Source organism: Diadema antillarum, unplaced genomic scaffold (assembly GCF_040938485.1).
Source record: "Diadema antillarum isolate AM-2024a unplaced genomic scaffold, OU_Dant_1.0 scf00000037, whole genome shotgun sequence".
NCBI lineage: Eukaryota > Metazoa > Echinodermata > Echinoidea > Diadematoida > Diadematidae > Diadema > Diadema antillarum.
In genome coordinates, this window is record NW_027270926.1 from 1,770,768 (window position 1) to 1,842,856 (window position 72,089).

General features: G+C 37.5%; 2 protein-coding genes and 1 pseudogene across 2 annotated transcripts; 2 read left to right on the forward strand and 1 right to left on the reverse strand.

Moving 5' to 3' along the window:
* The first annotated feature begins 5,917 nt into the window (after positions 1 to 5,917).
* LOC139708770 (small nuclear ribonucleoprotein E-like) lies at positions 5,918 to 15,053 on the forward strand. The gene is made up of 5 exons (XM_071620723.1): positions 5,918 to 6,043; positions 10,718 to 10,744; positions 12,020 to 12,082; positions 13,296 to 13,374; positions 13,874 to 15,053. Exons 1-5 carry the CDS (start codon positions 5,996 to 5,998, stop codon positions 13,933 to 13,935), a joined length of 279 nt encoding a protein of 92 aa, XP_071476824.1. The 5' UTR covers positions 5,918 to 5,995; the 3' UTR covers positions 13,936 to 15,053.
* A 4,819-nt stretch (positions 15,054 to 19,872) lies between these two features.
* Positions 19,873 to 45,232, reverse strand: LOC139709170 (EF-hand calcium-binding domain-containing protein 6-like; annotated as a pseudogene).
* A 1,960-nt stretch (positions 45,233 to 47,192) lies between these two features.
* Positions 47,193 to 56,456, forward strand: LOC139709182 (uncharacterized). The gene is made up of 2 exons (XM_071621138.1): positions 47,193 to 47,373; positions 55,885 to 56,456. The coding sequence occupies exons 1-2, from the start codon at positions 47,193 to 47,195 to the stop codon at positions 56,454 to 56,456; spliced, it is 753 nt and encodes a 250-aa protein (XP_071477239.1).
* The last annotated feature ends 15,633 nt before the right edge of the window (positions 56,457 to 72,089 follow it).

Genomic DNA, 72,089 nt, shown 5'->3' on the forward strand with positions numbered 1-72,089 from the left:
GGAGGGGCTTGTGATCGGTGACGAGCGTGAAGTGGCGCCCATGCAGGTAAGAATGGAAGCGTGTTACCCCAAACACACAAGCTAAACCTTCCTTCTCGATTTGCGAATATTTCTTCTCGGCTTCCGCAAGTGTTCGCGAGGCGAACGCAATCGGCTTTTCTGACCCGTCTTCCATGCGATGCGCGATCACCGCGCCGATGCCGTATTGCGAGGCATCACAGGACACGACCAGCTCTCGGCTGGGATCATAATGTACCAAAACTTGTGATGATAACAGCAGCTTCTTGGACGAGTCGAATGCCGTTTGCTGAGCTGAGCTCCATTTCCACGGTGTCCCTTTCTTGAGGAGGGCGTACACAGGTGCTAGCGTGGTCGACAAATTCGGGAGAAATTTGCCGTAGTATGTGAGCAGCCCCAGATAGGCTCGCAGTTCAGTGACGTTGCGGGGTGCAGGGGCATTCGTGATCGCTGTAACTTTACCCGAAGTCGGATGCAGGCCTTGCTCGTCGATGGTGTGACCCAAATACTCAACCGACGGCTGCATGAACTTGCACTTGCTTCGCTTCAAGCGCAGCCCAGACTTCTCCAGCCGCCCGAGCACCATGTCGATTGTCGAAAGATGGTCGTGGTCATTGACCCCGGTGATGAGGATGTCATCGAGGTATACCGTGACGTGGGGAATATCGCGTAGCAAATTCTCCATTACCCGTTGAAATATGGCTGGGGCGGACGACACCCCAAACGGGAGCCTGTTGTAGCGATATAGCCCCTTATGTGTGTTGATCACTACGTACTGGCGTGAGTCATCGTCGAGCTCGATCTGCTGATAGGCTTGGGACAAATCCAGCTTCGAGAACTTTTGTCCCCCTGCAAGTGATGCGAACAGGTCCTCAATTCTCGGGAGTGGGTACTTGTCTAATTTCGCTACGCGATTGACTGTCATTTTAAAGTCACCACAGATACGAACTGACTGCTTATCAGCTTTCATCACGGGCACTATGGGTGCCGCCCATTCCGAAAACTGGACTGGTTCGATTACCCCATCGTGCTGCAATTTCTCCAACTCCTTCTCCACCAGGTCCCGCATCGCATACGGCACCACCCGTGCTTTGCAAAAGCGGGGCGCTGCATCCTTGTTCACGTGAAGCGTGGCTTGCAGACTTGTGAACTTGCCCAATTCCTCACGAAATACCGCGTCGTGACGTTGCAGGATGTCGTTGACGTCGGTTGTGGCTGCGGCGTTCATGTTATGCACACTTGCCCAATCCAGCCTCAGCTCATGCAGCCAACTTCTACCAAGGAGGCTGGGACCATCTTCTTTGACCACGATGAGCGGGAGCGTTTTCACCTGGCCATTGTGAGCGACGTGCACCTCGACCATGCCCACGACTTCCAATTCGTGGTTGGTATAAGTCCGCAGCTTCATAGTTGTTGGGCTTAGTCGTCGTTTAGGCCAATATGTCCGGAATGTCGTCTCCGACATGAGCGAAATAGATGCACCGGTGTCGATTTCCATTCCGACCTCTTGGCTGTCGATATTGACTTTTACTTTCAGTGGGGGCACATTTGACTTGCCGTCCACTCGATACAGCCTGAGATTGCCGTACTCCGCTGGTGGTGGAGCTGAACTCTCGTCCGCCGATTCCGTGCCGGCGTCATCGTCGTCCGCTTTTAACGCTTTCACCTGGCCACTGCTCTTGGGCGGTATTCCGCGTCTTTTGCTTAGACACACGCTGCTAATGTGTCCCCTTTTTTGGCAATGATGGCAATTGCTGTCCTTGAACCTGCACTTGTCAGATGTGTGTCCGCCCTTTCCACACCGGAAGCACGTTCTGGCCCTGGCTTGTTTCGGCTGAGGCGAGGAAGCCATTTGGTGTACTTCCTCCCTTGGAGCTTGCGCCGTCTGGAGGTCCCGAACATTATTGGCAGCCATTTCGATGCTGGTGGCGATTTCCACCGCCTTCCCGAGATTTAAGCTCTTCTCCGCAAGAAGCCGACGTTGGATGCGGTCATCCCGCACGCCGCAAACCAGGCGATCACGTAGCATTACATCAAGCGACGTCCCGAAATTGCAAAACTCTGCTAGAGAACGAAGTGATGCCATGTAGCCCGCTATCGTTTCATTATCCATGCGAAACCGGCTGTTGAATTTACATCTTTGCACTATTTCGCTTGGAATCGGGCAATGATGTGCGTTCATCGCTGCCACGAGATCGTCATACTTCATGGCAGAGGGCTTGGTTGGGGCCACCAGGTTCCGTAGCAATTTGTATGACGAAGGCCCAATGACTGTGAGCAGTGTCGCCTGCTTTTTTCCCTCAGATGTAATGTCATTGGCTTTAAAATAGAGGTCCAGCCGTTCGACGTACTGCGACCATTCCTCTCTCCCCTCCAGAAACTCCTCAATTTTCCCGATGAGAGCCATCCTATACAGTACATGTATAGGTGCATTCGAAAAATATCCTCGTCGCCAGTGAAGTGACCTGCTATGAGCACAATCAAATAGAACACGATCGACACACTCGGAGTTAAAGGACAAGTTCACCTTCATAAACATAAGGATTGAGAGAATGTAGCAATATTAGTAGAACACATCATTGAAAGTTTGAGGAAAATCAGACAATCCGTTCAAAAGTTATGATTTTTTGAAGTTTTTGTGCAGTACCCGCTGGATGAGAAGACTACTGCAGTGTATGAATAACTTAGATGTCACATGCGTACAACAATATAAGGAAAATATAAAGAGAATTTCACAAAATTCCATCTTTTGAAAAAAGTACACATTCCCCTGACTCGTTACCGATACATGTTATGGGTAATATTATTCCCCCTGCCCTTAGAAAGAGGCAAGTCAACTGCTCTTTTATTATGCGAAAAAAGTGAAATATGTTGAATTTTCTTTTATATTTTCTTTATACTGTTGTACGCATATGACTCACAAGCTGTAGTAGTTTCCTCATCCAGCGGTTCCAACACAAAAATTTAAAAAATTCATAACTTTTGCATCGATTGTCCAATTTTCCTCAAACTTTCACTGATGTGTTCTACTAATATTGTTGCATTTTCTCAATCCTTATGTTTATGAAGGTGAACTTGTCCTTTAAGAGAGAGATTGACTTTATTGGAAGAGCTGCATTCAGCCAACGCTCGAGACAGACTGGCCAAAACACTGGACTGCCTGGTCATAAATACATCGGTACATTGCTACTACCAGTATGGTGGTCCACCATGATGTGAGGACACCTGTCTCTTTAATCCCTCCGATATACGAGTGATGTGATATTAAGCCCTCTGGCCGACAGAGCTCAGACACCCTGTCTGGTCCGAGTCTAGCCTGATTACATAATATACTACAATTTTCTTTTTCTTTTTCTTCTACAATCAAAAGACATGATTGTATATATTTTGTATTCTTGTTTTGTTGTCAATAATTTTGTAATCTCATCATTGAGAAAATGGAAATATGAAATAAAATTTGAACTGATTTGATTTGATTTGAAAAAAAGGGGGATCTTAGTATAAATCGCCTAAAAAGTTAGCATCTAACCATCTTGCGCACATTTTGAGCAATAACTTGGTTTTCAAGGTTTGGTACTTGAATGTGAAATCTTTCGGATGAAATAATTGGCGAATGCGTGTCTTTTGCAGTGAAAGAAGTGCAATTTTCTATCATACTGATTTTTGTTCGCGTGTCCTGTTCTACACACTGAATAACTGCTGCCAAAATATTGAAAGGGACAGCGAACTGCTGCTCGTTCGGTTTGTTGTAAATGAAGAATGGCGCATATACTTGATTATAGAAATGATGTCTTTTGTCGAAGCAATATTCATTAACACCTGCGACAGAGCTCATATAACTTCTCGGCGGCACGGGCATGGGTACAAATAAAAGGAGAGAAGTTGTTTCTTCTCCTTAAGCACCACTCCACACGCTCTACATCATGTGCGGCAGCTTGCCCCGGAGTGCTAATATGCATGGCTGCACTCCGTAAGCAGATTGGCACTTACAATGGCAGGAGTTGAATCCAGAAATTTAAGAATAAAAAAGTTCACGTATTGAAATTATTTATTATTATTATTATCATTTCGTTTTATTTATACAGGGTGGCCCCGTCAGTAATCAAGTACTGTTTTCTAGGGGGCCCTGTATTATTTGATGCATTTTCAAAAACCACAGTGGCGCTCACAAACACATCAGTAAATGTGACGATCCGAGGACATGGTCATCGCCCGAGTAACGATATCTGACTTGTTTTATTTTTTGTAATATCTAGAAAAATAGTGTTTGCCCATAAGTGATTATAATTGTAGTAAATCCTTCTCATTCCAATGTCGTCACTGCTGAAAGAGTAACAACGGGCATTTCTAACCTGGGGAAAAAAAGGTGAAGTGAACTCTCTAAAAAAAAAATCGAGTGAAAATATTCACTCTTAAAAGAGTAAATACAAAAAAAGAGTGAATTTAGAGTGAATTTTGAGTGAATTTGAGTGAAAATGTTCATTTTCACTCATTTTGGAGTGACCTCAGGGATCACTCGAAGATTTTGGAGTGATCCCTGAGGTCACTCCAAAACGAGTGAAAATTAACATTTTCACTCGAAATTCACTTCAATTTCACTCTAAATTCACTCTTTTTTGTATTCACTCTTCTAAGAGTGAATATTTTCACTCGATTTTTTTTTTAGAGAGAAGGGTTTGATCCCCTCATCCAATAGATCATTTCAATGTATTACAATAAAAAAAAAAATGGATGTTTCTCTTCCTGGTTATACTACAGCCTTGGAAACGAAACATTCCATTCACCTGCTCCCTCCATATATAAAAGTTAATGCATAGGCCAGGAATTCATTTAGTTGTAACTAGGTAAGGCAAGCTTTGTGGTTGTTAAGGATAACTTTTGTGAACAAAGCATCATTTTTTATATAAAATCTGAATACATTACAGAACCGGTCTATTCACATCAAAGAAATAACAAACAAACAACTGAACAGTGAAAGTATGCAGGAGAGGGGATCAAGGAGCTTTAACGGCATCGCCATCTCATCTGATTTTATATTATGACAGTTCATTATGATTATGATGGGAAATCTATCAATCACTTCTGGTTTTAGAAAAGTTTTTTTTTTTTTCAAACAATAAATTATTCCTTAAAGGTGGGCCTACAGTTTACCTTTGGGAGCAATGATTTAAAAATGTTCGAATTTTGATGCGAGTTTATATAAGTGCAGGTCAGTTGTATCACAAAACATCCCATCATAGGGCCTATAGAATTTGTACAATAAAGCCTTAAATGTAAGGAGATACTATTTTCTCGATAAACCATAACTGATGAAGACGGTTTATTCTAGAAACAAATAACTATAGATAGGCCCTATTGTTCAAATTTCGTATATTTAACAATAGAATATACTTAACATTAATTATAAGTCTACTGATTAGCATTTTTACATTGGTTGTTTCTATCCCTCACTCACATTTTAGAACTATTTTGAAGCACTATAAACCTATTGAAGCTGGGTTTTTGTTTCACTTGCAAATGGGCTTCTAAGTACAGTGTTTACTAGGGTTACTGCTATTTGCCTGGTGAAAATCTGACTCAGATACTAATCTAGTGCACATGTGTGTACATGTATCTGTGCTCAGAATGCATCGTCTAAAATCGTGAACGCTTGCCACCATGTACACAAATGTAGTATGCTTGTAGTATGCTTGCCACCGTAACTTGCCGATAAGCACGTACGCGTTCGCCTGCGCGCACGTCGAATAAGCACATGTGGCGCCTTCACGGTGTAATGCTGTAGTACATAGGCAGCGTGCCGCCGCGCCGTCAGTCGTCGCCCGTAGCGCAAGTGTTAATGTTGTTGCGCTGTATGCACTTGATTGTACAGTACATAATACAACGAACGGTGTGACAACGATTTGATACTTGTTCACAAGACGAAGATTCGAAGACTCCAAATTTTCTGTTGAGACTGTCATCAAAGAAGTTGGCAACGATGGCATACAAAGGACAAAAAGTGCAGAAAGTGATGGTTCAGCCAATTGTATCCTTTCCCGCTTATCTCCTAATATATCTTTTGTAAGATAGAATTAGATCTAAAATAGTTGAAGTATGGACAAGCTTCAGCATCATCTTTTGTTTCAAGTGCTTACGTACATTTACTTGTGTGGGACTGTGCCAATGCCGCCCCGCGCAGCTCGCAGTTTTGTGAGATGAAAGAACATGCGCCAGTATTGTATGCATAGCAAAGGCTAGAGTAACGTTAGACGGTCTACCCTACTCATTATGGAGAAAATCGTTGGCAGTCATGCATTTAGATCTATTTGTGCGTTAGCAAGCAAAATTAAGGGTAGACGGTCTATGTCTAGTGTTGGCGTAGACAGAAAGATCCGTCTGTCCGGAGGACTCTTGTATTTTGCCATTAACGCTGTCCTCCGTAGACAGACGGAAGGTTGTAGTACCCATTGCTGTGTGATGTTCTTAACCACTGTCTCTATGGAAAATTGGGTGAGGTACCTCACCCTTCTCGATTGCGTCTAATTCACGGCCCTAGGTCGGCAAATTTAAGCTTGAATAGTTAAATCAACTATTCAAGAATAGACTACACTCACCAGATTAATGAATAATCCCAATATTTCGGAAGAATTTTCAACGCAAAACACACATCAACCAGCCCGTCGCGTCGTCACGTTCAAACTGCAGAAACATACAGTATGAATCTATTAGCCAATCACATGCGAGGTAGTTTCTACGTGTTTTTTTACTAAATAAAATACCTCGCATGTGATTGGTTTACAGATTCAAAATGGCCGTCGGTAGCCGTCGGTTAATTCGAGCCCCTCTCGTTGGCCGCAATGCCTTTTGTTTTTTGATCAAAGTTACGGCCAAAAAAATGTGCCCTTTTTCTTGGGGCCGTGGTGCCCTTTTAGAATGAAAGTTACTATTTTTGACGTATGATATGCCCTTTCTCAAAGTCTCTTTAATAAGCTTGAACAACTTTCCTGATCTCAAATATCATACCTTCAGTTCACTCGCGTCCCGATATATCTGATTCAAACTCAAAGTTTCTTTCCGAGATACGAGACGACGTGTACGTACTATGTACGCCCGACCGGCTTTTACCGTCCCGACTGCCTCCGCAGCGCAGTGGCCGCGAGTACTACTAGTAAACTAGCTAGGCAGCGCATATTCAGATAGAGTAGCAAAGAGTGAACTCCAAGTTCACCAAGAAAAAAGAAAAATCCCACGATGCCAAGGTGTGCCAGACTGGGGAATGGGGAGGGGTGGAGAGAGAGAGAGAGACCAATCAACAGAAGAAACCGCGCGTACTGGCGCATTCTTGGAGGTCATGAACTGTCTGTCATAGACTAATCATAGCAAGCTACACGCGCGCGCAAATTCCTTTGCCTTGTGGTTTTGCCAGCCAGCTGTCGGAATGTGCTTTGAAGTTTCATGGCAGCCTGGCCTGGCTGGCCTGAAAGGGTGTCGAGTTTCAATCAATACCTACTGTTGTTTTATTCCTGTTTTAAAAAAATGTTGTTTCACCTGATAGAAACGCGGAGATCGGGAATGTGTTACAGCTGTAGGGAAGAGGTTTTTGTTGTGTGTTGCACTTTGTGTATGTGTGTGTGTATTTGTTTGTTTTTCTCGGTTTGTTTTTCTTCTTTCTTTTTTCATAAACACCAAACATGCCCTTTCCAATGTAGCCTTGGTGCCCCTCTGACTGACTTAAGTGCCCTGGCCTCTTGGAAAAAGTGCCCTTTTCTAAATGGCCTTGCCCCTCCAAAATCCTATTTCGAGGCCTGTAAGTTCAATCTCACTCGCAACTTCATAAAATACATGTACAGTACTCTCTGCGTAATCGGGTATCGCTTAAACGGGTACTCCGTTTAATTGGGTAGAAATGTCAGAGTCAGTTCCAGTGCACATTAAATCTACTTGATAATCGGGTTGCCTCTCCGCATAAACGGGTAAATGATTTTCTTCTGAGAAATCTAATATCTACCCACATTTTATCGCATATAACACTTTAAGAAATCATGCATGTCAAATTTTCCATGGCTAATCGCATTCTCTGCTTAATTTACAAAGAAAACCGATCATTTGGGGAGTGATTAAACATGAAAACACATGTACACAATTGCATCGACAGATAGGAGTTGGAACACACTTGCGCTCCTCCCTTGCTCCGCAACAACATTCACAATACGAGAAGTTTGCAACGAGAATCAGGCCATGCACCAGCTCCATAATTTTGCATTTCCCCAGTCAATCCTCGAAAAGTAACCCGTTCTACGTTACTAGTGCACGCAAAGAGACGTGTTCATTTCGGGAAACCCCTGCGTGTTAGCGAGGAGTCTAAATTACAGTCAAACGACAGTCTTCTGAAGACTTATTAATGTCCATAAAAAGAGTGTAAATTATTGCTTGTGACTGACCAAGTGTAAGGTACGTGTGCATAATGTGCAATGCAAGCAAGCACGAGTGTTAAGCACACAGTGTAGGTGTTTGGTGCAGTGTACAATGCATAAACACACATTATGTGAGTCCATTGGGAATGAGACGCGTGTTCTTCTGTTAATCGGCTACTCCGCTTAATCGGGTAAGAAACGCTCTGCCCGAGCCTACCCGATTATGCGGAGAGTACTGTATTTACGATTTGATGTTTGTAAATGGTTGAAATATATGTTGCGATAGCATTGAACGATAAATTGTTTACGGATTTTGCACTTGAAATTCGCCATGAAAACGGTCCGAACGAGTCATGAACTTAAGGCCGCCATTTTGAATCACGTCACTGCAAACTGAACGAAGCATCACATTAGAAAGTATTGTGATAATACGAAATTTCGGAATCTGGTACGTGAGCGCACTTTTGTGGACTATGAATTTGTGAAAAAAATCCAAATAATTTTGAGTATGTATATCAAATTTAACAGGCTTTTTTCGAGCTTGTCTGAATTGGGTGTTAAAAAAAACAACTTTGAAGGCTATTTTCATAACCCTAGACTTAAGTTTTCAGCAGTTTTCATACATATTCTGACCGAGTGAAATGTCAGCTTTCAAATGATACCAAACTTGCTGCCTATCATCGTATCGCAAAAAACACCGACGGGAAATCCCGGGGCATGTCCACTGCCTGAACCAGCGATATGGGAGGAAAGTGTGCATTAGTCAATGGGAAATATGTGAGATGGTTGCGAGAGTGTATGAACTGATTGAAGAGGGGTACTGTTTATCTTTTCCTGGTTTATTTAGTTCTTGAAATGCAATAATGAATCATCCATCTTTTTGATTTTCAAACTACAACATGTTGTAGATTTTAAATTTATCAATTAACTTTTTGTTAGAGGAATATCACATCCCTCATTTTGGTTACTGTAACGGTAGGTTTAAAGCAAGTGACCCAATGTTCGACATCCTAAATTGCGGAAGCAGAATAGCATGCAGGATCCGAACGCTTGCGCTACAACCATCATTTGAATACCTGTGACTATTGTTTGGCACTGGGTGTCCGTGGTTTGACATTCGCGATGTACCGCGCCATGCGCTTGCCCTACCTATGTGAATGTATTAGCGCGCGTGCCATGCACGGGCGAAACCGTATACATATACATCGCACTACGAGAGCGCGGTACTCCATGTACTCCACGCTGTGCGAGAAATTCAATGCATAATAGACAACATGTTGCGATCGAACCATGGTGATACCGCAAATTCTGGCACGGGTGGCATGCAAAATATAAATATCGCGTAAACGCTCAAGTTTTTATCTCGGAAACGGCTATCATGGCTGTAGGTGTACACGCTGTACAGATTCAATGCAGATAAACGGACTAGTAACTTTGAAACTTGGAATGAGACGAGAATTGTGTTGCAATGCAACTTTACCCGTTTACTTACCCGTTGAACTGCTTATGCGAGTTGACCTGGGAGGGTTGTGACGATGATTTCGGGGGTCCGGCGACGTGGCCCACTGTTGTGCTCTTTGGAACACGTGTGGAGGTAGTTGCATAGTTTGAATTTCGCACTTGATAATGATATGCGCCATTTTCAATGATTTTCAGTGAATTTCTATTTGTAAGAGTGGTCTATTCATGGAACCCTGTCGAATCAAGGGCCACTTACTTTATAGCCACTGTAGGATTAACTTTATCTAGATTTCAGTGAACAATTGAAGGGTAACTTGCTTTACTTCCTATATACGAACATGATTTACAAGTACAACGAACTGTGAGATAAGTGCAATGTTTCCTACACTGAAATATACAAATTTCGGCTCACTCGCTCGTACTTATTTAGAGTATTTTTTCAAGTCCTCAGTTTGTTGGTATAGATTGTTATCTATAAGGCCGTCACTATATGTTGATTAGAATTATAAGATTTAATAACCAGAAAATGACAAGAATTCCATGTTTTGTATGCTGAAATCCAAAAATTTTTGGCTGCTCTCGCTGGCCAAAATTTATCAAAATATATTACATTTAAATCACCCTCATAAGACCCCTTTTAAGTGCTTGAAAAAGCATATCACGGGGACTTTTTTTAAAGTCCCCACCGGGATGGGGTTGGGGTTTAACACTTTTTCAGAAATTAGGGGCGCAATTTTCACGCTTGCCCCGGGCGCCATTTTCCCTAGATACGCCACTGCTGACATATCTGGCTTTCACTATATTTATCATTGTATTCCTTGACTACGCACTCTCTTTGATGTCAGAACCTCATTTTCAGGTATCTTCAGAACGTAAGTATTCAGGAAAAAAAGAGATGATATAGTTATTCTGTAGAATTTGATAGCGCCTCAACATACTGTCATGTGATTTCACATGTTGCAAGAGAAAATCATCATTTGCTTTGCTTATTTAACGGACAAGTTCACCGTAATATACATGTGGAACAAATGAGTAAAGGCAGCAATATCAGTAGAACACATTACCAATAAAAGTTTGAGGTAAATTAGACATTCTCTTCAAAAAAATTATACATTTTTAGGTATCTTCTCAGTCACTGCTGGATGAGAAGACTACTACAGTTTATGATGTCACATGCTTAAAACCCTAATATATATGAGGAAAGTATAAAGAGAATTCCACATAATTTCTTTTCTTTTCTTTTCTTTTTTTTAAAGTACACATTTTGTCAATTTTACAGGCTAGATAAGATGTATGTGAAGGGTAGTATTGTTCCCTCTGCCTTCTGAACGAGACAAGTTAAGTGCTCTTTTATTGTGGAAAAAAGTGAAAATATGTTTCTATATTTTCTTTATTCTACGCATTTGACATCACAAGCTTGTGATGTCAAATGCATAGAATAAAGAAAATATAGAAACATATTTTCACTTTTTGTAGTCTTCTCATCCAGTGATCACAGCCCTGAAATTTCAAAAGTTCATAATAAACTTTTGAACAAATTATCTGATTTTCCTCAAATTTCCACTGCTGGATACTGGACTTGTATGTTATACTAATATTGCTGCATTTTCTCAATCCATGTGTATCAATATTAAGATGAACTTATGTAAATCCTGACTTATCTTCAAAAGTCAAAATAACCAGTGAGTCACAGTTGGTAGCCTGATAGCAGACTGATAGTATGGCAAAGTGTATACTATGATTTACATGAACATGTATACTTATATTCATACAGTGCACTTCAAGAACCTTTATAGCCAGACTTCCAACATGTGTTCTGTTCCTTATTGTTGAAATTAACCTCTTATGTATTTTACTATATTCCATAATGTACTCTCAAGCTTCTGAGCAATTTATTCCAAAGATAATGCTTGATTTAAAAAAAAGCAAAGCATACAAACCTAGAAATTAAACTTGTTATAGTATTTTGAATAGATTTTTAAAAGTCGTGTAAAGAGGAAATGTCCAGTGCAGATGCCAGTAGATCAGAGATCCCATCTGTCATAGTAGTCAGTCGAAGCAAGTCAATGAATGACAACCAAGTCATACCGTGTAAGCTTGTACAACAATGTACTCTAAATGTTATGCTCCTCATGTTTGTTTTGCAGAGATCAAGAGTCCAAATCTGGCTGTATGACCAGTCCAATCTGAGAATAGAAGGCCACATTATTGTAAGTACATTTGTGTGTAATGTACAGTGTGTATGTCATGTGTGTGTATGTGTGTCTGTGTGTGTGTTTATCTTATCTGAACAGAATCTTAATTTTGGGATTGCAAGTGAGAAATCCTTAAATTTTATTTTCCCCCTTTTTTGATAGGATTATCTGCTGAAGTTCAAATTATGTAATTTCTTCTGTCATATGAATGACAAACTTCTGCATGTAAAAATGCACAGGAGGAAGTTTTGCAATGAGTAAAACAAAACATTGCTGTTTTCTGCTAAGGAATTAATTGCTTATCTCAGCCAGTATTATTTCTTGGGTTATTCAGTTTTACAGACTAAACACTTTGCAGCTTCTGTCTTCTCTTTTTTTTGTGTGTATAGATTTTTTGTTTTTTCTTCCAAAAAGAGCTTATACTATAAGAAGTGCGTTTTCTATCACCTTAGAATCATTATCCTGTCCCCAATTATGACAACCATATAGCTATCCCTAATTGGGTGATAAATTATAGAAAGTGTGTTCTGATAGCTCATAATTCATTGTAATCAAATGGATGGCTCAACAATTTACTATTTTTAAGTTGAAATTGTATGTGTAACTAAAGGAAACATGAGTTTGTGCAGCATCATATTTTGTCCTTAACACAGATTATTGCCTTCCATCTTTCCTCCTTTCTTTGGTTTTGTTGTTGTTGTTTGGTTTTTTGGTTTTTTTTTTGGTTTTTTTTTTTGGGGGGGGGTAATAATAGCACAATATACATGAATCGTGACTAGCAGCTAAAGTTCAGGTGTGATCGTTGCTCTCTTTCCTTTTTTCTTTTTTAACAGGGAAAACTTGACGACAAAATATCAGACATCAGCTTTTTGGGGTTGTGTGTTCCATTATTTTTTCTATTCAAACCTCTTTGGTCTCTTGATTGCCAAAGATTGAATAAATGCTTTGAAATGCAAAATGCAAATGATGCTGACATTTTTCATTCACCACAATTATTTGAATGATGCAAACTTGCCCAAAATGTGTTCAGTAAAGGATTGAATCAGAAAATGAAATAATAGCTTTTAAGAATTCAGAGCACCTCAAATTAAGATGATCCTCTGAAACAGTTATTTAAAGATAAGATAGAAACTGTTGCCATGGTTACCATCAGCTAGCCAGTATTTTAGCATTTATGCTTTTCAAATTTTGATAAGGCTCACGTTTCTCACCTTCCTTCGTATTACAGGGGTTCGACGAGTACATGAACGTTGTGTTGGATGATGCAGAGGAGGTTCACAGGAAAAACAAAACCAGGAAGCCCATTGGTAAGGCTCGATATTGATATTTCCCTTTTCCTTCAAAATAGAACGATTTCAGCACAGTGAGAGAAATACATGCATATTTGAGTAATGATGATTCTGATAGATTGATAAAACTTGCTGTAGTGCTTGTCTTTCATTTTATGAAGGTTTTGTGTAAGAGTTGGTGGTGAACTACATGACTTATTTGTTTCTTAGTGAGAAATAAAAAGAGTATCCGACAGACTAGTGTGTCATATTAACACCATTCTCTGCTGATCATGTAGCATTGGTTGCTTAATTAAGTTAGAAAGTGAGAATAAAACAACTTGTGATGTACCCCACCAAATGATGGCAAATAATTATGCTGTCAGAACAGGTGAGAGTATGTGATGTACAGTACTTTCAGTCGTTGAGTTCTCAGTGTCTAGAGTTCCAAGCATGTAATTGAGCTTATGTTCTTCTATGGCAGTTGTTCACCAGCAACCTCTTACACCTTGGTATTGTCTGATTTCTTGCTATCCAGGTCGGATTCTTCTGAAAGGTGACAACATCACACTCATACAGAATGTCCAGGTAGCAGCATAGCATCAGACGACCCTTTCCTGTATTCCACCATCATATTCTCAGTTCTGGTTCTTTTTTATTTTCCCCCAAATTCTCCAAGTATTCTATGTCTTTCTGTGTCATTGGCAATTCTTGAACTAATCTGTCTCTGAATGAAAAAACTGACACAATTGCCATTCATTGGATATTAGAGAAGTTGAAAAAGACAGATTTTCGTGCCTACTTTTGTGCACAATCTAATCATTCAAGAGAGCGAAAGTTTCGCTATAAATCATGCCCTGACCAATTTCAAGGGTTACATAGGAATCTTAACCCTAAAGAAGTTTTCTCTGAGTACTACAATGTATGATATCCTGGTCCTGTCAGATATTTGTAAATAATTTTTACCGTGATTAACCAAGGGTTTGGGTGTTCTTCTGTAAAAGTAGCTTACTGAAAGTGTGTACCGCTGTAATATGTTGCCTCACATGGAATTGGAGAATATTGATCTGTTTTCATACTGTAAGGAGGACAACAGTGCTTTGAATGCAAGTACATTGAGACGTTGCCTCCCCTCCCTACTTCTCCAACTTGAGTAACAAGTTTACATTATGACCTTATAAACAAAGGATAAGTATGGATGCTTCATGTACAGCAGGATGAAGTAACAAACTTGTTAGTGTTGTAGGCCCAAATGTTTTGATAGTGTAATTCTTGGTTATATGTTATGATTTATTACCTTTTCATATGGTAAAGAAAGCATGGGGATTTGTGTATGTTGAGTATCAGCACAGTTCAAGAGGGCATGCTGGTATCTTGCTTTGTTTCATTTTGGTTTTTAAATTTTCCATGTTATTTCTAGGCTGCGTTATTAGCAAAATAATTAATTGCTGTGGATATTGCGATTTGATATGCAAATCCAAGTCTCTGTGTGACTCTCCTTCTGCGAGTTTAATTTCATAGCAGGAGCTCAGAAGTCTGGGACACATCAGCATATGAATAAATGGCAGTTACATAAATCCATATTTCATTTTCAGTGTGGACGTTCAAAGCTTCCCTGGATTGTTAAATTTTTACCGGTATTTAACATTGATATTCCTGGTTCAGAGCAGCACCTAGGCCCTATTGTGTAGAGTTATAATGGATTGCATCTCAATCTTTTATACAACAGGCACCAGGTGCTATATCAGAAAATGAATCCATATGTATGTAAACATACTCTGTATTGCAGAAATTTGTCACTTCTATTTTCATGAGACAAGGGATTCCACTCTGTGCATTGTCCATGATGATCTGTTTACATTCAAGATTTTGACTACCGTGGTACAATATGTATAAACTGCATATGGTCCATTTAGGAACATGTTTTTAATCATATCTGTGAAATATGTGATATATATGATATTTCCATATATTTTTCCCCTCCCTCAAAATACTTGGAGTGTTTGAATGTGATAAACATATTTACACTTGTATCCAGCTTCTGTTGTAGTAATGTACGTGTACAGTGTTTTTTTGTTTTTTTTAATGTGGCCTATTAAACTCTACGTGCACTTTTGTACAGAAGTTTCCAAGATGTCTAGCCATGTTTGCTTGAATTGCCGACTGATATTGTAGGAAGTTTTGTCGTACACGAGATCCCGAAACTTAGTGTAGATCATTGCACTCTATACATGCATACCTTGTAGAGTATATTATATTTATGAATTTCAACAAAGAGTGTATGGAGAATGCCAATACTTTGCTGAGATGGCAGATGATGATTTGACCCAGGTGGAGGAGAATGGCGATTATCTGTGACCATTGGGGATGTATATGATGTGCTAGCATGAATGTGAAATGTGCGGATTGTAAACCACTTAGAGTGGGATCCACTCAGATTTCTTATGGTGAATTGTGTTCACAGTTATCACATGCAGATGATATTTTACATTATATTCCACATACTAAGAATCTTGCTACAAGATTGGTCAAGAGCTAATCACATGATAAAGCGTAGTTTTGCCCATTACATCACCTGAGAAGAAAAGTTTGTTACACTCTATGGTGATAGTCCCTTTTGCTTCGCTGATCTCCTCAGTCTTGAGTTTGCGCAAAATAAAAGTGCGTTACACTGTGAACTATCTTGACCTAGGTCAATTGATAGTCCGAGTGTAACGCACTTTTATTTCGGTGACGCAGTGCGCGGTAATTACAAATTTGTTGTAATTGCCAGACCCCTATGTCTGAATTGACTTGTATTCAAAATGTTACTGTGTGTGTTTATGTTGTCTGGTTTGCTTGTTGGAGTTTTGCCTTGCTCGTGTTTCAGAATGTTCAGAATGTTTGATGTGGAATACATGTTTAAAGTAAATAATCAACTTTTGGTTTCAGGCAATGAGACAAAATATCACTTCCTTGGCGATCTGAGCGTGTACGCTATCTTTCCTCAGCTGCGCTTCGGAAAGATAGCTACATCCAGATCGCCTCGGAAGTAATAGTTTGTCCCATCACCTTAACCAACATTGATTATTTGCTTATTGTAGGTGTAAGAGAATTTGACGTACTTCTGGCTTTGCTATTTTGGAATGGCTGCTAGCACGAAAACACACCATAATCACAAACACAGACAGCAAAATTACTGCAAACATGGTATGGCAAGATTAAATTTGTAGAAGCTGACTTTATTACCAAATCAATGATTATATACACATGAGATGAATGTGTCTACAAGTTCAAAAGGATCCCATGCCAATGGATGTTGACTAACAGGATGAATACTATTTCAAAAATAACTAATATACACACTTCACTACACGGAGGTAAATTATGTACAGACCTGGATCATGTTACACACTTTTACACACATGATATTGTACAGTAGTATGTGTATGATTACTGAAGACATTATATTCACACTTCCAGATAAGTGTTTGGTAATGTCATCACAGATGAATAAGAAGTAATACACAGATATGTTCAGTTCTTCATTTTACCACGGTACATTATCACAGCACATTAATATACTGCATGTACAAGTACGTAGTTTCTGTTACAACATACACGTACAGTGGTTGAATTTTAGCAGTGTTATATAATCATAAATTGATAGGATCAGTATACTATGATGGTCAGTTTTTGCAGCAAGAAAGTGATCTATTTCAGGCAAGAAAACAAGAACTCTCAAAAAACAAAACACTAGAACATTTCAATCTACAATATTGAATGTTAATACTGTAAAAGTGGAAATTTTCGCGCATTTCGCGCAACCAAAAGCTAGCGCGAAAATAAAAGCACGCAAAGATTTTTGCGTGCCATACGTTCCAGTGGTGGATGTCTTGATTCCGCGGAATCAAAAACATGCGAAACTCTTCTTACCCGCACAAGCGCGAAAAATTAGTCGCGCGAAAATATCCACTTTTACAGTAGTTGTTTGTACTTCAAAAACTATATTCAAAGTTATAAGTAAGCCTTACAGTGTGTGACTTCAAAAAACAAAAACATAAACCCCTATAATGACCAAAGAACCTGACGTGCACTTTTTCTTGTAGATAATATGTCATATGGCTAGCTGCTGCCTGACAAATGAGATATGAAGGGTAGGATTAGTAATACTAACACCTGCTAATGTATGATTACTTCAATACATACATGAATATGAGTGTAGAACAAAAGTGCATTCGCTGTCTTAATATTTACGTGTGCTTGTTTTCGTACATGCTAGAACTGCATACACCAAATATTTTGCTTCTGTTTTCGTGATTTTGCAAGTTGGGTGCTATTCGTGAATTTAAGAATCTGCAAAAATATTAACCCTGGTTGCGCCATGAATATGACATGTATGTGTACATGTACTGGCGCACATCTAAGCTATTATGCTTTACAAACTATAATGCTTGTCACACGGCACATGGGTGTTTTTGTTTTTTTCTGTAGTCTTCAGCCTCTTGTAAACATCACACAAAATGGGTCTTTAATTTTCTACATCCACATGATGTCATTACCATAATGCAGTACTGTATTCATGATTGAATCATTTCCCTGAAAATTCCCCTGACAAAAAGAAACAACAAAATCTCTTCAGGAAAGTTCACCTACACTGAGGTAAGAGATACATTTTTTTTTTTACACACAAAGTATACCCAATATAAGTAAACTCTTCTGGCAGGACATCTACTGTATATGTTTTGAGTTTAGTCAGGTCTGCCAACATTCCCACATCCAAATCAGGGAGATTCCATACAGCAGTCAGGGAGGTATCTGTGTGTTACATGCATTTCAATGGGTGAAAATAATTCCCAAATCAGGGAGATTTTAATATTCTCCTATTCAGACATGAAGAGATTTGGACATTTTCAGGGAGACTCCTGCAGAATCAGGGAGACTTGGCAGCTCTGGTTTAGTGTGCATTGGTGAGATTTTGTTGCAGAAGAAGACACATCATACGAGTACATTCTACAGGCAGAACTTGTGACTATAATTGCGTGTGTGTCTGTACTACTTTATTGTAAGTTCATGGCACATATTACACTGGAAGATTAAGAGATTGTGGAACACATTACATCACACACAAGTACAACGTATGCTCATTCTATTACTTTGTTCTATCATCAAGTGCATGGCCATGGTCATCTTGGGCTTGGGGCTACTGAACTAACACAACATTCTACGAGTTCACTCTGTGATGAAACTAGTGCATGATTGATTGTCTGCAACTGATTTTGTTGTTCATGAAACAAAGGAACAGGTGCTTGGAACAGGTGCTTAAAACTGACATTATAGCCTTGATTCAGTGCTACAAAACAAATCTAGAGGCATGTACAGCAAAACTTATTCAATCAAACTTCATAACAGAAATTCTTGATTTCATTCTGCATGAAAGAAAAATCCTACTGTGTGAATTAGCAATACATCATTATTAGGTCATGTCAGTTGGACTGTGAAAAAAAAATGTAACTGCACCGAACAGAAACTGTTGGCCATTTGCTGAGTGAGTCATCAAAGTCACCTTGAAGTTCAAAAAAATGACCCAATTTATCTGATTTTTATCTGCTGTGTTAAGGACTCACATCTTTAATTACCTCCTAAATGTGAGCTTTCAGAGATAGTTGCTATTTTTCAGTGAATCTATCTCGTTAAAAGCTCAGGAGAACACCACATGGCATTTAAAACTCTGAACTAAAGCAAATGTACAAACATCAGTACTGCTATATATCTCCAAATCCATGAAAGACGGCAAAATAAAATCTCTAACTTTCTTTAATCTATTCTGAACAAATAATTTTTCCTCAGCCATATACTACTTATTTCACATCCAACTCTTACCTGGCATATGCATACGATATTTTTCAAAAGAAAAATATTTCATTTTGAAATCTAGCCCAATTTCAAAAATTTAAAGAAAAAAAAGTTCTTGCTTACAGTAAGTGCATATAATTCAGCTTGGAATTATGTTGACTGAATATTGTTTGCACGACTTGCAAAACTCCCAGTTCTCCCTGACTATTGCATTATTATGATTGAATCAAAGTCAAGCTGTAAATGGGAAGCAATATATTATGACAGACAACCCCATAAATATTCTCTGATTATAAGTGAGTTTTCCACAGAGCCAGAGTCACTCTATTTCCTCACATAAGAGAAATTCATACTACACTGAAAGATTTTTTAGTGTACACTGTGAAGAGACAAAAGGAGGGCCCAAAATTTCTTGCAGACCAAATTGGCAAATCTGTTAATAGTCATATAGCATCTGATAGCACTTGAATTGATGAGATTTACCAGCACCAAGAGGAAATATTCCCAAGCAAACCATCATCATCCAGCAGTAGAAATTAGAAATCTTTCTTACTTGTAAAATATAAAATCTTATAAATCATTTTCTTTCAGTCATGATAGCCATAAACATAATTAACTACAAAACAATGCATGTGGAAGATACTTAATTTTCATTTATTTATTATGGAATTCTGTCTTCACCGAAGTGTAGCTGTTTGTTGATCACGAAGGCATCAGCTGGGCCAGGAACTCATCGTAGGATACGTTCCCATCCATATTCTCATCCACCTCGCTCATGACGTGGTAGAAGTCCTCCTCGCTCAGGCGGATGTTCATGCTGCCGAGGATGCGGCGGAACTCGGGCACGCTCAGATGGCCGTCCCCGTTGAGGTCCGCCTTCTTGAATGCCCTTCGGATGCTCCTCCAGTCCGCCAAAATCTGACAAAGAACAGAGGAAAGGATTTGAAATTCTACCAGATGTCTTATTTCTTGCTCATGTTTCAGAAATTCTGTTAGTATGTATTTAAAAACAAAACCAAAGCAAACAATCTGATATTACTTTAATTAATTTTGGGGTATCTTAAAGACCAAAGACCACATCTCAGGAGATCAGGGGAATGTTTCAAAAATATGTTCACAAGCTTCATAAATTCAAATGATGCCACAGCAACAACTTATAACAGAATAGATGTTTCTTGGCTGCTGCCATAGTAACTACATTCAGTATGCCATCTCACTATTATCTGCAAACTGCCACATGAACAATTTCTGTTGGTACTGCATGTTTGTCTTCTTCATTCACGTACATGAGAGGTAACTTTCATGCACTCTTGGGACAGGATTCTGGTTTACAGGTTGGAACTGAATGGGATGACTGGACAGCAATAAGCAATCTGTTTTTTTATAATACAAAAGAAAGAGATATATGAAATATGTTTGACTGCTAATCAAATTGCACTGTTGGGTGATTGGGCTATATAAATTATCAAGATGTAGATATTCAACATTCCACTGCAGTCAAACCAGCAACACAAAGATCCCGTAAAGAAGAAAGATCAAGATATGACAAGTCCATTAAATTCAGAATACAGCAACATCCCACAACCAACACAAAGGCGTGTTTCTAAGTGCCAATAAAGTCTATTTATTATCTTTTCATCGAGGGTATAATATACTAATCTTGCAAGGAAAAGTTAAACATGTGTCTGTCGCAACACCTCATGATCTGTATTATATAAAGAACTGCTCTCCCCCTCCCTTTTTGCATCCAGTGACCGCATCACATTGTATCTACCTGAGTGGTATATCACTTTATGACCATGTGACTATATCAAGGGTGAAGGGAAATAGAATGTGCAAAACAATATGTGCTCTGTGGTCTATCCCACTTTATACAGAGCTGTGAAGACAGCAAATATCCAATTCCACGCTACTAAAAATCAAACAGCCAAATGAAAACTTTAAAGATTACTTTAAAAAAAAAACACACAAAATCAAACCATCACTTCACTTTCTGTCTGTACCTTTTTATCTCAATTCACTGTGGAATATGATGATCAAAGCGCAATGTGTCAAGAAAGAGGCAAACACATACATGTATAGCTTACTGGAATCTCTGACACTTTATCCTGCATTGCAACAAGGTGGAAATTTTATCAAATGACTTGTCAGTTTATGTTATGCGTTGTGTGTGGTAAGCATAAAAGCAGCTCAACTGCACTCGACTTGGCAATAAAACAGGAGCATCTCAACTTTGTTCACATACTAAAAGCTGCGGGGAATGCATTACATAAATAAAGAAGATGTAATTGATTAGATCACAACATACTTGTAATAAAGGCATCACCATCATCAACTAAAAAGAACAAAAGAATCTAGACCATGCTTTCACATACCAACATGTTTTAATCAATTTATGAAGCATAGATACATAATTAGTTATAAGTTAGCTCTATTTGGCACTAATGTAAATTTAAAAAAAAAAAATCTCCATGTTAGCCAATTGTGATATATAGACAGCATCCAATCTGACAGGGTTATATGAAAAATTTCTTACCCTCCTCCCAATCTTGTCAAAGGTAGCTGCGACTGTCATCTGTTCAGGTCCTTTGGATGTGTGATGCTGAATAGAACAGCATAGAGGAAGAGAAAAACATATGGTGGCTAGTAAGTCACATTTTCAGATAGTAAGGGACCATGCACTTCTGCTTCGATAGAATAAACTTTTTAGAAAATATTTTTCATGTGCCACTTGATCTTTAATCTTCTTCACTCTCAGAAACACGATTCAAATATTGTGATTGCACATATTGAGCATTCACAGGTGTAATGTCTCATATGAGAAGTATGACTTCAATTTCTTTAGAGAAAAAATGTAAATGCCATAATCATTCGCAAGTATGATACTTTGTGATTGGGACTTGTGGGCAAATCACAAGTGATTAAATCTGTGATCAGAAGATCCATTGTGATGGAATGAAAGTGATTTCCCACCTTTGATTATGAGGTAACATGCATTGTGTAATGGGAGGCAATATTTTCACAAGTTGTTATTTTCATGAATATCGGTCAATCTGCAAATTCATGAAAGAAAAACTCCTAGATATATGCAGTGGACACAGTACTAATGACAAACAGTTGTTTTTTTTAAACAGCACAACATTATGTCTTGCACAGTGGTCAAGTACTAGCAAAATTGAGCCCAAACTTACTGTAATTTTGTGGAAGTTCCTGTGGTAGGATTGACCACCTTGTGGACCGGCTTTCTTGTTGTCAGTGAACAGACGCAGGAAGTCGATGTAATGAACGCTGTAAAATAAGAACAGAAACATGATGAAATCAAATATATGAAAAAAAATGCATAGATGTATATATGGGCATTTCCGTGAGTTGTGCGACATGACCACCAAAATTTTACCTGCATATTTCAGGACAACTGATAATCTTACTTTGTTAGCCATAGTTTGAAGTGTGTGAAACCAACTTTACCTTTAAGAAAAGTTCCCTTTTGTGCATTTTTATACCTTTTGAAGCCAGAAAGCATTTTTTGACCTAAAAATCCCTAAAAATGCATTTTTGTTGCTCTTTGTGATTATTTTTTATATTTGAGGCTCAAATCAAACTTTGTTTGGTTTTACAAATCAAAAATATATTAATCTAGCAGAAAATAAATTGGAGACCTCTATATAAGATATGTACTTCGGACACCAGCGTGCTCTTACATAGCTCGAGAAGCTGCTGTAACGTGAGTTACCGAAACATGAACTTTTTAACCTAGCAATTTTACTATGCCCAACTGAGACGTGGTATTTTGGATTATCAAATAACTATGCAGCACACATCCAAGAAATATGATGGGACTTATAGTCTTTGCTTCAAATTCTCATAACAGAGGTCTTAAAATTGTAACGTGAGTTACCATGTAACGTGAGTTACCATAATGTAACGTGAGTTACCGACATGATTTTTCTTTAATACCAAGAAATGATATGAAGGTTGTGATTGTAAGTAACCAATGAGTACATGATTACTGAACTCTTGTATTAAGATTCTATTTCCAGTAGATTGTTATTCTCTTGGTCTCTCTCTATCACCAAACCAACTGGTCTACATGTACAATGTATCAATTACACATGTTCATCACGTCATGTTAACTTCTGAAAGAAACTGTTCCATATTTACTATTTAATATTACAGTGCATGTATACTGATCTGTTACGAAAGTTGTTAAAAGACATTTCTTCTAAAGCTGCATGGACCTTGTTCCAGCAAATTATCAAAATTTTGTGATAACTATTAATAGCCTCCTGATTGGGATAATCACTGCATGATTACTCTTGAAAAGTTCTTGTTTTTGTAATTCAAGTGATTACTATTTGACATTTCAGAGTTTATACCTACCTGTATAGATCAAAGCCATTGTTTATGAGGCTGAAACATTTACATGTATGAACAGAATTTTAAGATTGGAGCTCGCTTCCTGCTGTTTTTTCTGAGATTTTTGAGAACTGAACATTGTGAATTTGACACGCTTATGTGTTTTATACTATTCTACTCTGAGGTTTTAGCTATATTGTTGCAAAATCCTACAATGAAACTTTTCCATGTTTACTATAATTTACTTTACATGCTGATCTATTACCAAAAACTTGTTGAACGTGAACCTCATTAATTATCAGACATTTTCTTTAAGAGCTGGACAGTCATGTAGCTTAAAGCAAACTATCAACATTTTGTGATATTAATAGTTAGCCTCCTGATCACAAAATATTTACTATTCATGTTTTTCATTGGGATTTACTGCTTCAGTCTGCTTGATTACTCTAGAAAATACTGGTATTTATACTTTTTACATGTATGTACACTTTAAATAATGGCTACTTGACATTTCATAGACCAAAGCCATTGTTTTTTAAGGCTAAAACATTTATGAACATGTTTTATTAAACTGATCAATACTGGTAGCAGATAACTAAAATTTATCTGCAGTTTCTGTAATTCAAGTCTAATTTCTGTACCAGTTTTGTATAAGAATTTGTAAACAAATCAAACATACAAACAATTGATTATTGAGTAATTCAAACAATTATCAAATAATTGGAATATAAATTGCATTGTTTAAAAGTTAAAAGATTTATTGAAATATTTCATTTCTGAACCTTTAAACTCTCCACAGACTACATGTACAGGTCTCTAGTCTCGTGACTCAGTGTATTAAATGGAATACACGTTTCTGGATGACTTGTTTTATCTAGATAGCCTGAAATCCATTTAAATCTAGTGAAATTAAAAAAAACATCAAATCAAATTCTCAATTAAATCCTCAATTTCTGATGCATTTGTTAACTGGAAAAGAGTGTAATTTAATGAGATAGACTCTGTTTCATATAATTTTGTTGAATACAATTTTTGTCTCAGTACAAATGAAAGCTTGGAAAACGACTCAATTAAAAATGATCTCTTCAAGTTGGTATTCTAAATGTAAAGTTTCCTGCCTTTTGGTAATCTCATGGATAAAATGGGATTAATTACTGTCAGATCAATGTTCAAATCAATTTAGATTCTTTATTTATGGAGTTTGTTTGTGAAAAAAAGTTGTCTTGGTAAGTTTTCTTTGGATTATTAAGACAAAAAATCAACTTGTGATCATGTGGACAAACTGTAACGTGAGTTACCGTAACGTGAGTTACCGCTTCACATGACGATACCTGGAGAATGTAAGACAATTTGAATTTTTACCATACTCGGTGATGTATGTTGTTAGTCCATGACTTTGACACAATAGACTTTAAAGTCTCTCTGCTTCTTGTTTGAGGAAACTTTTGAATATAAGACATGCCAAATTTTTGCATGTCCGATTTATGTAACGTGAGTTACCGACATTTGTAGTGTTTTTTCTCATAGTTCTCATAAGAGTCTGTGGATGTAATGTTGCTGTGAGGTAGGATGGAGGTGCATGATACTCATTCACATATAGTAACTCATATCACTAATTAGGTTTTAAGGATATTGATCTCAACAACCTAATTTTGAGTTCAAAATGTAACGTGAGTTACCGTGGAAATGCCCATATATATATATATTTTTGTTTTTGTTTTTGTTTACTACTTGAGTGTAGAAGAGTCTTGATGGCAGAAAAATCCTCCTCATGCATTTTTCTGCAGTTTGCACTACTTATGATCACAAATTTCATTGAAGTCATTTTTCAAATTAACATTCATAGTCAGAAAAAAAAACATTTTGCATATTGAGTCCTGTAATCTATTGATTTTGAAGCTTAAAGAGAAATTTGCAGTGAACTTAAAAAGCATGCATGCTCAAAATGTAACTAGATGTCATTCTAAGATTCACAGTAGAGCATATGTGTACATTAAGAGACAAAAATTAACAATAAGTGACTTTAATAGCTCATTTAGAATATAACTTTTAACATGAGTTAATCATACACATATATATTTGTGTGTGTGTGTGTGTGTGTGTGGAAAGTTCACCTAGAAGCATGAATGAGAAATACAAATGCATTGTAAAATTGCTGGAGATTGATTACATGTTGTCATGACACTCACTTTCCAGTTTGGTTCAGATCAAAGCTGAGTGCCAGTCTTTCCACCTCTTTACTGGAAACTCGGAACTGGAATCGCTCTGCCAGTCTCTGCAGGAGAAATTAATCAAAAAGCAATAGCATTTCTTCTAGCTATTACGTACTCAACAAAGCATATACTCTGTTCGTACATAGACATGAATGAGGACTCATTTACTGTACCTGTCCAGCACACTCAATGTACCTTTTAGCAGATACTGATACTGACATCACATATATTCCATACCATTGTACGCTTCCAGAGAAATGGATATACACACCTTACGAGACAAAAGGCAACATTGTATTTTACTTGATATTGGCTACTACAATATATTGAAAACCACCATCAGGCCTAACACATTATCATGGCTAATGCACTAATTCAAAGGCAAATATCAATATGGGATGTAGTTTTTATATTACATATTTGACCTATTTCCTCTGCAATATCGACTTACAAAGTGTTGGTATATAAAAGTTGTCCAGTGTTCAGACACTACTCATGTCAGACCATGCAAATATAAATGTGTACAATCTATATACTGCTGACAAGATTTGAATGTATCATAATTATTATAATTCACTTAAGTCTACTCGCATCTTGACACATTACATCGAGTCTGAAACATATATTCTAAAACTCCATCCTACTCACAAACCTTAAACCCATTTATAAAATAACATACAAAAGGTGAATCTGATTGGTTTGACTGATAACATTTACCTGGTACATACATGTACTGCAGCCTTTATATGATGATGTGGTCTTACCTAATGCCAACCTAATCAGAATGAACATTTAAGTACAGTGTCCCTTATCATAAAACTTGTTATCAGTAACAACTGCAACATTTCTATGACAGATTTGCTCTCAGTCAATCAGATGCAATGATTTCAGGAGCTTATGACAACTATTGTAACTTGTCAATGACGACAAGTTTTATGAAATGGGGCCCAGATTTGGAAATTGACTTTAAAATTCCACACTGTTGGGTCTTACCTGGAAATCATGAATGGAGACTGTTGCACTCCCATAAGGATCCAGATTCCTTAGTCTCTCCTTCAGACCATTCCAGTTACTGACAACCTGTGAAGATTAACATGTGTCAAAATATATATTCATATTTTCATTCGCTCAAGTGCACATCCTGTTCTCTCTGGCTGGTTGAGAGCTATTCAAATTGCCATGATCATTCATTTCATATGGCTAGTTTTTACTTGGTTGTACAAAAGTGTACAAATGTCTTATGAATATGAATACAGCATTACTGCAGTTATCATCATAATATCATGATTTCAAAGATTTCCTACATTGGACAAAAAAAAAGTAACCAAACAAACAAACAAACATGATGCTTCTTCTACTGCCCCCAAAAAAATTTTCCACAATTAGCACGGAAACTTCTGTATTTTCCCTTTTGCCTTATTCATATTGTGTTATTCATAATATATGTGGCTGATTATAACAGCTCATGAGTGTGGCCTCCAGACGAAGATATCTACCCAATCTTTCTCCTGATGAAACTCTTTTCAGAAAACTCTTTGAGACAATCTAAATTATTAATATTTTTTAGCTCCAGATGAGTCTCTAACATTAAGCATCTTATGGCAACCACCCTGGTAATATTGAGAGAAAATCACACATTATATGTGTGAAATTAATTTCTCACTACTCCTGGCATAGTAAGTGAAAGTTTGAGTAATGATATTCTGGCACCCTTACTTATCCCTGGATGACTCTGGAATTTCTATGGAAGGGCCAAGGAAAATGAGTACACACAACCATTAATGAGATGTTGATTTCAGGGAGATACAAGATACTTACATCAGGCCTGACCTTCTCCACCAGTGAGCTGACCGGTATCTTGTAGAGGTCCACCATTTCCTTGACCTGGGCACTGCTCCTGACCACTGGAGGTTGGTTGGCTACCTTGGCTTTCCTCAACAAGGCCTCCTTGTCTGTAGATCACATCAATCGACAAGGCAACAAGGGTGGGATTAAATAACCATTTGCTCATGTGAGTAAAAATAATGCTGTTTGGACACCCTGTGAAGATCTTCCACTGACATGTAAATTTGCTGGAAACAACAACAAACAAAGTTGTTGGCACATTATATGAAGACTTTTGTAATGACATCAAATCTATTGCTGCAGACCTGAAAAATGCATGGCCAAACTCTGAAACTTAGTGTTACCCAATTTTGCAGCAAAATAGACATTGTATACATTTTCAGGGATTTAGCACACTACAGTGAATGCAATTTAAGTTTTTTTCTTATTACATCAGGAGAAATGAAATGTATGTGATGCTTATATTAATTTGGTGATCTAGTTGTAAATTGTATTGCTCATCTGGAAATTATGTTAGGTTCTGTACGTGCAACTGAGCTACTAACTTTGTTAATGCCAAATGACTTAACTGATGAACATAAAACAATTTAAAAAACACACACACACACAAAAAGCATTCTAGAAATACTGAAACAATTACCAAAATACTCTAAATTGCCAAAAAGCACCCACAGTTGCTGTCATAAGCCATTTACACTTTCAAAACAGTTTACATGTGCAGACAATGAAAGCAATGTACACAATAATATTATGACATCACATCCTATGTAAAAGAAACAAAATCAATCCAATAAGTAAAATATTGAAAAGTTGCTGCTCAAGCATAAACACACAGTGTGCATGAGATTTAAACACAGCCAGTGCAGCTCAACTGCTTCAAACTATATACGACATACTATGACAACATTTATAACATCTGCTTTCAGGCCAAATACTAATGCTGTGGTCCATCCCACTGAATAACATATAAGGTGAGGGTATTTAAATGCACCTTTGGATATATCACAGAGGTGAGACAAAGTACCTCCCTGATATATGTAATTTCAACATCTTTTCATTCTATCCCCAGATTATTTGCAGTACACTACATTGAGCATTGCTGTGCTTTGAACAATAAGAAGGTTCTGCAGAGGACATTATACGGATATCTATTCCTCTACAGCTTTAAATCACATTGAGCCAGAGTGATATATACTTTGGTGCCATGGTGATTGCTACACAAAACAAAAGATGCAAAATACTACAACGGACAGACAAGAAAGAAATGGATAGCAATGTGATGTCTAGCTGTGACAGCCAAGAATAAGACTCTATCATAACAACCTTTGAAGTATGACATTGTGGCATATGTGTATGTGTGCCATTGCGTCCAATGCATCAACGGGTGTAAGACCTATAAATATTTGGCAATGTCCCACGCACTCAGCACAAGTGCTTATAGTACTATAGAGTGTAACAAAAAAAAAAAACATACTGGTACAGGAAATGTACAGGTACATGACTGGCAACAAAGAAGGAAGGAATCACCTTCAAACTGAATATCATTGCAATGAAATTGAATTCAGTGATAACACTTGCAACAGTTGCAGACTTTCATGTGTGTCTATAAATGTTTGTGTTGCATTAAAACAGAGGTGAAGATATCAATCGAAATTTTCTGCATTTGAAGGGAAAGACACCACAATCTGTAACACATCAAGTGTGCTTTTCAAATAGAAATCTTCATAAACCTGGTCCTAGACTGTAATGACTACGTATAAACTGATTTTGCCCACTGCAACTGCCAGCTACTGTGGCTGTTTGGTCATGAGCTGGCCTGTTGTGGTAGAATTTAGACACAAAAATAAGTACATCAGACATTTTGAGTGAAACCAGTTCTTTATTTGTACATGGTAAATCACTTTCTTTGATGCATGTATGCAATTCAAATATGCAATGTTACACTGTGATATCCAACGCTGTGAAACAAAGCAGCAAGTACTGCATGTTTATTTAATCATATTTATCAGAACTGCATGAAACTATGACTATCTTACATGAATGTCTCTTCCTACCCTAAAAGACTGCTACACTGTACAAGACCTGATAATTACATATACCACAAAAATTCTTCAATCTTATGAGACATTCCATCTTTCATTCTTGAAAGTTGCCTCTGAAATGTATTTCTCACTCTGGAACACGATCTCATCTTAAATTTCTAGAACATTCTTATATTCTCTGGTATAAAGGAATAAATCTCTTACTTCTCTCCGTCATCGAAGAGCTGAAGGAAATGCATTACTTACTCCATGATTGGAAACAGAATAATTCTTCCATGACTATTAACACATCTTTCTGCATCACTCAAGCCCACAGAAAAATCATGGAGAGAAAAGAAAAGGTTTTGTACCCTACAATCAATTTCAATGATACATTATGAGGCCATTTACTTACACTACTGCAGATAAATGCAAAGCACATTGTCAGCACTAGCTTGATTTGCTCCTGAAAAATGTGCTCAATCAAGTTACATCAGCAATAACCTTCAGGACCGAAGGAGGCAGATTACCCTAGAGAAGAACTGCAACATCACTGAAAACACTTACCAGCAATGGGTTTCCTCTTGCAGCGATGCAGGAAGAAGTCAAAGAGCTCAGCATAGTGGACTAATCCATCCCGTGCTATATCCATGGCCTTCCATAGATCCTGTAGCTCCGTGGGATGGAGCACTATGCCCATGCTGAAAAGTCAATCAAATCACACACTTTTTGTCATCATCTCTTGGCAGCAGCTTTGCTCTCACACTTCTATTCACAAACAACAAAACAGGTGAAATTTGTAACAATTTGTACTCATCCAAGAGATATCTTTTTACTGCTTTGATACTACACCTCACTAAAGATTACCTTACAAATATGCATATTTTTTTTTTGTTGCATATATCATTTCTCTCTCCTGAAAAAAGAAATGCGAGTATTCTAAAACTTAAAATAGAATAAAGGAACTAATTGTTCAGTCACACTAAAGTTAAATTTCATGCATTTCAAAGTAAGATGTATTCATCATATTTCTCCTCCAACAAGAATACATTGCAGAAGTATCTTACATATTATGAGTGACTGTTCACATCCTACAGCTACTAAAGGCACATTCTGTAAAAGGTACAGCTTGAAGTGTGGAGTAATTATCTGGAAGTCTAGACAATTCTTGCACTAAGCGATCTGATGACAACCCATTTGAACATTACCATGATGACAATATCTTCATGGTACAAGTCTGATGTGTGCACAAGAATTAAAAATGTTCTGCTAGTAGACCTTCAAAAGGAGAATTAGAAAACTTCCAAATTGTCACTGCTATCATTGCCAGGAAGCTTGCTATCTAAATGATTGAGGTGTACTGACAACCTTATTGTCAATTAGAGAAAAATTTGTGGATATTTAAACAGGCTTGGAACAGAGAGGGCTACCAGAGGGCCAGGGCCACTCCAGTGATCAGAACAAGTGACTTACTCAGACAGCCACTGGTGAAGTTGTGTCCTTGACAGTCGCCCTGTGTACTTGGGGTCAAGCCGGTTGTAAGAATCCTGGACGGTGTAGCCCTTCTTCTTAAGCTGGATCTCCACTGCTGCTGCAATCTGTAAAAATGGAAAGGGATAAAATTCAATCACTCCAACCTTAATCCAATTAGCAATTTTTATCCCAAGAGTCTTCTATGCTGATTTCTTGTTGTACTGGAAATGCAGAAAGATAAACTGTTTACAGAAAATTGGTTCTCAGAGCAGCGTCAGAGTGCTAATCAAACATTAAAGAGAAAGTAAATTAAAAGTTGAAAACAAGCGATATTTGATAAGAATGGAGAAAGAGTCATTCTTCATATGTTAATGTCAAGAGGAATTTCTCTGAAAGGAATGACATGTCATAATTTGTGTAGACCTCATAATCTCTAAAACTTATCTCATGGACTGTCCCTGGCTGCTCTTTTTAACAGCCACTAAGTAGCCAATGGCCACCCTTGTGTGTATAGAGGGAGTGTGTGGATATTTTTTTAATTTTATTTTATTATTATTATTATTATTTTTTTTTTTTTTTGGGGGGGGGGGGTTCTTTGCCAAATTCATATCATTTCTAATCACCCTGCTCTGCAATTCAATCCCCACCAATACATGGTCAATTTGTCCAGGCTTATGCAAAACCTGTGCAAAATCATACTGCCTCATATACGGTAGTGAGTAGAGGTTGAAGCTACCAGAATTACCAATGTTCTGGAGGTTTAAATGCACCGGTCTAGATTGTCATACCTCTGAGACAGGTCTATATCTTCCTTCCATCTTCTTCCCCTTGATGTCCTTTTGAACCACAGGCCTAGAAGTCTCCATAGCTTCCTCTTCATGCCCCTCCCCCTCCTCCTGATTGGTCATCTTCATTGCAGGCCACGCCTCCTGCTGCAGCTGGTCTGAAGTCTTGTTGGCATCCATGGTGGGATGGCTGTCATTGTGCACCGTCAAAACCTGTGGCTTATGCTCACTGGTGCGATTCTGGAATGGAACAAACCTGTGGGGGAAAATGACAGTAGTCAGATGAATGGATGTATGCACATAATGGAATAAAAATGATACATTATAAATGTGTCACAGATAGATTGATAAAGGAGCTTTATGAAGACACATAAAATACACTTTAACTTGGTTTGTAAAAGATGACTCCTTGTTCATCCTTATCAAACATTACAAATACACTCAAATATTGTACTACACTGTTCTTTTTACATTGATATCTGATGATTATGTGACCACACACCATAAAACTTGCGATCAAAATGGACTGCTTTGTCTACTGACATCCAAAATACTCAATTTCTATAATCCATCAAGCGATCAAGAGTGCAGAGAATTGGGGATATGTAAGTATTCACATGTATGATGAACATGTTCATGACAAGCAATTGTGGGGAGACAACATGTATATATAGCCATGTATGAGGTTGACTTTAATATGTTTCAAAGCATATCAAATCCACTAGTAGTGCTTTGGAGGCCCGTTGCTATGCTTCCCTCTGAATATGTATATTCAAAGCTTGCATATCTACCAAGACCAAACCTAAAAGACACACACTGCACAAACAGATGGATTGTTTACCTCTTCTTGTTGAAGACAGCAAGGAATTGTGGGTAGACAACCAAGCCATCCTCCTGGCCATATTCGTACAGGAGTTCATTGAACTGGTCCTTGCTTAGACGAATGTTGAAGACTTTCTCCAGGGTTTCCTTGAAATCTCTCTGGGTGAGGAGTCCTAGGCTGTAGACATCAAGAGCCCTGTATGATGTGATAATAAGTAGCAGAGATAAAAAGCATGGTTAGAGAGAAATACACACTGAAACTGGTGTATGCCTATTCAGCAAGATAATAGAACAATAAGAAAGGGAAATCATGAAAAAATGTTTACAGTTTTCATAGTCAAACTTGTGCTGTCCCTGCACTTTGGGAATAGATGGTGAGGAAGGACTTCCTTTGTTTGCTATCATCAACTACAATAAAGTGTATGTGGCATTGCTGCTACATGTTTCCGAGAGAAAAAATGCATCAAAACATTTATGAATCAAAAGCAATTTCACAACTTCTTCGTCTTGCTTTGTTCCACTTCCAGAAGAAAATAATCACATTGATTCACTTCAAATTGAACAGATATTTCAGTGCCTGTCCAAGTTTTTACCCTGTGTAAATGTTTGTACTTGATGATGCATAACCTCTGGGTACATAAAGCCAAGTCACTAAAATACAGTCGTATGAAATCTATCATTGCTTTGAAATGAAACTGTAATACATAGCATTCCAAAAGAACAGAAAATGAAGAAGTAAGAAAATTCTACTAACTTGAATGAGCCCAAAAGGCGTAGAAAGTCTTTATGCAAGAATTCCACCAGCTTGGCCTCTGCAGTGTCCACAGAAAGGAAGCCCTGAGGTGTGTTCAGCCGTGTGTTGAAACTGGACAGAGAACGGTACCAAGTTAAAGCATAAAAGCATCATAATCATTCAATACCCAACTGTACAATGCTCATGATATGAGCAAATATCACAGAATAGTAGACAACGGTATAACCTTTGAATTATGTGCATGCAATCAATTATCAAACTATACTGCAAGTAGTGTTTTTTATGATCAAACTCATATTTCAGTTCTAACTTTATTTGTCAGTGCAAATAAATCAGTAAATATTCCAAATGGCAACATTCACGCTCAATTCATCTACAGACCTCTACAGCAGTTAATATAGTTTGCAGTCATCTACTAGTTCATGCTTACATTTCAGTATTTTCCCTCACACCAACACATATGAACCTACAACAAAAGCAGCAACACTGACAACAAATCCAATGCCTATTTTAGAATTGTTGAATTGATGCCATCTCTTACCTGTGATTGGTGTCCATGATGATCCTATGGGCCACTCCATTTTCCGTCCTCAGCATGTACTTGAGGAGGAAGTCCAGGTAAACCACTCTGCCATCTTTTCTTCTCAGCCCACACCTGAAAAACAAAAAAAAAAAAAAATTAAAGAATTTATAAAAGGACACAAATATTTTATTTTATTTTTTTATTTATTCTATTAAAACATATTTCCTCAGGATTGCTTGATCAGCATGAGCTGTTTTTCATCAAGGTCCTGAGAGATATCGGAAGAGCTGGAATTCAGAGGCAGTACTCCAATGAAGCTGTACCTCATTGTCCTCAAACAACCAAAAGTGTCCACCTGATGATCAAAATGAAAAATATATTCATATCTCCTCTTCCAATCATCAAGAGTATCCCATTCAACACTCAATATCATCAGCAAAACCTGAATACATATATTGATTTCGTATAAAACATGTATCAGCTTAACCCGTTGATGATAAGTCCTGAGTATACACGGGCAAGTATCTACGGGAAATGCGTGTTGTAGAAAAATCAGTCCATCCGCAACGGGTTAATAATGAGGATCACTGAATATTTAAACTCAACTTTCTGCCCCCTTGACTTACCGCTCCATCAGCATCTCTGCGTCCACATATTGCATGTTCATGCCATGGTCTGCAAGAACACGTCTGAACTGCTCCAGGCCGATGAGGCCATTCCCTGAGTAGTCCATGGCCTCAAAGGAAGACATCATGGCGTTGAAATTCTGCTCCATCTGCATGGTAACATAGAGGAACAAGACCTTGTAAATATCTCTTGCATTCAACTCTTTCACACCTACCAAAATCATTTCCTAATCTTCCAACAACATTGTTACTCAAAATCATTGTCTCCCATCAACATCAGAGTGCAACTGCACATTAATAATGTTATTGGTCCTGTCCATAGCAGTCACCTGTCTGCAATGACCACTTCTTTGTTTTAAATCTCCATTGGGTGGCTCCTATAGACAGGTTTGACTGTACATTCTTGGAAATAATCTCCCATCCAGCATATTGTTTTAGATTTCTTTCCTTTAAGCATGCACTCAGAGTGTTCATAGTTACAAGCTACATGAATGTAATAACTGCTTCCAAGTTTGGCTAGTATACAAATGATGCACAGGATAGAGTGCGTTAGTGTAGGCGTAGTGCACTCGAGGGTATTTACAATTGTGAAACATGCACGAGGCGAAGCCGAGTGCATGTTGCACTACATTGTAAATACCCGAGAGTGAGCTACGCCTACACTAACGCCACGAAATAATCCTGTGCATCATTTGTTTTATAAAATGGGTCGAAAATTCGAAAACTAACATCATTTTTCAGCGTTTTCCACGTACCTTTGTGGGTCAAGACGTCCGAAGATGTTCGTCCCAAACTTTTACGCACGTCGCACTCGCGGAAGTCCCGAACATACAGTATAAGTATAATGGGGGGTTGGGTTTCCGGACACCCGCATGAAAACTTACTTATTTTACATAGAATATGCACCCTTTACCTTAAAGACTTGATATAGACTCCTCATATAGGCCTACTAGACAACATACTCTGAAAACGGCGTGAGAATTAACCTGCTAAATCGTTGGATTTGCTCTTCAAAGAGACTCCATGTACGCGTCCGGTCCCATAACGCTTGGTCTACTGTACTGTACAAAGTGTACGTATAGTAGTATACGTACGTACGCCACATATGTTATGCACAAGGGAAGACAGGCCGGCCGGCCGGCAGCCCGAACTAGAAGTTGTTTACAGGATTGACAGCGCGTACGCGTATGCATGCAATTCATCAAAGGAGCCGCCGCGCGCACAGACGATCGGCAATCTACCATAGGATTACAGGCAGTGCAATTGTACTGAAGTAAAGGAAGGAGGTGTGTCTCATTTCAGCGCTTCCTATTGGCTACATTCTTGAACCCATTTTATAAAGAATTATAATTGTACCCTGGAAGAAAGTATTTGACCCCACAGAGAGAGTTGGTTTGACCACAAATGACCTCAATTAACCCCACTTGAACAGCTGCAGAATGTCAGCGCAGCTGCACACTGCATCCACATGTGTCACAATCCTTATACATCTAACAAGAAGTCCAGTGTTCGGGTGTCTAATTAAGCTTGCTGCATTTCTTCCATGGCAAATGCAAACATACCCTCCTTGCAATGAAGGTGATTGTGTCGGTGGTGAGAACTCTAGGAGCTGATTGCCGACTGCTCAGTTGCCTGCCAATCGAGGGCGGTGTGGGATTCCTGGGTAATTCTTCCAGCTCCCCCTCCACATCTTCAGCAATCTTTGGCTGGTAATTGTGCAATAAAATTGAAACAATCATTATGAACTTGAATATAGAAAAAAATAATCAAAATGCACAATGGCAATAACAAGAAAGCATGCATTACTTCATAACTGGGCATCTTTTATCACCTGACAAATTTTCTACTATATTTCTCTACCAAGGCTATATGATCCCCACCTATGAGTTATGTTTCATGTCTGCTGTTACTTCATAAAATCAAAATTTGAACATGGACTTACGCTATTTACAACATACATGATGTAGTTTCTTTGCCATGGTACATTATACCCATATATCGACACAATTTTAAAATTCTATGCTGTGTTATATCATTCTTCAAACCTGAACTACAGCCACAAAGCAAGCAAAATTTAATGGGCACTTACTGTCGACGGCGGCTTTGAAAACTTCTGTCGTCTGCTGACAGGAGCGGTGTGTGCCCTGGGATTATAGCGCCCTCTGACATCCAACCCAATCTGGGTGAAGAACCAGGCAGTGTCCAGGACACCCGTATTCTCAATATCATACCTTATGAGAAAACAGCAAATAATTTGGAGGAACAAAGAGAAGAGTTAGAGGCATCCTAATTAAGACATCACTCGGCAATAACTTTGTCTTTCCTGTATGGCAAATAAACCTTTGATAAACACATATCACAATCATTTTCAACTCTAAAATCCTTCACATACTCAACAAAAAGAAATTATTGGTGCAATCTTTGGTCGGGTTGACACTCTGCAATAATTTATCACTTGCTGGCTCCTGAATGCACCCAGAAACCATCACACATGAATGCACGATAACGAGTAGTATACATGCATACACATACATACAACTTGTACTCTACATGTGTGGCACATATACACAAAAATTCTGAAGCACTATCTCTATCCATTGTGCTGCACAAAAATTCCCAGTATTGCTAAAAATGTATGTGACTCACAAGTGATCATAGCCATTCAAGTAACCCTTCTCTATATGCATCATATTTTGTACATTTCTAAAATCTCAGCTACTGCAGGCCAAAAGCAGGCTTGCCTTTTTTATTTCTTGTAATTTTTGCCTCCATTAAATATGTTAATCATGATGCCTAGAAAGATATGATATCATTCTTAGGCTACCTATTCTACCAGTATTATTGAGTTTTCATTAATTCTTCCTACCCCCCCCCCCCCCAAAAAAAACAAACAAAAACAAAAACAAAATAAAACAAAACAAAACAAAACAAAACAAAACAAAACAAAATAAAAACAGAGAAGAAAGCAAGGAAATAAAAGACAACAACTAGGAAAATACAGCAACATTTTGACAGATACAGTAGATAGATGATAGATACAGAAATAAATGAAAAAAAAATAGGCCTATACAGCGAGGGAAATCAAGAAACAGAGAGACAGAATGGCAGATAGACATACAAAGACACAGACGAGAATGGGAGAAAAAGAAAGGAGAGGGTGAAGAAAATAGAGCTGACCTTTCCCAGAGCTTCTCCATTTCCTCATCATCAAGGTGAGCACCAAGGAGTGACATACATTCCTGCAGTTGGGGTGCGATGACTGTCCCACCTGATTCAAAGCAGGCTGGTGCCAGATACTTCCTGATGTCAAAATCACTAAATTGCAAAAAGAAAAATGAACATAATATACACTTGCAGGAATACTTGCTTGATACCAAACAAAAACTCTAAACATATGTCCTAAATTGGGCATTTCATTCTCATTAGTTATTCGTTTTTCATTCTCTTATTACACCTGTTGTAAATTCTATCTCATATTGTTTTTCATATCAAATTAGTACTTGAAACAATATTCTTTTTGTAGTACTTGCTTTTTCTATGACTACTTGCTCTACTTTTGTGAAAGTTATGTGGTATGATTCCCCTGATTAAAAGCACCAAATAAAGAATTCATCTACAATCATCACTACCATGAGAGTGCCCCCCTGTTTGTGCAATCCTACAGGTAAATGCCTACTTCTCTGAAAACCAATGAAGGGAGCTGTATTGTTTTGTGAGATCACTGTAAAATGCCTGGCAGCTGGCTTTTGTTTTTCTGCCCAGCCCATCCCCCCCCCCCCCCCACCCAACCCTTTTAGGGTTAAACACCTTATGTTATTCATCACTGTGTACTTAGGTAAAAAAAGACAAGGAATCAATTATGATGAGAATTACAATCATCCTACAATTTCGAGTAATCTAATTGTTCTTTTGACTTCACATTTTTATAACAAATATTATGTATATACACAATATTTGACACACATTCATATGGGTATTTCATATCAGAGTAACAGTAAAGGGGTTATTAGCTCTTCGTGGTTTTTTTTTTTTAGTTTAAATTGCTCCAAAATACAGACAACACACATCTGTGATGTGTAATTTTACAATGTATCAGAATGCCACATACACCAACTGCAGAAAAATAAAAACGAGAAAGAAGTACTCATACTCTCAATTCCTAAGCCAATGAAACACATAACATCTCTTTAGAATGCTGCCAAATTTGAATGACTGATACACACCTGTGTTTGCACTTCTCCTTGAGCAGGGCATTGCCGTAGGCAGCTGTGCACTTGTTTATCATTGGACCCCTCCCCTTGTCCCTCAGGTTTTCTTCGGGATGGAGGCGTCTCTTCTCGGCTGCCATCTCTTTTCTAGCCACTGGACTCAACCACTCTCTCTGAACAACCTAACAAAGAGATTTTTAAAAGATTTATGTCATTTTCACTGTAAATTGACAGTGTCATGTTTTTTAATTGTAATACAGTGGAATATAGAAAAGAATGTAAAATGCAATACAGTATAACACAGTATATCATAACAGCACATGATGTCATGATATGATATATGATATGATATTATATGATCTGATATGATGTATGATATATGACACAATATGATATGACATATGATATATGACACATGACATGATAGGATATGACATAACATAAGATTACATAATATTACATTTTAATTGTATGATATGATATGCTATGACAAATTAATACATAATATCTTACCATACACAAATAATGCTTACATTTTACATACTTTAGAGAGAGACACTGTTCAGATACGATAAAAGCATTTGAAGCAATCAATTAATTAAGGTAAACATGAATCAGATGTATAGTTTGCTCATTGGGGATAACATCTTCCTACCTCAGTATCTCTGAAGCATGCTATGAAGTCATCAAATGTTAGTGTGTCCTCACGGTCAAGGCCAAGTCTGAAAAAAAAATAATCAAACAATGAACACAGGAATAATAACTATGACATGTGCCAACTACTGTACATATCAATATTCAAATGGTAATATATGATCCAAATGTTGTCAACTTCAACTGATCCAAGGAGTACATAAATAAAGAGATCAAAGGGCATGATTAAAAAAAACACAATATTGGACAGCAGGAGACTAACTTTGTAGCAGGAACTTATCTTTCCCACTTTACACTTGCAGTTTTCAACATTCCTTCACACACTGTAACATTTAATTATGTACAATGCAGGTTATACTGGTATTTCATCTTGAATGATGAAAGAGTTCTGAGTTCTCTACAGTTTATCTTATTTCAGTTTTACCACATGGTAGAACAGGTGCAGATTTTGCCTGAAAGCAAATTAGTACCTTTGTAGCATTCTGCCAACATCCTCATGGGTGATATAGCCAATCAGAGGGTACAGTATCTGCCCCATGGCACTCCTTGACACACGACCTTTGCCCTGAGGGTCATGACCTCTGAACATTTGACGAAGGCCATGAAACCCAGAAACCAACTTCACCTTCAGCACCTGAATGAGCTGTGTAAGAGATTATGGATAAAAAGAACAGCATTAAAATTGAAAAAAAAAATAGAAATATAGCTACATCAATGACAATATCGCCTTTTCTTTACTCTCCTTGAAGTCTTCTTTGTTATTTGCTCATTAGATGTATGCGAAAATTTTTCTTCTCATTTTTTTCTTGGTCTCATAACACATCTCTCTTATTGATAAGAATGACATTGAGCAAGGACATGTTCCTACCTAACAGGAAATTATGGGTACATCATCAATGATAAACCACAAATTAAGAATATTGGTGCTGACCATAAAACAACATGTGATCAGTTTCATGTGCAACACAGTCTCTCACAAAACTGGATGGAGACATGTGCTGCTTAAAGTGCCACATACATAGCTATCATCCCTTGACATGTGCTCAAACTCATCCTACAACGAATAGGTCCATCCCAGAAAACAAAGAAAATCTATAACAAAGACAGAATTATCAAATATACAATAAAATAAGATATGCTATATTTCATGACATACACTTTTCATTGTATGTACACCTATTTTCAACAAGACATGAAAACTAAATCATGTATGGATTCATTTCTTGTAGGAATTCACAATACAAAAACAAAAATATCCAAGAAAGAATTCATATTTTGTTATCGATATACAAATAAATGTACAATGTACAGGCAAACCTATTTGACTTCTTTTCATGGAACACAACATTATCTTTACAGAAAACCCCACAATGTTTACGGTAGCCCTGAGTAACAGACATCCTCATACGTAGTGTGTGCTACAGTGTATTTATAAGCAGAACATAATGCTGTGTAAATGTTCTCAAACGGAGTCTTATCTACTGGGTAATCATCCTCACAAACAGTCTGTCTTCACTATCATTGCATAGAGCTTTGCATAAGCTCTGCGAGGCACTACGCCAGTTACGTACATTGTACTCGATACAATAGTTTCTATTGACTCAACGTCTGTATCAAAGGAATTCACACTCCTGTACTAAACAGCCAACTATTGATTTCCCCCCTCGAGCCAAAATAGAAACAAATTGTGCCTCTTCAAATAGTCCTGTTATAAACAGTTACCATGTCTTAAAATACAGGTGTGGCTTCATTCGGCTCCAAATGCTACAAAACCAGTGTATGTTGACATCCGTGCCTACATGTATTTCCATTTATCATCGACATGTGGACTGACTGTAATTAGAGTTATTCATCTGAAAGATTCTTTATGCTTTTGAAACTACCAAAGTGCAAAGTTGGTCACTCTCTTTTCATACAATCTTCAAGATAGATAAAGTTAGTTGATGATAATCAATTCTAAAAATGTTGAAATGACACAAACTGCTATGGTGCAATTCTTAGAATGTGATTTACAAACAGTACATTTTGTATTAATGGACACTTATAACTCTGCAGTATGAATACATGTACTTGTATAGAAAATAACTGATATCTACATAATGTACACAGAAAACTGTATCCTATGCATAATATTATGTACCGGTACCGGTCACAAGATATCAAATCATAGAACACATTTCTACATGTGGCATTTAATGTTTCAATTAATGTTCCAGTAATGGTCACGAAGGCATCAGAAGTTGGTCTTACTAAATTCTCTCTATAGTGCTACAGTATGTAGCTGACATTGAATTGAACATTGTATCTTGGAGTGGATGCATTTTTTATTGTTTTTGTTTTGTTTTGAAACAATTGGGTGTATGTTTGTATTTACTGGTACAAAGAGGAAATATATCTCCTCTTTTAGCTTTTTTTTTTTTTTTTTTTTTTTGGGGGGGGGGGGGGGGGGGAGTGTGTACGGTCCTTATCAATGTAACATCTGTCCAGAGAATGATACTGAATTAGAGGATAGCTGTACATCGATTGTATATAGCAATTTAGACAAAACAAGACATGTCCAGTTGTCATATATTTTACATGTAGGTCTTTACAGGAACATCTACCTATGCACCTATTTTCACTTGTGCATGTACCAAACTTTCTGCTGACTTTGAATAATCTACATCAAAGAAAAGGGTGCAGTTGACACATTAAAGATTAGTTCTGAGTACACGTCACACTCGGGCAGGTGTCAATGGGAAATGTGGGTTATATACTTATAGCAAAATCAGCTTGTCCTCCTCTGGTCAATATACACTTTGAAATACATCGTTAAAGCAAAATTTGAGCCCTCATAAGAGTCTATGTACAAAGGTCATCATCCTTTAATCATTTATAGTATATTTTGTAGCAGAAGTATATGTACACAAGGTAGTGGGATATCAATTTGAAGGCTTTACACTTTAGAAACCAAGAATGGCAAGTACATACATACAATTTTCCAGTTTCCATGGCTGTAAGACAGTTATTGTATATTTATAACATACTATAGTACATGTAACACTCAGCTAGCACTAACTCTGAGTGCAATGAAAGTATTCAATCCTCTATGGATGTGAATAGCAAAAGTCACAAGTTCTAACAGGGGTTTTTTTTCTGAAAAACTGGCCATAACTTGGGGCTGGGGTCAATATCGTCAAGGGTAGAGTATATAGTTAACACACTGGTGAATACATTTGTGTATTGAACATTGGTATAACTTGCAAATAAAGAAAAGAATCCTGGAAAATGTACAATCATGTGATATCAATATGGCAGACTGAAATATAGGACTTCCATCATACATGTAACCTTGCTGGTCTAATTCCTGTGAGTGAGTGTGACTCGAAAGCTGATAATGTCTAAGACTACGTATTTACATTATCCCCCTCCACACCACACACACACACACACACACACACACACACACACACACACAAGTTAAAAGAGTTACAACACTTTTCACAACTTTCCAAAAAAAGTAATGTTCCTTTTATAGCAAGAACCTTGTGTCCTATCGGGGGAATTTGCGACTGATGATCCTTTTTTGTGAGAAAGTTATATGCAGTTGCACATAATTATATTCTACATTTCTACAACTCCCACTTCATACTCTACAATGGCATGTATGAGTAAAAACTTGTCTTCTTATGAAGTCTGTCTTACTGCTTCAATGCCAGCACTTTCCATTAAACTGCATTGTCAATGCACCTTTTTATTTCTCCATCACCATCCTCCCAGTTGGCAATTAAAAGTTTGAATGTTATCATGATGTTTCCCATCCGTCTCTTAATATCTCACGCCATCATAAAGTGAAAGGTCTTGGAAGAAGGGAAATGTCTGGCCAAAGATAACTACAAGTAATGATATGACACATGTATGAACATGGTGGGTATCATACATTGTATCTAAACCCATAAGTCCAACAATTTAAGTTACTGAGAGCATACTTCTCTCCAATCCTCTCCTATATGCCTTGTAAGTGAATGAGTACCTCGACAGGCACTGGCATTCTCTCTCTGTATCAAATCACTCTCAACTTCCAGAAATTCTCCAGTACATTCAAAATATGGTACAAAATGTTAACAAACAGTAATATAATGAACAACACATTATGAATTGGAACTTTTGTTATAAATATCTTGACACCATGTATTTTTGTAAGTCTAATTTTTTTTTCAATTTGGGACTTCCCGACAACTTGGCAAGTGGTTAAATTTGTGATTGAAGAGTACAGTACTTACCCAACAAAGAAATGTATGTGTGCATATCACATTCATGTCGGGATGAGAGTTGATATAGTATATGTTATAAAATTTGTGAATATCTGACTCACAAAATATTCGAAAATAAAAACATTGCTAAATATTTGGCATGATCAGTATTATTTTGTTTTCAACAACTCGCTGGGCTAGCATCTTGAGTCAGATCTAGAAGACTTTGACACTGCACTAAATAGCTATAATGTATAACTGAAAGATTTGACATATCAAGCAAATGACAACTAATTATAAATCATGCTGTTAACAAGCAAAAGTTTTCTTTTCAAGATCTGTCCAGATCATATATGCAAACAAGGGTTGCCAACATGAAAATGTTACATCAAAGCTGACATGTGTGGTACGATTTTTCCCAGTTTCTTACCTCATTTGGATCTCTGGTATAGCGAGCGACAAAGTCGGCGCTGGATGGAACCTTGGCTGATTTAGCTCTCCTCTCACCGGGACCACCTTCATGGGCTGCAAAAAAAGTTGGGAATCAGATTTGCACATATTAAATATTATCGACATGAACATGCAGCAAATCATACATGGAACAGGGTTCAGCGCATTTATCTTGTTGACAGAATTTTTTTTTCAGAGTGTGACAACTATTTTTTCAAGAAAATAAGGTCCATATTATCCTCACTTATTTCATTTTTATTCATTAGCACTATAACATCTTTATCTGTGACAATATCTCGCTACATGCTAACCCTAGAGCGCTCCATTTTACAAAGTTATACTGTAGCATTCAGGCTGGTTACAGTTAGCTACACGCAATTACATGTATGTTCACCCACAATAAAGTTGTACTGGATACCCCCCCCCCCAAAAAAAAAAAAAAAAAGATAAAAAAAAAGATTAAAAAAAAGAAAAAAGAGAGAGGTAAATAGGAATGGCAATATAGCGGCAAAACATCTCATACAAAAAGGAACCAGTGGCATATGTCATATGGGATCATCATTCAACTAACTGACCAATAGTCAACTATACTTTCAATGTGTAACTTATGAAATATTACTGATTCACATAGAAACTGTAAACGTCGACCCCTGCCATTTTTAATATCCAACAACCAGACAACTGAAACTTAGAAGTGACAACTTAGTGTAAAAACAAAGAGAAAAGCAGTTTGCCAAATAAATTACCTGGAGGCCAAGTCATCATTCTCGAGTGTTTTTTGGACCGTTTGTTCTCCTTTCCTCCATCTTTTCTGAGAGGAGGTAAATTGTGATCAGGTTCATCCCATGCATGAAGGCCGACGACAGACGCTCGCCCCGCCGGAGCTCCGGGCGGCGTACGGACTTCGTTCCTGCTGGAACTCTGACGTGGACTCACCGAGTCGGGTCGGTTTGAACCGATAATATTCAAAGTCTTTTTGTCGCCAAGGCGAGAATTCGGATGCTCAATGTTCGGAAGATTCGGGGGCCTGAATCCCGATGAATTCCGCTGATTACTTACAATTCCAGTCGCCATATCTGAGGGATCTTTATCGAATCTCTTCTAATGACAAATATCCATGTTTCTAAATTCTAGCAGAGCAGCATACAGCCTCACTCAGGATAGCAGGACCAGAAGCCAGTCAAAAAGACTTGACGTTGGAGTCGTAGTCGAGGTTCATCTTCACTTTCTGCAACTGTCAGAAGTAGAAATACTGAAATTTGTCCTTCTCCCTGTAAAATAACTGTAATATAATCAGAATCAAGTCGAATGAGTAATGATTACAACCTACAACCAAAATGAACGGAAGTAATTTCACTTCGTGTCCTAGTAAATATTTACGGTACGGTAAAATCCTCTTACACAGGATTACACGGAGGGGTGCGATATTCCTAAAGCGGGCCTACGAGCACTGTACGCTAGAACAAGTAAATGCGACTCTGCCATTTCTGTACAGGTAATACAGCTTTCGTGACTAATTCTCAAAATTAAATCACTATCTTGCAGAATCTAAAAAAAAGAAGAATCCAAACACTAAAGATACATTTATCAAAGATAATACATATGAAAAAAGGAAGATATCATATCGTGGCTGGAACTGCACATTATGAAATCAAATTATGATATTGAAATACCCTTCAAAAAAATGAACGCGTCCGAGCGTCTCCTGGTTACCACAGCCACAAGTTGTGTACGCGGCACGTGTGTGTTTTGACTGACGACTGGTGTGCTGGCAGGTGACTGTACTTGGTTGAATGGGGATTGAATGAGCGATGCTCCAAGATCGAATTTAGTGTGTACATCGTACGTGCATAAATTTGCATGGCACAGTTATCTTTCTCTCACTCTCTCCGTCTCCGCTTTTTATTTCTCAGAAATTCAACTGTGTTACACGGCCAGACTCAACATTATAACAATGTGATTTAGTTAATTAGTCCTTTCGATCACTAGAGTCTTCTTCCGCAGAGTGCTATCGTAAGTCAATAAAAGTGCATTATATTCCAAGGGAAATATAACACCCTAAGTAATACAGATTATACTTGGGAGGCAAGAAGCAGTGGCGGATCAAGGCGGGACCCACTTACTTACATATTAATGCAAAGAAAAATGGGAGGTACTGTACCCTTTGTTTGTTTGTTTGTTTGTTTTTTATTGTTCCATATTCCACATTTCAACAAATACATAAAACATAAACATCACAATACAAAAGCCTGGATGAATTGTCAAGTACAGCTTATAAGACAATAAAACATGTGAAATATGAGGAATCTACATAGAAGCATTGCTTGTTGCAGATGTAAAATAATAGTAATGGCATACGTCTGTAGGGTAAAAATGTCAAGAATTCAAGAAGAGATAAGTTAAAACAAAAAATATTTAGTGAATGTAACAAGACAAACTGAAAAATAAATGAATATAACTCATCCAAAAAAAAAAAGCAGGCATATTTTCAGTTTTGTGTAATCGGCTTGTAATATAAGTGCTGATTATGACGTTAATGTCTGTCGCGACCATGCTCGTACGTCACAATGCGCACGCAGCATTTTGGAGCAGAGCTACTGCGTCACAATGCACGTAGCAATTTGGAAGCCAGTTCTGCGGCGTCACAATGAATGCGCGTAGCATTTCGGAAGCCAGTGTCATTGCGTCACAATGCGCGTGGCAATTTCGAAGCCAATTTCTGTTTTGTTTACATCGTGCTCTTACGTAACAATGAGCGCAGCATTATGGAAGTCAGTGCTATTGCGTCACAATGCGCGTTGCATTTTGGAAGCCAACATTCTGCGCTTGTGTTGGTGTTATGCGCATATCATTTTTACTTTATACGCACATTCCTCTTTAGTTACAGCAAAGATCCTTGGTTACAACGTTTGGTTACAACACACAAGGCGCCTGTCATTCCGGTAATGTATTTTGTTTGCATAATCTAAGTTGGGTTAATGTCTAAAACATCTCATATAAGAAGGGCTTTTTGAAAGTATTTTTTGGTGGTTTTTTTTTCTGAATTGTGTATAAAGAATCATGAATCAATCTCAGCCGACAGCTCCACCACCATACCACAGCCCTGCTCCGCCTCCTGTATACCATGCGGGGCAAGTGGCGATGATATCAACGCCCCAAACGCCTCAAGTGGCTCCTCCGCTTATACAAGAACGAGAAACATGCTGTACTGGCATCGAGGATCACTATCCATCTAAAGCCGGTAAGAAAATCTTTTTAAATTATTCTACCTTTTTTTTCGTTTCTTTTTTTTTTCTTCTTTTTACATTCTTAGTTTTCTATTCCTTCGTGATCTCATTCAGAAAAGCTTCATTCAGACACGTATATTGTAAGATTGACATTTGGATGCTGCAGCCGCCTGGAAGGATAATATCGAAAGTAGAATCTTGCATGAATCTATTAAAAAAAAACCAACAACTATGTACGAATTCTCTGTGTATGATATATCGCTTCTAGGATGGTCGTCATCTACATTAATCTATTATCATTATTGTTATTGTCATTGTCATTATTACTATTATTATTATTCTTATTCTTATTATTATTATTATTATTATTATTATTATTATTATTATTATTATTATTATTATTACTATCATTGTCATCAGAAGTATAGTAGTAGTAGAGCCAGTAGTAGATTAAGAAGTAGTAGTAGTAGCAGCAGTAAAAGATCTATGCTTGTGCTATGTTGGGAACACTGGTATGACGTATTGTGCATTATTATGCATCATTATATTATTTTTTTTCTGCATAATCACAAAAGAACCATTCTCAAGTAGACATAGTTATTGGTTTTTTATAGAAAGTATCATCTTGAGGAATTCAGATATCATATACAGTTTCCTTGATATATAGGCATATAGAGCATGCAGAATTATGAACATGTTTGTCTAGGAACAAGGTGATATCAAGCGTATAGTGACATTCATAAATAAATTAGCATACGACGGCTCTGACAAAACAGACGTAATGTAAGTCGTCACGTGAATGATACGTCTCTATCAACTCTCATTAGCTAGTCATGTTACCAATCTGTCAGTTTTGAATATCTTTTTACAATAACTTTCTGCGTGATATGTGTAGTGAGGTGCCCGCATCTCGTCAGAGGCCCTAATACTGCTAATAGACAGGGCAGAGCCAGACAAAAACTGCCTTTTTTTCCAGTCAAGGTTTTCTCACTTGATTCTGGTACTTTAGACCATACTAAACAAAATAAGTTTCTGCGCCATCTTGAAATCTGTCCCAAATCCAAGATGGCCGCCAAAAATCCAAAATGGCCGCCAGAGGACCTAAAAAGTGCCTTCTGTGGTTAAGATTTGTCTGGGGATGGGTTTTTTTTTTACTCTATTTGATGATAAATGGTAAGAGGAATAAGATTCAGTGAATTAAAATGAAAATCAGTTTCTTTTTTATTGCGAAAATCCAACATGGCCGCCAGACGCAGCTCCCGAAATTAATAAAAGTCATAATAACCGGAGGGCCAAACCCTAAAAACTTGCTTACTTAACAAGTGAGTTCCACTCTCTCTACAAACTAAGTAGACCATGCCTATTTTCAATTTTTTATTGTAACAAACATTCCACTGGTCTACCTCAAACAATTTGTTGCGAAAGCCTCCAAATCCAAAATGGCGTCCAAGATGGCCGCCATATCTACTGAATTTGCTATTTGAAAGATAAAATTTGACAGAAATATCAGATTTCAACAAATGTGATGTCATATGAAAGAGAATAAAATTTCCTACAAGTTGATACCATTTTTGGGGGAGATTGTGATAACTGAATTGTGATATAAAGGAAAAACACTCATTTTTTTGATATTTTTCTGAAAAAAGGAAAATCATGAAAATGCTTGATTCAGCATAAATCAGAAAAAGACTGAAGGATTATCTCGAAACGTTTTTAAGAATTTTGCTTAACATATAATTAATATTTGGAGAAAATTAGGGGTCAGTACCATTTGCGGTTCAGGAGTTATAATGTCTCAAACTTGAAAACTCACTATGTAAAAATTTCCACTTTAGCTGTGACAAGACCTTGTTGGTCGTAAAGAGAGTCTGCACGCGCCAAGACTACTACACGCACCACTGGCACTGACGCTTGCAGCAGAGCCAGTGGTGCGTGTAGTAGTCTTGGTGCGCGCAGACTTTTTTGACAAACAAGAGTTTGTGCCTGCAAACTAACTTTTCATACCAAGTGGTAGCTCAGGTGACGCTGATCGTTATTATTTCAAAGTAGATTGTTCTGATATGTTTTTATGCCTCCGCCAACGAAGTGGCCGGAGGCATTATGTTTTCGGGTCGTCCGTCCGTCTCGTTTTGTTTTTGTCGATATCTCAAGAACCGTGTGGTGGTTTTACATCAAACTTGGTATGAGGGTATATCCTGGGGGATAATACTAGTACTTTGTTTGGATTTTAGGGTCATGGGGTCAAAGGTCAAAGGTCATAGGTTATTTTGTGGAAAAAAAAGGTTGAAATTTCATGTTTTTCTCCATATCTCGCAAATGGCTAAGGGTATCTTCATGGAACTATATGCTTGTACCGATGGGCAGTGATTATCTAGGAAAGTTGGGGGTCATGGGTCAAAGGTCAGGTGGGGAGGTCAAAGGTCAAGGTCAACTCCTCAAAATATCACTACTTATATTTATGCAATGCCTGAACCACGCCGGATATTTTGCTCATACCAATTGTTTTTTCCTTCAAAACAGAATTCTGAAAATTTCAGACCTATTTTATCACAATCTCGGAATTTTCATGTATAAACTAACAACTAATGAATTACCATCTGTTTTTATCCACATGTTCAAAAGAAATCGCTCTATCCACTGTTATCCCACTCACCAGAGTGACGCCTATCACCTTCCCCGTACTCGCACTATTTTTGCAAAGAAAACAATTATATTTACTGGACCCAGATATTGGAATGATCTCCCTCTAGATATCACTTCTTCCTTATCTTTATTCACCTTCAAACGCAAATTAAAACAGTTATTACTTAGTGGATACACACTACCGAGCTTTTAGCAACCTTTTTATGCTCCCAGTCTTTTGTCCTTGTCCGCAGCACCAAGTTATTCAAGTTATTTCATGGTACCGATACATCTTTTAATAATATAGCATTTTTGTTATTCAAACACTGCGAGATTTGTATGCAGTCTGGTTTGTGCGATATCTATGTGGTTCATTAGTTTATTACTCATCGATTTTTTTTGTACTAGTGTAATTTTAGTTGGTCAAGACAAATATATCCGTTCTCCGTGTAAAATTATATGCCTATGAACTCGGGAACCTACAATTTTACAAGCTTTAAAGCTTTTATGTAGGCCCCATCATATTTCTTATACTTAGTAGTGACATTTTCACACGATATGACCATGTACATTTGTGTCAAGTATATTTTCTTTTTCTTTTTCTTCTACAATCAAAAGACATGATTGTATATATTTTGTATTCTTGTTTTGTTGTCAATAATTTTGTAATCTCATCATTGAGAAAATGGAAATATGAAATAAATTTGAACTGAACTGAACTGAAGGTTTGTTTTTTTAACTTGATGTATGCATGCATTACCAAATATATATTCTGTGGGAAGTTTTTGCCAAAAGGTCAAAAGTCAAAAGGTCAAAGGTCAAGTGAAAGTGCTTAATTGCACTTTTTCCTCCATGTCTCGAAAGTAACTCAAGGTATCATCATGAAACTTACATATTTATGCATGTTCTACCTGACAGTGATTCTCTTTGGAATTGTGAGGTCAAAGGTCAAAGGCCAGGTTTAGATAAAGGTATTTTACCATTTTGATACTGAAATTATACTTTTTCTCAATACCTTGAAAATTACTCAATGCATAAACTTATAAAAGGGTCAAAAGTCAAGTAAAAATCATCAGTTCCCCAAATACCCGCACTCTGACGTTTTAATCATTCATCCAATTGAACCTAGTTCCAGGAAAGTGAACATTCAGCACATTTGTGGCAAACCTGTCATTTTAATATTTTGCCAATTGTGTGAAACTGTCATCACACATTGTCAAGACATTGTACTATGACCTACTAGGAGAACCATGCATTATGGCGGAGGCATACCAGTCGCCGTAGCGACATTTCTAGTTTTTTATACTAAACTGTCAACAGTTATCAATGTTATGGTTTCTTGAAAAGAGATGGTGATATCTCCGTTTGTTTTAGGCTTCATTATATATATATAGGTTTTTTTTTTTACATGGTAGAATATTTTGTGATACAACTAACCTGCACATATAAATCGAATGTGATATCTCTTCCAACGGTAAATGATACCTTTAGTGTGTTGCGTCAGAGTCAAATGTTGATTAATAATTTGATATATTTTTAGAATTTCTTGTATTGCTGTCTATCATATATATTGTCCTTGTTTAAACCATATTGAGGGTTTATTTATTTATTTATTTATTTTTTTTGGGGGGGGGGGGGAGGGTGGAGCTCATTTTAGTGTTTGGGTAAGGCCCGATCTTTGATTTAAAAAAGAAATGCTTCTGTATCAAAGATATGCTTTTGTATTTGTATATTACTCTGCTGTTGTAGAAACGTGAATGATGATGGCATATGTTTAATAATATCTGATCCGTACATGTCGTTGAAAGCCCTTCTGATCCGAGCACCCCCCCCCCCCCGAAAAATCCGACATGGCGGCAATTTCTCAAAGTTGCTTTTAAATGTGTTGTGCAAAAAATACTTTTCAGTATGTTGTTCAAATAACACTGTCCAAAATGATTATTCATGCTGTATATTCACATTTCTGAGGGGCCCACATTCTACAAGACTTGCCTTTTTAATGGGTCCCTCCATTTTTCGAATTATCCACAATGTTTACTTACTTCAAATCACTTGAGTTTTAGGATAATCTGTAATGATTGTAAGGTGCTACAATTATTGTATTCTTTTCATCCTTTAGTTTTGAGCACCTGATTTTCTGTTACCAAAAAAGAAGAAGTGATGTTTATATGTTCTTGTCGAAAATGAAATAAAAAATTGAATTGAATTGAATTGAATTGAATTTACAAATAAGCATGCTGAAAGTGTATTCACTGTGAATAGATTTTTCTTACATCGTTATAGGCTGATTTCATGTGGGTCATAGTGTCAAAATTGAATTGAACTAATGCCATTGGTAGATGCTTTCACATTTTAGATATCAGGATCACTCGAGAGTGGAAATGTTCATTTTCATTCCTTTTAGAGTGATCTCAGGGATCACTCAAAGAGTGACGAGTGATCCCTAAGGTCACTCTAAAATGAGTGAAAATGAAAATTTTCACTCAAAATTCACTCCAATTTTACTCTAAATTTACTGATTTCCGTTATTAACTCCTTCAAAAATGAAACTTCCACTCGATTTTTTTTTCTTTTTCGGAGTAGAATATCACTGGTTTTAAAAATATCTCCATAAAAACCAATGATGGTTTGAAATAGCACTACAATGTTCAAAATATATAAAAACTATAAATAGATAGCACAACAGACAAAATTGCACCAAAATTAAAATAGGCCTAATACATTTAATTTGGAGCAATAAACTATGTCAGCTTTGATGGCCTGCAATCTTGAAGTTTTTGAGTGATTGATCCAAATTTTGTTTTAAACTTTCTATAGCATGGTTGTTTCAAGCTTCTACCTCTATTTGAAAGACATTTTTGCTTCATCTCATCTGCGCCAGAACAATCTACTTTGAAATGATAGCGATCGGCGTCACTTGAGCTACCACTTGGTATGAAAAGTTAGTTTGCAGGCACAAACTCTTGTTTGTCAAAAAAGTCTGCGCGCACCAAGACTACTACACGCACCACTGGCGCTGCTACAAGCGTCAGTGCCAGTGGTGCGTGTAGTAGTCTTGGCGCGTGCAGACTCTCTTTACGACCAACAAGGTCTTGTCACAGCTAAAGTGGAAATTTTTACATAGTGAGTTTTCAAGTTTGAGACATTATAACTCCTGAACCGCATATGGTACTGACCCCTAATTTTCTCCAAATATTAATTATATGTTAAGCAAAATTCTTAAAAACGTTTCAAGATAATCCTTCATTCTTTTTCTGATTTATGCTGAATCAAGCATTTTCATGATTTTCCTTGTTTTCAGAAAAATATCAAAAAATGAGTATTTTTCCTTAAAATCTCAATCCAGTTATCACAATCTCCCACAAAAATGGTATCAACTTGTAGGAAATTGTATTATCTTTCATATGACATCACATTTGTTGAAATCTGATATTTCTATCAAATTCTATCTTTCAAATAGCAAATTCAGTAGATATGGCGGCCATCTTGGACGCCATTTTGGATTTGGAGGCTTTTGCAACAAATTTTTTGAGGTAGACCAGTGGTATTTTGTTTGTTACAATAGAAATTTGAAAATAAGCATGGTCTACTTAGTTTGTAGAGAGAGTGGAACTCACTTCTTAAGTAAGCGAGTTTTTAGGGTTTGGCCCTCCGGTTATTATGACATTTATTAATTTCGGGAGCTGCGTCTGGCGGCCATGTTGGATTTTCGCAACAAAAAAGAAACTGATTCTAATTTTAATCCACTGAATCTTATTTCTCTTACCATTTATCATCAAATAGAGTAAAAAAAACCATCCCCAGACAAATCTTAACCACAGAAGGCACTTTTTAGGTCCTCTGGCGGCCATTTTGGATTTTTGGCGGCCATCTTGGATTCGGGACAGATTTCAAGATGGCGCAGAAGCTTATTTTATTTAGTATGGTCTAAAGTACCAGAATCAAGTGAGAAAACCTTGACTGGAAAAAAAGGCAGTTTTTGCCTGGCTCTGCCCTGTCTATAATACCGTCACCCTGAGTAAAATTGCTACAAGCGCACTGAACAGAAATATACGACCTGGGGGTGTTTCATAAAGCTGTTCGTAAAGTTACGAACAACTTATGAGCGACTGGTGATCAGTTGTGATGTGCTATACTTATCAGAATTTCCATAATTCAGCACAAGAACTGATTACCAGTCGCTCGTAAGTTGTTCGTAACTTTACGAACAGCTTTATGAAACACCCCCCAGGACTGTGTTCAGCACGCTTTAAACTTTGCAGGGTTACCACAACAAAGCAAACTGCGTTGAAAACCGAACAATTTTACGTGAAAATCTTAAATTTATACCAGGAATACGTGTTATAAGTATCATCACGGTCACTCGCACGCGTCTGTTACGTGCTTTGTCTATGGGAGCGCGGGGTGACGAGTTGCGGGCCCCTTACAGCGCACTATTCCGCATCGTTCGCGTTTGACGACAATAGGTGCAAATTTCCAGTATCGATCAGTGAACTTGTGGTTCTGTTGGAATCTTCAGCATTTTTCCTGTATGTGAGTGGGATTTCATAGAATTTGGTGACGAAATGTGATTCAAACATGCATAAACATTAACTACGACAAGGTGCGGGTCACTCAACTATAATTGCTGGCCAATTTTAACCTCTATACCAAATCAGTTTCTGTCTTTATTCTTTTAATCGCAATCGGGAAGAGAATATTGATTTAGAAATGATTAAATCTTTGACACTGAATTGAACCGCAATATCCATGATGTATTACATTTCTGTGGAATACACTTTGTTTGGCTTTTCGTATATATAGACTCGCTCGATTTGAGTAAACGACATCCGTCTCTTGAAGTTACAAAAAGGTAGAGGCTGGTAGGGTTTAATACGAACTGGGGAAGTTTTCATGTTGTGCACTGCAAACTTCAATTGATGATATCACTCTTCCAATGCTCTCAGTTATTGTGTCAAGATGATAATAAAATGTATATCACATACGTCTTTTCTTTCACAAACTTATGATTCCATACAATAAAATTAGCCTGTAGGCCTCCCATTGTTAACTATCAAAATCCACTCTCTCCCTATGTTATTGCTATTAATACTCAGTGCATTTATCACAGTTTGATTCTCTTCAAGTCATTTCCTCAATTTTTCGGGTTTCCTTTCCGTTTTCACGCTGTTCAGCTATACTTTCCAATAAAAATACTTCTACACATCGCCGGGTATAGTAGCTTCGTCGTAGGTCTACTTTATTTCTGATTTTGATTATGTCTGATTCTGTTATTCTGAGTCTAGTTATTATGTCAGTCTTGTTTCACAATGGTCCTGCTCCATGTCACCTGTCAGTTTTGTCTGGTGGGCTTCCGATCACATTTTCGTATTGTATTGTACAACTGATATTTTATTCGGAGGAGTCCACATATAAGTGCTGTCTTTTCAGTATAGGCCTAGTCATCCATTTTTCGTACATTACTTTTCCTGTTCTCCTTGGTGACTTATTACAATGTTTCATTATCACAACTATTACAATTTTCGCTGTTGTTGTATTATCATGTTCTCTTCCTTTCAAAACGTATTGTTTTCTTTCCTTTCTTACAAGAAAGATAATATTACATTATATATCTACATATACATGTGCGTGAGTGTGTGTGTGTGTGTGTGTGTGTGCACTGTCGTGTTATGGCATTTATTAGGCAAAACGACCATTTTTGACGTCCCATGCAATCTTTGATTTTCGCAATGGGAATTCTATAAATCCCTGAATTCATTATCGACAATAGCAACAACAACAACAACAACAACAACAACAACAACAACAACAACAACAACAACAACAACAACAACAACAATGACAACACTGATGATAATGAAAATAATCATAAAAGACAATTAAAATCACTATTTTCACTATAGGTCACGTGACGGGCACTCTTCAAATTATCATCGGTATCTTCAGCATCATCTTCGCCGTCATCCCGTATTTCGTCATCCCATACCACGTCTATCCTGGCACCGGGACCCCCATAGCAGCTGCCGTCTTCTTTTACATTCCCACGGGGATACTCGGCGTCGTATCCAGGCACCGGCAGCGATACGTGATCATAGCGTATCTCGTCATGGCCATCTTTAGCGCCTTCTACTGCTTCGTGGTGATGGGCGTGGAAAGCTGCGCGGCGATCTTCTATTCCTTTACGTACGATTGCTCCTACTATTACTGCTTTTGGCGGCGCGAGAACTTGGGTAGCGTCTTCCACGGCCTCGGCGCCTGCCTGTCCTTCGTCGAATTCGTGGTGGCGGTCGTTGCCGCGTCCTACTGTTGCCATGGCCTGGCTTGCTGCGGGTGTTGCGGGCCTGCCCGTTCGACTGCCCCTGTCTCTCATACGACTGCCGCCGCCGCTGCTCCGACCGTCTTCTATCACACCGCCGGCATGACGTCCCAGCTACCTGCAGAGGCTCACATCGTAACGCAGGGAAAACCTGTGTAGTTGGGGGGAAAAAATGACGTATTACAACGTCACCAAGTGAAACAATAACTATCATGAAACAAAATTGTTTATGCATTTGATGAAACTGGTTTGCAAAGTCATGACATGCAGGAGATATCAAAAAAGGGGAAAAGATGTAACTGACCATCCTCTTCGGTTCATGTCCAAAGCCGTTATAATCAATGGGCCGGGCTTTTTTTCTGAAGTGCGTTGTGGAAGCTCGATCCACTGGGTGCCATGGAAGAATAAATTCAATAAAGTTGCGAAGGTGATATTGATTGCTAGAAAGGAAAAACCAAGTGATGTCCATATTTTACTGCTTTCATTTTGTGGCATTGCTTGAAACCCCTCAAGAGAGAAAGCTTCATGTCAAAAACATCCAAGAACAAGAAACGATAAGGGGGAGAAGGGACAATCAATAAGTGACTCGAAATAACATCGATTAAAGTGATATCTTGAAAAGTTCTTTTTGCTTCTTTTATATTTCTTATCTCCTCTTTTATATATGATCTTATTCCTTTGTAAACTACAAACTCATTTCAAAATAGTCGAGGATTGTCATGAAAATATCTCTCACAAAGACAAACAGTGGCAGCCAGGTCTTGAGTGTTCATGATTAATCAATGCATTATCCGTTGAATTCGTGCTTTCATTTCCTTCTAATTTCCGACGTAGAAGTGAAGTTCTTCTAAAAGGGGATAGATCTATAGAAAATAAATCATTCGTTACTCTCTATATCAAGAGAACAAAAAAAATATCCATATTTTGACCCATTTGTTCGACCTTCTGTAATGTACATTTTGAACAAAAGTGGATGTACAAGAAGGTCACAAAATGGATTTGTATAATTCAAACGTTCGTTATGATGCACTGTCATGACTATACCTATACTAGATTGGAGGTCCCTGTTTTGATAGTTAGACATGTGTAATGTGAGATGTGCTTGAATCTCCACATAACCGAACCTAACAAATGGATTGTTGGATGCGACCATCGGCCTTTTTTTATGGATGTTTGGGAAGTACGCAAATCTTCTCGGTTTCATACTGTATAATCCTCTGCGTGCCACATTAATCTTCGCTCTCCTGTCCACAGGTATGTGCATGAAATTTGTGCACATTTTGAGTAGGCGTTGAAACAGAAAGGATTAAGGATGGTCGAAGTGGGGCGATTCACTCGTGTTTCATTATAATACCAATGGCAAAGAGTTATACATGCTCTCTGTGTATAGACTCTGTTGATGATAATTTAGCTCGTGTATTCTTATGTATTTACTTTGAACTATTGTAAGATTATAATCAAATTTCAAAGCATCACTTCGACAGAATTTGTCGAAATTAAGTTTTGCTTCGTTTCAGCTATCGCAAAGCTTAAAAATTCGAGTCAATCCGAGTCTGCTGTCTGTTAGATGAGGCCTCAGATTTTGTCATAAATATGTTACAAAAAGGATGAGAACTGTTTAAGCTTTTTATGTATAGGGCCCATGATGAGATCATGGATGTATTTCGTAGTTTGTTCACTGTAAAAACATCGGTGTTAGATTTAACACCACGGGTGTTAAATCTAACACCGATCAAACTTCAATAAAGGACCTCACCCACAGGTGTTAAAAATGCACTGTGATGGTGTTGAAAAGTGTTCACCTGACACTTCGTGGTGTTAATTTGACACTGTACCTGGTGTTATTTTGACACTGTACTGGTGTTAATTCAAAAATGACACCACATGGTGTTGATTTGATATTTGTTGGTGTTAATATCAATGGTTTAACACCCGTCCAGCTTCAATAAGAGACCACACCAGCTGGTGTTACTTTGGTGTAAATTTCTTTTCACATTTTTTTCAAAAATCTAGTATTTTAATGTAAAATTCTTGATCGTCTTGTTTAAGTTAAAAATCAACAAGAAGTGCAGTTACTAAGAAACTCTTCAAAAAACAGTTTAAAATTTGGAAATGACACCCGGAGGTGTTAATTTAACACCATAAATGAGCACCGAAAATTTAACACCAGCTCGGTGTTCACTATTTAACACCGGACTTTTTGCAGTGTTTGTTTTTTAATGAGACACACTGATTCTTTGGATAAACGACTCAGGAGATGCCCCTTAAAATCTCTTTAATTAATACCCCTGAAATAAAGTTAATAGTTGCAATTCTTGTATCCATTTATAGTCAGTAGTTTTTATTACAATGAATTTTGATGTATTAAAAGTGACAGTGCCTAGATGCAATTGATACGCAGAATTTTTGCAATGCGGAAGACCCATCGTACAAGTCTCAGATCTTCTAGCAGAACTGATTTTCGAATCGTTTTGTTTTGAATCTCATGTTTAATCTACAGACAAACACAGAGTATTGTGCGTTCTTATATATTATGATATTCGATGAAATCGCAACTTCTCATGTGGACAATGATTAATAAGCATTGTCTGTTCAAGTGACTTATGATGATATGCTATAGTATGCCTTATCTTTCAATGGCAGAATATTATGTTTTACACGCAGAAGGGATTGATTTTTGTTGAGATATGTCCGACTTATATACGGTCTATATGGTTGCCTTACCTGTGATGTATTTTTTTTTTTGTCACTGTCGCCCCATTAATCATCACTTATTTGATGTGATTTGTGTATGATTCGTTTGTGTGAGATGTGTATGTGAGCACCTGAGTATGTGTGGTGCCGGAGTTGTGTGTGTGTGTGTATGTGTGTGCGTGCGTGCGTGCGTGTGTGTGTGTGTGTGTGTGTGTGTGTGTGTGTGTGTGTGTGTGTGTGTATGTGTGTGTGTGTGTGTGTGTGTGTGTGTGTGTGTTTGTGTGTGTGTGTGTGTTTCTAAGAATAGTCACATGTACTTTGACGATGCGTCCACACGGGCGGGGAGGGTGAGAAAGATTGACAAGAAGAACTGCGACCTGATTATGTATTGACTGGGGAAGATTAGGAAAGACATGTGGACAGATTCAATACCAATTTGACTGGAGGAGAGAATGAATCGAAAATACGGTTTTTATACTCACGAGGATGGGAAGGAGAACAGAAAGTCTTCTCAACACACCAGCACGATGTAACTCAAAATATTCTGTGGCGTTTTAAAAGGGGAACCATGCAAACGCTAACAGAATGCACGCAGACACGTATAATCTGTAATGACATATTCAAACATTTTTTTTTTTCGATGAAGATGTAGACCATCTCGGTGAGCTCTAAGGCGTTATGATTACAAATTATTAATTGTACCCTATCACCTTGACTTTTTAAAATGATAATTTATTTCCTTCCCCTTGCCATACATTTACAATACAAGAAGTACATATAATACATTGTGATTATCTACATCCAGTGCTGTATACCAGGGAGGTCACCTCCCTGCGTATACATTCATCACTCTATTTATTCGGCATTGTCTCGATCTAGAGTGCCTGCATACATGTTACTTATAAGAAATGTATATTAATGCACTGTACTCTATCTCCATTATCTCGATCTGGAGCACATGCACTTACATGTAGGTGCTCTTCAGTGCCGCATACCCATACGACACTGTATCAATTACCATCAAAGCGCCATCTATAGACTGTATAGCATAGAGCGAAGGGCATCACAGAGACACGGAGGACCCCTTACTCACATCACCCCTCCCCCTCCCCATCCCCTCCCCTGATCCACCTCCCCGAAAACGCATCAACAAACATGCCAGTCCAGCTGTGAAATTTCTACATTTCGCATATTATACAAACGTGTAACATAATATTTCCAAAACATATGCCAGTTTTGATAGCTCAATTCATGCGCTACAGTAGGGTTCTTGGCATTGCTTCTCGACCTTGTTTCTCGCGTTTTCTGTTTTAACGTTGGTGTGTCCATTGTATTTTTTTTTTGAAGATCAATGGGTGGGTTGGGAGTAGGGGAGGGTAGCATGGGTAACTTTTGTACTGTTCTAGTTTCCATGTGTTCACATGCGTGTTCGTACGTCTAGATTTTTTTTTCCACCTAATTCTCGGCACCTGTTCAGTGGTCCGTGCCGCCGCGCGCCTCCATTCATGCGAGGATGCCTTCGTGGTGAAGGATACCCAAGGAATGCAAAGAGCTTGACTGCCGCCCAAGAGTTCATGATAGTAATACGCCAGAATACGACTTGGAGAAGCACGAAGCGGGTTATTTAGCGATGCTGTATCCTACGGAGTTATGAATCTGATGAAGACAAACAGCGAAAGACTGGAAGATGACCTGTTTATATGGCGTTGTCAGGTAAGTTGTCGATCTATCTTCATAATGTGGGCTGTGATTTCTGGACACTTGTAAAACAATGCGAGTCATACTTTACAATACTCAATAGTACTAGTTTTGTGAACATCCTCCGCATGACCGCCAGCGCGGCGCAGGTCACAAAGCCCGAAAGAGCGGCGGGCGTCCCGGGGAAACTTCAGGCCATCGTATCTGGTAGGCCTGCTGGGGTGGGAAATTCTACTTGCTGGTCACCACACCTATGTTTGTTTGATTTCACCTGTTTGGAGATCAACTCCCTGGTTTCACACGTACTTGTTGCTTATAATGTCATGGTGGCATAGATAGATAAATGACACAGACTTTGGCATTTATGAGTAGTTTGGTATCTTGCAAAGTTCTGCTCTGAAATAAAAGAATTTGAATGATAAGATTCTTAGATATTCTTCATCAAATACCACCGTATGTATGACTATCAACCACTTTACTAGTCCCTTTGTTAAAAAAAAAATTGTTGACTGATTGATATAATGATATCTGTGAGAGAATTAATCTATAAAAAAAAAATAAAAGGAATACATGATTAATCAAAAGCAACAGATCCGTTGGGGATTTTTGTTGTCAAATTTTATAAACAAATGAATACAAATATTACAAGTTGTTACTACATATATGAGTCAGTTTCTCAAATAACATGATGTTCTGTGGCCACATACAAGAAAAACAATGTCAAAATAAGAGGTTAAAGGAGTATAGGCATACTGGTAACTAATAAGTAGCTTGTTTGCTTTTCATTCCTAGCTGTGACATCAAAGCTAGGCACCCAGCAAATGTAAAGTGTAATTTAAATAGAGGCTTGCTTTGTGGTACCTGGTATCATACACATGCATTAGAGAATGTAAACTATAGGTGGGGCACTGTCATTTTGATCAAGGCTTTTCCAGTGTGTGTGTTGTATATATTGCTCAAATTTCTCAGACTTTAGAAATGTCTTTGTTGCTGTTTGTGATATTACTGAATGCCATTTTCAATTTTTCAATGACTGATTTCTACTATGTTTATACTCTAAAGCTGATAACTTTGGGTTTTTTTTATGAAACAAGGTAAAGCTCTTCTCATAAACTTTGTTACTTTTCTACGTCTTTGCAGAGATTGCATGTTAACCATCTAATTAAATTGAATCACAAAAATATATATATATGTATCACATTACGCACTAATATTGTCCTCTGTCTGTAAAAATCTCGAATAACAGTATTAATTAAAAATTGCAAATTGTATTATTTATGTAGCTTCCAATCAAGATGAATTTTACTGATGCAAAAACTGATATCATAGGCCTAAGTGTACTTTCCTGAATTGCAAATTTGTACTTTGAATTGCGAGAACTGTGCAGAATTAAATCAGTCGGGAGCAAAGAGAAGTGTTTTGAGAACTTTTGCTATAAGACTCAGTGTGGACAGGTAAGTAGAACAACAAAAGGGGAAAGGGGAGAAATAACAAGATGAGGGAGTGAGAAGAGGAAGGAGGCAATAATCTGTCGACCCTAAGTGGAAGGGAGACAAGAAGAAGCCTTAGGACAGCGGGAGGTTTGAACAGTGTCTTGCTTCAGTGCTACACACAGGCATAATGCAGGCAGGAGGCTGTAAAGTCTGCATTAAAGGTTGCAGTCACTTTCAGATTCAGCAAAATAAATGATGTGCGTGTCTTCAGGTAATACAACTGCCTCCAGTTTTGGTGGTGTTTGGCGTTATCTTTGGTACTGCAGCATATGAATATGATACAGTTGCAAGATGTGCCTTCTGATGCATGAGGGTAGGCCTATCCAGATTTATTTGTTTCATCATGAAATAGCTTGGCATGTATTATTGTAATGTATGGAACAAAATGTTTCGCCCATGACAGCTTCTGCTTTCTGTACGAAACACCTTGAAAGCTGTTCGTGTTCACCTATTTTCACTTGAAACTGAGAGCTCATCAACTAATTTGTCATGTATTTTAATCATACACCTTCTATGAAGTGATAAGACTTCAGTTTGGGCTGGCACTTCCTGTTGTATGGAAATTTTTTTAATGACTCTAGATGTGGGATCTTAGTCATTTTAATTTAATTTCTTTGTGATAGAAATGAGGAATTCAGGCCAGGCCTACGTTCGATACTCCGCATTGCAGATTTGCAGTATAGATAGTTATTGATATTGGTAATTTTTAGTTGTTGGTTGATATCTAAAAGAAGTAGAATTCTGCTTATGTATGCGGCTATAAAGCTTGTTTGTTTTTGTTTTTTCATAAAATTATCTTCTTAGTTCTTGTCTTGGATTGCTGATGTAGGGTGAGAAGCAAGACAGTGTCATACATCTCCTTGGGAGAAGGTTCTTGAATAATAATAATGGTGACTTTACTTTCTAACATATATATCTTTAAGAATATTTCTGATTCTTTAGTTCTTTGCTAAGATTCTTCTAGCTCAATTGGATTTACCTGTCCACTTACACCTTTGTAGTGTGGTAGTTTGCATCATCCACAAAGATTGCTGACTGGACTTTCTCCGCTTCAGAGAGTTGGTATTTAAAGACCAGCTATACAAAGGGTGACAAGCAGTCTATTGTTTAGGTCTTTGGCTGTCTAGCACTTGAGTTACATGCTGTTGTTAGCTTTAACACCAGTGGTCTTTGTGTGGGAGAGGATACTGAGATATTTTGCTGAGTTAGCTGGGTGGAAGCCATTCCAGGTGATGCATTGAGTTTTCTTAACTGCAAATCTGCAAAGGGATTGTAGTTTGAAGTGCCTCTGAAATCACAGACATTTGAGAGGATGTTCTTGGTTTTTTGAAGCAGCACAATTAAAAACAATTTTATATTGCATATAACAAGAAATGCACTCATACTTTTCACCGCTGTCATGGAATATATGACAAGATAATCTTGTATCGATAAAGCGTAAAGTTGTGCTATATATCCAGGATGGTCTTTCATAAATTTCAGTGCTCAGGGCTCAATTTGCTTGATAGGTTATAAGAATTGTCAATGATTTTAAGGCTCATTTTGATGAGAATTCTATGACAGGCCATTGTTCATCAGTGTGGGAAGAGGAGCGCAACCAGGGAGATTAATGGGATATTCAATGCCTGCACCCTTGCTTTGATAGGAGATGTCTGTAATCAGTGATTAGAGGCTCTTCGCACAAAGGGTAGACTTGAATGGAATTTTGTATTTATCGCTGCAGGGGTGATTGTGCCCCTGGGCATAAAGCAGTATAGTAGAATGATTCAACAATGGCGGGGGGGGGGGGGGGGGGGGGGGGGGAGCTGTTACATGACAGATGAAATGTCAGAAGGAAGAATATAAAAATGTGCAGTATTTATGCTGCTGTTTCACACAGTTCAGATAATTGAACAGTTCTATGCAAACTACCTGTACAAAAGTTCTGCATGAGACACAGAATAATTATGCTAATTGCTGTGTGCACTTTTATCAAGTGTTGATTGCAAAGCTAATAAGTGAATTCAAAATACACTCAGCAAAAAAAGAAAGTAAACACTTTTTCCAGTTAATATTTTTCATAGAAGATTTTGATAAAAATCAGTGTGTCATACACCATATCAAAGATTATTTAATTGGCTATCAACCTGGTAGGTCTATACAAAGGGAAATTTTACGCATGAGTGAACACATTTGTTTTTGTCTTCCAAGGCAGAAAAGTAAAAATTGCAGAATTGGACATATTGAAATTCATTTGCAAATGCCCTCCAAGATAGCAATGATAACAAAAGACCAATTTAACGCAATGAGAGACATGAATGAAACAGCAGAAATAAGTTTCCGTTCCCTTGTTTGCCTTTATATTCAAAACAAAAACATAGTGGGGAAACCGAAGGTGGAACATAAGCATTTTCCATCAATTCAAACTTTAAATGACATAGGGAGTAAACCGTAAAGGTGATAAAATCGACAGAATTTCTTCATTTTACCTTTTGATTAAGGAATTAAGAATGCACAAGACAAATTTAAGAACCAAATATTTTTTCAAATTTTCTTAATTTGGAATAACGTTTCAAATTCAACTTTCTTTGTTACCATAACTTTTCTCTTATGTCTTTTGACTGCGGATTTGACAGAAGATTTTTCATTTTCCTCCATTATTTTTTGCCTTTCTTTATGTTCGGAGGGATACAGAGACATTATTGAGATCATAGGTTGATTTTTGCAAATTAATTTGCATTTCTATTGTGTTGAATTTGTCTTTTGTTCTCATTATTACATGGAAGAGCAAATACGCTTAAATAACAATTACTTGTCCATTTTGCAATTTTTACTTTTGCGCCCTGGAAGAGAAAAACGAACGTGTTCACTCATGCGTAAAGTTAACATTCTCATTGATCTACTAGGTTGATAGCTAATTAAATTATCATGGTATATAAAACACCTTTTTTAGCCAGATAGCCCATGAGAAAGATAAACTTGAAAAAGTGTTTACTTTCTTTTTTTGCTGAGTGTATAACGAAACAGTCTATTTTCCATGGGGGAAAAAACTATGCTGGCTAGTGTCTAATGCACTGACATTTTTTTTTTTTGCTTATTTTAGATGTGTTTTCAAGGTAAAGTATCTACATTTGCTTCTCAATATGCATAGATTGTGCTAAAATACTTAATTGCTTAGATTTTTTCCCATGCTGTCTATCATTTTATATTGTGCTTCATGTGATGAAAAGGAAAAATTCATGCTATTCAAATTTTTAGTTCTTGATTTGATTTACACAGCACTTTTTGCGTGCATAGCCATACGGCTAATGATATTAGTCTGATCTGCTAGGGCTTCGTTCTAATATTTAGAGGTTGGAAAATCCTTCTTTGAGGTGTAAATCCTGACAGTAAACTGTCTGTAATTTTGGGATATCTTTACATATTGTTAATATTGAAAGCTTTCTAGAACATAGTAATATGCCCTTAAAGTAAATGAAATTTCATTATTTGAGACTCCCATATTGCAAGCCTTTCATGGCTGAAAAAAGAAGAAGAAGAAGAAAAAAACACACTCCAGTCAACGAGCCCTGTAGTCAGTGACTGTCGGACCATGTACTTCAGATTTGTTTCCATTTTTTTTAAAGTTCCTGTGCTCCTTTTCTTTTCTTTTCTTCTAGCTGCAAGAATATCATTCTCAATCTTGACTTTTCATTTCATGTTATATGCTTTTCTGATAGCAATAGCATGCACACATGTTTGTCCTTCCATGCACATTTGAAGGTGGTTGTTTACTAGCCTGATATTCTATCCTGTCATTGCAAATGAAGCCAGCATGTTTGTCAGTGTATAATTTATAAACCTGCCTTGTTACCAACTCCTTGCAATTCCTTCAAACTCGGCTTAAACACTGGTTGAATGGATGTCCTTCAGGTTGGCCATGCATTAAATCTTGCCCTCTAAATAAAGTTTTTAAATACCCACAAATTACAGCTGAAAATTACTCAGACTTGCCCTGGATACCCTATGATTCATTATTATATGGTCCACTCCCATCTCATTGTCATTACTAGTAAAACTGAGTAACATCTAAAAAGGGCAGTGATTAGCAAGTGTTTTGAAAGGCAGAACACAGGATACTCTGAAACTAGACTTGAAGCTAGCTTCGCTGAATTGGATTAAAAGAATGTGATTTGGGGAATGGTTGGAATGCTGGGAATTTGACATTCAATCTTTGGCTATCCAGGAAAAATGAGGCTAAGAAGGAAAAAAATAATTTATGTAGATCATGGTAATTTCCCACTTTTGTGTACTAGTATACATCAGTTGTTGCTATATCAGGGAAGCCTTTCCGCCTTAGAAAATGGCAACCTCATTGTACAAAAAATCAGATAAGTGAGCAGCACCTATTATGCTACTGATCTAATTGTGTGAAACTGAAAGGTATCATTTACCGGTTCTACTTTGCATGAAAAAGGTGGTGAATTCCTGAAATTGTTGACTATATAAAGTGTTGTTTCATGTCAATGTGAATGTCAGTCGTTTGCCAATATTTTAGTTTACCAGAGATTTTTCCAGGGATTCCTTTAGACGGTAAGATCAGCACATGCTTGCATAGTGTGACTGAATGGTTTGAAAGCCCATACAGTCAGATGTTCTTCTGTCATTGTTGATGCTTTTGATATTTTATGTAGAAGCGATCCTTTGCGCATACCGACACATACCAGTAGGGGCGGATCCAGAAATTCCGTAAAGGGGGGGGTCTTTACAAAATTAATGGGGTCCATGTGCCCACATTTTATTTCTTTTGTTTAAGAAAAATAAAGACGGGCACATGCCTGGTGCACCCCTCTCTGGATCTGCCACTGTACCAGTATCTTTTTAAAAGTTGTTTGTCTGTGGGCAGCCACCCATGAGGAGCATGTTTAAATGCATTAAAAGGTCAAACATACACTCATATTACATTCCATGTCCACCACACCTGCTAAGTAGAGTCCTGTTCTCTACCACAACATGTTCTGCTGTTTACAGACTTAGAATTTGAAGCCTGTGTTATACATATAGGTTCATAGCCTGCATGGTTTAAAATTCACCAGATTGCTAAATTTGGACCTTTAGATCGAGGTTGGTTCTGTGTTTCACTTGTCCTCAGAGGTCTGGATTGAATTGAATGGACTTGCTGCTGCATCTCTATTGAATCTCTATTGAAAAGATTGTTGTCCACATGCAGTGTGATATAGTGGTGATATACAAATATGAGATAATCATCTGTTTGTGTGTACTGAATCAACCCGATGAGGACGAGCTGATACAACACGCATTTCCCATAGACTCCTGCCCGAGTATACTCATGGACTAGTCTTCAATGACTTAAAAAGCAAGAGATGTTGAGGGCAGCAATGTCTTGCTTCAAGGAACTGGCCAGCAGCAAGGAAACAGTCTCACCGCGTCGCCAACACACACATCGAATTGAAGGGAAGCGAAAGTTAGAAGTGGCTCATACCAGGAAGTGATCTTGAGGAGGATTACGTTGCATGGCTGCAAACCTGACACAAATATGGCATGCAGTCAATATGAATATGAATCCTATCTCTTGCACACACCTCTAGAACTGTATGTTGGCAAAGATATTTACTGTGGATCGATCTCTCTAACATTGTTTCAGAACAGACTGAATGATCTTGCTTCGGAGATACATTGTACCTAGGCTGGGTTTTCGGGTGGATATAATCTTTGATTTGGACAGCAGTGACATTCATTCTCTTTGTAAACTGAAATTTCTTCTATACCAGTGAAGTTCTCTATTATCCACAAGAAGTAAAGTGAAGCAAGACAAGAGCTGAATACATTTGTCTGCATGTGAGATTTACAACTGTGAAAGAAACATCAAGGCATACTGAACATGGAGACCCTGCTTTGTGCTGAGCCATGGACTAACACACTGGTATCAAGGTAAAGGAAATAGATGTTTGAGACAAGTGTTCTTTTTTTTATTGCAATTATCAGAGTTATAGGACAATCAAGCAATCAATGTATATAGTCAGCATGTATCACTGTATTCTTGATGGATTTCTTTAGTACCCTTCATTATAATAATTATAAAAAAGGGTGTGTACTACATTTTGTGGTGCCATTCATTTATACTTCATCCCTTCTGCACATTTCACTACCGAACTGTATTTCCTTCCTCCATCTATATACTGCAATGATAGGATTTGTGATGAGGATACATTTTACAATTAGGTGTAAATTCAGATTATTGTTAGGTTTTGAATTTGGAAGTATTAGGCTCAAGGATTTTAAGAGAGCCTGTATAATGGATAAGGTCAAAGGAAAGCTCAAACATTGTGACATTCAATGACACAGTTTTTTGGAATGAGAATAGGTATATTAACTCTTTCCTGGAAGTTCTAAAGAGGGATAGATTTGATAAATGGAATGAAAGTCAATTCATGCACAATGTAAAAAAAAATAATGTTCCAGTTCCTCTGTCCGCTGTTAGCTTAGCAGTTAGTTGTCATCTGCTTACAATTTTTTTTCCTTCAACATTGTGAAAACAATCTGATATCTCTGGCACATACACCAGGAAGGAAATTTGATTTCCATGGCATATAAATTTTCTTTGAAAGCTCAGTTTTGCACATTGTCACTGAATTTATAATCAAATTACTGCTCAAAGTAGCAATGATCCAGCAGTATGAAATTATATACCACTAAGTGCATTATTTTCTATCTATAAAGGGTACTCCAGACTTATTATTTTCCATAGCCAATAGAGACATAGCATAACAATCATTTTGAAATGATCCCCATGAAAAGTTTGAACAGGATGTTGTGGTATAATTCAAGTAAATACATATCATTAGTATTGGTTTCAGGTAGTCAATTTGTTTTTGAGAATGTCTCCATGATAAATGGCAAATCAAAGTTTTTGCCTCCAGTAGCCTTCTGCCAGTGTATGAATCTGATAGTTGGTGCCTTTTACAAATCCGTCTCGATATCAATTAGGTATCCATGAATCTTAAAGGGAATGCAAACTCAAAGAGCAATGTGGATTGAGTGGAAGCAGCAACCTGAGTAGAGCACATCAGTGAAAGTTTGAGGAAAATCGGACAATTTCAAAAGATATGAATTTTCAAAATTTTGGTGTTGGAACCGCTGGATGAGGAGACTACTAGAGGTTATGATGTATGAGAGGACAATAATACAAAGAAAATATAAAGGAAAATGAAAAAAAATCACTTTTCTAGCATTATGAAAGAGAACTTGACTAACCACTTTCAGAAAGCAGCAGGTTGGGAATTGATGGAATTTGTAATTTTCATGAAAAATGAATTTTTGTGGAATATTCTTTACATTTTCTTTATATTGTTGTCCACTCATACGTCATAACCTCTAGTAGTCTCCTCATCCAGCGGTTCCAACACAAAAACTGTAAAAATTCATAACTTTTGCATCGATTGTCCGATTTTCCTCAAACTTTCACTGATATGTTCTACCAATGTTGATACTTTCACTCAATCCACATTGCTCTTTGGGCTTGCGTTCCCTTTAAAGAGAATTGATTTTACAAGCAGACTTTGGTAATGGTGGCATCATTTCTGTTCAAGAGCTAATGAAGACTGAAATATTGGTTGACAATAATTGCTTCATGTCTTAATATCCAATCAATATAGGGTATGTTTTCAGAAAAAGAAAAAAAACCCAGAAATCAACAGAAGAGGCAGATGGATGTGCTTAACCTCAAATAAACATTGCAAAATCAAGTTTTTATAACTACATGTAGTTTCTCATTTTCCCTTCATTACATTTCAAAATCATTCAAACAATACAACATGTTTTTATCATGCCGTTTTTGTCCTGAAACAACTGCAAGTATACATTTAACCCCTTGCTTATAACAACCACTAGGTCCTGTGCAAAATCTATGGGATTTAAGAATATGTGCTGTAATGGATTAGTCATAAGTCTTCCTCTTCCTCTTCCTTTTGTCACTAACTCTTACTTTTATTGCCTTTTATGTTTCCAATTAATTCTGGCTGGAGGTTTTCCTGCTGTGTGTTATTAGTTTTGAAGAGAGAGAACATCTATAGGATTGTAATTCATTCATATTTACAAGCAAACCCTTGTCTGGCAATACATTCTAGATTTCCTTGAGGGATGGATGGGACTGACCCCTATATTGTTTGCCCAGTAGTCCTACATGGGAGGGATTATGTTCCCCAGCCTTTGTCTGGGAGAGTGCTACGTGTGTTCCCAACAAAGGCTTGGAGCACATTGGGATTAGACGAGATGAGATTTTAGCACCGTTAAATGGTCCTCCATTGGTGTAGATTGTGAGCCAGTCTTGTACTCATAGTGTGTGATTGTTAAGTGAATCATTGGAAGAATTGCCAATCGTCTGTTGGTGTAAAAGGCTACAGAGTGGATGTGGGATGGCCAAATTGGTTTGATTTCACGTCAGCCACTTCATGTCGCAAATGGTTTCAACATTTCTGGCCCAGGCCCATGGCCTATTTCTTAATCACTCCCTTATGTTCTTTTCCTTTTACTTTTGATGCATTATCATTTTGAAGTGTTGCATGCCCAAACCTACTCTGCAGCAGTTATTCCGAGATTATTGTGGATAATTATATGGGAAAAAGTCAAGAGTTTGGTGACCTAATTCTATTTTGTACAAGCAAATCAGTTTGTATGAGGTATATCCACTCTCTTTTTTTTCATGAGTTTATGTGGTATGATTATAACTCGTGTGATAGAGATATTCATATGAAATATATCCCAAATCTTCAATGAATTTGTTATCTTCTTTTGATCAATAAATAATTTTAATAATACTGGCTGTTTTCCTACAATAAATCAAAGTGTTTTTTTTTAATGTATAATGATAATATACTGCTTTTGTGTCTCAGACAGTACATTTTTACAACTGACATTAATATATGGTAACAATAACATTTCATTCTCTTCCCCAGCTAATAAAGACCCCATTCAAATGTTCACTGTATGGGTGTTTATTCTTACAGTATGTTTCAATAATGAGATGGCAAAAATGTATCTTTTCTTTTTTTAAAAGATTTATTCCATGCATGCTCTATTGATAATAATATTGTTGTGCATGTTCACATGTCTATTTCAGTGAAATTCCAAATTCTTTGGTAATATTTTTGCATGGAAACACAAATCTCCATGCTATTCTCATTGTGATGCACAAAATATGTAATGTTTAGGCTGCTGAATTTCAAATAATGCAGGTCCATTGTATGTTACGAGGAGTTACTTCTTCAAATGTCTGGGCAGCGGATGTGTATAAACTTTGGTTTTAGCAGTGTACCTGCTATATGTAATACTGTGGAAGGGGGTCGGCGTTAGCACCATAATCGATAAGTGGTGAAGCCAACTTGTTGGGTTTCTAATCTGGCAATTACCGCCAAAGTTGCAGTCTTCTTCTCTCTTCATTGATGGGCGTTGTCTGTTACAGTGTTGCTAGCTTTTGTGTGAGTAAGTCGAATAGAGACTCAGATTTTCTCGAAAGCAGACAGTGAATTCTTATAAAGGTAAGTTAGGGCTTGGAAATGAGCATATTACTGGACATTCTATTTGCTTTTATTGTTGTTTGCCATTTGTAGGGTCTTATCTGTGTCATTTTTATTTTGATGTTCAGCAGAGCACCTTTTTTTTCATATAGTTGGAGGAAGTACGCAGTTTTGGAGCATAATATGCTACATTTCTCTTGCAGTAGACAAAAAAAATCTTCATTTTATGTCTTCACCTGCATTCCCTAAGGATTAGCTGAAGCCATCCAAAGGAAGGTTTCTGTGCCATTCATTTTAAGGAGATAATAACTAGGAATTCACACCTGGTGTAGACTATTGTGAATTTGAGTAAATGTGTGTGTGTCTATAATTATACAAGTACCAGTTTTTCCCCAGTGTAGTCAATGTAAGAT

What these genes read in the sequence shown, in the direction of transcription:
- LOC139708770 (XM_071620723.1), top strand. Translation starts at nt 5,996, where the DNA reads ATGGCATACAAAGGACAAAAAGTGCAGAAAGTGATGGTTCAGCCAATT. An exon ending in AAGTGATGGTTCAGCCAATT is followed by an intron (nt 6,044 to 10,717) that starts GTATCCTTTCCC and finishes CTTTGATGTCAG; the next exon opens with AACCTCATTTTCAGGTATCT. An exon ending in CAAAACCAGGAAGCCCATTG is followed by an intron (nt 13,375 to 13,873) that starts GTAAGGCTCGAT and finishes CTTGCTATCCAG; the next exon opens with GTCGGATTCTTCTGAAAGGT.
- LOC139709182 (XM_071621138.1), top strand. Translation starts at nt 47,193, where the DNA reads ATGAATCAATCTCAGCCGACAGCTCCACCACCATACCACAGCCCTGCT. An exon ending in TCACTATCCATCTAAAGCCG is followed by an intron (nt 47,374 to 55,884) that starts GTAAGAAAATCT and finishes TTTTCACTATAG; the next exon opens with GTCACGTGACGGGCACTCTT.